Here is a 72,089-nt window from a genome sequence, read left to right on the forward strand (position 1 = left end):
TTCTCAGAAACTTCTTTGTGTTGAGTGCATTCAACTCACAGACTTGAACTTACCTATAGAAAGAGCAGTTTTGAAACACTCTTTTGGTAAAATCTGCAAGTGGTTATTTGGAGCACTTCGAGGCCTGTGCTGGGTTTTGGAATATCTTCACCTAAAAACTACAGAGAAGCATTCTCAGAAAGTTCTTCATCATGCATTCATTCAACTCACAGAGTTGAACCTTCCTTTTGATAGAACAGTTTTGAAACACTCTTTTTGTAGAATCTGCAAGAGGATATTTGGAGCGTTTGGAGGCCTATGCTGGAAAAGGAAACATCTTCACATAAAAACTAGACAGAAGCATTCTCAGAAACTTCTGTGTGATGAGTGCATTCAACTCACAGATTTGAACGTTCCTCTTGAAAGAGCAGTTTCGAAACACTCCTTTTGTAGAATCTGCAAGTGTTTATTTGGAGCGCTTTGAGGCCTATGTTGGAAAAGGAAATATCTTCACATAAAAACTAGACAGAAGCATTCTCAGAAACTTCTTTGTGATGAGTGCATTCTACTCACAGTGTTGAAGCTTGCTTTTGATAGAGCAGTTTTGAAACACTCTTTTTGTAGAATCTGCAAGTGGATATTTGGAGTGCTTTGAGGCCTCTGCTGGAAAAGGAAATGTCTTCACATAAAAACTAGACACAAGCATTCCAGGAAACTTCGGTATGATAAGTGCATTCAACTCACAGACTTGAACGTTCCTTTTGATAGAACTCTTTTGAAACACTCCTTTTGTAGAATTTGCAAGTGTTTATTTGGAGCGCTTTGAGGCCTAAGCTGGAAAAATAAATATCTTCACGTAAGAACTAGACAGAAGCATTCTCAGAAACTTCTTTCGGATGAGTGCATTCAACACACAGACTTGAACTTTGCTTTTGAAAGAGCAGCTTTGAAACACTCTTTTCGTAGATTCTGCAAGTGGATATTTGGAGCGCTTTGAGGCCTATGCTGGGAAATGAAATCTCTTCACCTAAAAACTAGACAGAAGCATTCTGAGAAACATCTGTGTGATGAGTACATTCAACTCACAGACTTGAACGTTCCCTTTGATAGAACAGTTTTGAAACATTAAGTTTGTAGAATCTGCAAGTGTTTATTCGGAGCGCTTTGAGGCCTACGCTGGAAAAGGAAATATCTTCACATAAAAACTAGAGAGAAGGATTCTCAGAAACTTCTTTGTGATGACTTCATTCAACTCACAGAGTTGAACCTACCAATTGATAGAGAAGTTTGGAAACACTCTTTTTGTAGAATCTGCAAGTGGATATTTGGAGCCGTTTGAGGCCTATGCTGGAAAAGGAAATATCTTCACATAAAAACTGAACAGAAGCATTCTCAGAAACTTCTTTGTGTTGAGTGCATTCAACTCACAGACTTGAACTTCCCTATAGAAAGAGCAGTTTTGAAACACTCTTTTGGTAAAATCTGCAAGTGGTTATTTGGAGCACTTCGAGGCCTGTGCTGGGTTTTGGAATATCTTCACCTAAAAACTACAGAGAAGCATTCTCAGAAAGTTCTTCATGATGCATTCATTCAACTCACAGAGTTGAACCTTCCTTTTGATAGAACAGTTTTGAAACACTCTTTTTGTAGAATCTGCAAGAGGATATTTGGAGCGTTTGGAGGCCTATGCTGGAAAAGGAAACATCTTCACATAAAAACTAGACAGAAGCATTCTCAGAAACTTCTGTGTGATGAGTGCATTCAACTCACAGACTTGAACGTTCCTCTTGAAAGAGCAGTTTCGAAACACTCCTTTTGTAGAATCTGCAAGTGTTTATTTGGAGCGCTTTGAGGCCTATGTTGGAAAAGGAAATATCTTCACATAAAAACTAGACAGAAGCATTCTCAGAAACTTCTTTGTGATGAGTGCATTCTACTCACAGTGTTGAAGCTTGCTTTTGATAGAGCAGTTTTGAAACACTCTTTTTGTAGAATCTGCAAGTGGATATTTGGAGTGCTTTGAGGCCTCTGCTGGAAAAGGAAATGTCTTCACATAAAAACTAGACACAAGCATTCCAGGAAACTTCGGTATGATAAGTGCATTCAACTCACAGACTTGAACGTTCCTTTTGATAGAACTCTTTTGAAACACTCCTTTTGTAGAATTTGCAAGTGTTTATTTGGAGCGCTTTGAGGCCTAAGCTGGAAAAATAAATATCTTCACGTAAGAACTAGACAGAAGCATTCTCAGAAACTTCTTTCGGATGAGTGCATTCAACACACAGACTTGAACTTTGCTTTTGAAAGAGCAGCTTTGAAACACTCTTTTCGTAGATTCTGCAAGTGGATATTTGGAGCGCTTTGAGGCCTATGCTGGGAAATGAAATCTCTTCACCTAAAAACTAGACAGAAGCATTCTGAGAAACATCTGTGTGATGAGTACATTCAACTCACAGACTTGAACGTTCCCTTTGATAGAACAGTTTTGAAACATTAAGTTTGTAGAATCTGCAAGTGTTTATTCGGAGCGCTTTGAGGCCTACGCTGGAAAAGGAAATATCTTCACATAAAAACTAGAGAGAAGGATTCTCAGAAACTTCTTTGTGATGACTTCATTCAACCCACAGAGTTGAACCTACCAATTGATAGAGAAGTTTGGAAACACTCTTTTTGTAGAATCTGCAAGTGGATATTTGGAGCCGTTTGAGGCCTATGCTGGAAAAGGAAATATCTTCACATAAAAACTGAACAGAAGCATTCTCAGAAACTTCTTTGTGTTGAGTGCATTCAACTCACAGACTTGAACTTCCCTATAGAAAGAGCAGTTTTGAAACACTCTTTTGGTAAAATCTGCAAGTGGTTATTTGGAGCACTTCGAGGCCTGTGCTGGGTTTTGGAATATCTTCACCTAAAAACTACAGAGAAGCATTCTCAGAAAGTTCTTCATGATGCATTCATTCAACTCACAGAGTTGAACCTTCCTTTTGATAGAACAGTTTTGAAACACTCTTTTTGTAGAATCTGCAAGAGGATATTTGGAGCGTTTGGAGGCCTATGCTGGAAAAGGAAACATCTTCACATAAAAACTAGACAGAAGCATTCTCAGAAACTTCTGTGTGATGAGTGCATTCAACTCACAGACTTGAACGTTCCTCTTGAAAGAGCAGTTTCGAAACACTCCTTTTGTAGAATCTGCAAGTGTTTATTTGGAGCACTTTGGGGCCTATGTTGGAAAAGGAAATATCTTCATATAGAAACTAGACGGAAGCATTCTCAGAAACTTCTTTGTGATGAGTGCATTCAACTCACAGACTTGAAGCTTCCTTTTGAAAGAGCCGTTTGGAAACTCTCTTCTTATAGAATCTGCAAGTGGATATTTGGAGTGCTTTGAGGCCTATGCTGGAAATGAAATCTCTTCACCTGAAAACTAGACAGAAGCATTCTGAGAAACATCTGTGTGATGAGTACATTCAACTCACAGACTTGAACGTTCCCTTTGATAGAACTGTTTTGAAACACTCCTTTTGTAGAATCTGCATGTGTTTATTTGGAGCGCTTTGAGGCCTACGCTGGAAAAGGAAATATCTTCACGTAAAAACTAGAGAGAAGGATTCTCAGAAACTTCTTTGTGAAGACTTCATTCAACTCACAGAGTTGAACCTACCAATTGATAGAGAAGTTTGGAAACACTCTTTTTGTAGAATCTGCAAGTGGATATTTGGAGCCGTTTGAGGCCTATGCTGGAAAAGGAAATATCTTCACATAAAAACTGAACAGAAGCATTCTCAGAAACTTCTTTGTGTTGAGTGCATTCAACTCACAGACTTGAACTTACCTATAGAAAGAGCAGTTTTGAAACACTCCTTTTGTAGAATCTGCAAGGGTTTATTTGGAGCACTTTGGGGCCTATGTTGGAAAAGGAAATATCTTCATATAGAAACTAGACGGAAGCATTCTCAGAAACTTCTTTGTGATGAGTGCATTCAACTCACAGACTTGAAGCTTCCTTTTGAAAGAGCAGTTTGGAAACACTCTTCTTGTAGAATCTGCAAGTGGATATTTGGAGCGCTTTGAGGCCTGTGCTGGGAAATGAAATCTCTTCACCTAAAAACTAGACGGAAGCATTCTGAGAAACTTCTTTGTGATGAGTGCATTCAACTCACAGACTTCAACGTTCCTTTTGATAGAACAGTTTTGAAACATTAAGTTTGTAGAATCTGCAAGTGTTTATTCGGAGCACCTTGAGGCCTATGTTGGAAAAGGAAATATCTTCACATAAAAACTAGAGAGAAGGATTCTCAGAAACTTCTTTGTGATGACTTCATTCAACTCACAGAGTTGAACCTACCAATTGATAGAGAAGTTTGGAAACACTCTTTTTGTAGAATCTGCAAGTGGATATTTGGAGCCGTTTGAGGCCTATGCTGGAAAAGGAAATATCTTCACATAAAAACTGAACAGAAGCATTCTCAGAAACTTCTTTGTGTTGAGTGCATTCAACTCACAGACTTGAACTTACCTATAGAAAGAGCAGTTTTGAAACACTCTTTTGGTAAAATCTGCAAGTGGATATTTGGAGCACTTCGAGGCCTGTGCTGGGTTTTGGAATATCTTCACCTAAAAACTACAGAGAAGCATTCTCAGAAAGTTCTTCATGATGCATTCATTCAACTCACAGAGTTGAACCTTCCTTTTGATAGAACAGTTTTGAAACACTCTTTTTGTAGAATCTGCAAGAGGATATTTGGAGCGTTTTGAGGCCTATTCTGGAAAAGGAAACATCTTCACATAAAAAGTAGACAGAAGCATTCTCAGAAACTTCTGTGTGATGAGTGCATTCAACTCACAGACTTGAACGTTCCTCGTGAAAGAGCAGTTTCGAATCACTCCTTTTGTAGAATCTGCAAGTGTTTATTTGGAGCGCTTTGAGGCCTATGTTGGAAAAGGAAATATCTTCACATAAAAACTAGACAGAAGCATTCTCAGAAACTTCTTTGTGATGAGTGCATTCTACTCACAGTGTTGAAGCTTGCTTTTGATAGAGCAGTTTTGAAACACTCTTTTTGTAGAATCTGCAAGTGGATATTTGGAGTGTTTTGAGGCCTCTGCTGGAAAAGGAAATGTCTTCACATAAAAACTAGACACAAGCATTCCAGGAAACTTCGGTATGATAAGTGCATTCAACTCACAGACTTGAACGTGCCTTTTGATAGAACTCTTTTGAAACACTCCTTTTGTAGAATTTGCAAGTGTTTATTTGGAGCGCTTTGAGGCCTAAGCTGGAAAAGGAAATATCTTCACGTAAGAACTAGACAGAAGCATTCTCAGAAACTTCTTTCGGATGAGTGCATTCAACACAGAGACTTGAACCTTGCTTTTGAAAGAGCAGCTTTGAAACACTCTTTTCGTAGATTCTGCAAGTGGATATTTGGAGCGCTTTGAGGCCTATGCTGGGAAATGAAATCTCTTCACCTAAAAGCTAGACAGAAGCATTCTGAGAAACATCTCTGTGATGAGTACATTCAACTCACAGACTTGAACGTTCCCTTTGATAGAACAGTTTTGAAACACTCCTTTTGTAGAATCTGCATGTGTTTATTTGGAGCGCTTTGAGGCCTACGTTGGAAAAGGAAATATCTTCACATAAAAACTAGAGAGAAGGATTCTCAGAAACTTCTTTGTGATGAGTTCATTCAACTCACAGAGTTGAACCTACCAATTGATAGAGAAGTTTGGAAACACTCTTTTTGTAGAATCTGCAAGTGGATATTTGGAGCCGTTTGAGGCCTATGCTGGAAAAGGAAATATCTTCACATAAAAACTGAACAGAAGCATTCTCAGAAACTTCTTTGTGTTGAGTGCATTCAACTCACAGACTTGAACTTACCTATAGAAAGAGCAGTTTTGAAACACTCCTTTTGTAGAATCTGCAAGGGTTTATTTGGAGCACTTTGGGGCCTATGTTGGAAAAGGAAATATCTTCACATAGAAACTAGACGGAAGCATTCTCAGAAACTTCTTTGTGATGAGTGCATTCAACTCACAGTCTTGAAGCTTCCTTTTGAAAGAGCAGTTTGGAAACTCTCTTCTTATAGAATCTGCAAGTGGATATTTGGAGCGCTTTGAGGCCTATGCTGGGAAATGAAATCTCTTCACCTAAAAACTAGACAGAAGCATTCTGAGAAACATCTGTGTGATGAGTACATTCAACTCACAGACTTGAACGTTCCCTTTGATAGAACAGTTTTGAAACATTAAGTTTGTAGAATCTGCAAGTGTTTATTCGGAGCGCTTTGAGGCCTACGCTGGAAAAGGAAATATCTTCACATAAAAACTAGAGAGAAGGATTCTCAGAAACTTCTTTGTGATGACTTCATTCAACTCACAGAGTTGAACCTACCAATTGATAGAGAAGTTTGGAAACACTCTTTTTGTAGAATCTGCAAGTGGATATTTGGAGCCGTTTGAGGCCTATGCTGGAAAAGGAAATATCTTCACATAAAGACTGAACAGAAGCATTCTCAGAAACTTCTTTGTGTTGAGTGCATTCAACTCACAGACTTGAACTTCCCTATAGAAAGAGCAGTTTTGAAACACTCTTTTGGTAAAATCTGCAAGTGGTTATTTGGAGCACTTAGAGGCCTGTGCTGGGTTTTGGAATATCTTCACCTAAAAACTACAGAGAAGCATTCTCAGAAAGTTCTTCATGATGCATTCATTCAACTCACAGAGTTGAACCTTCCTTTTGATAGAACAGTTTTGAAACACTCTTTTTGTAGAATCTGCAAGAGGATATTTGGAGCGTTTGGAGGCCTATGCTGGAAAAGGAAACATCTTCACATAAAAACTAGACAGAAGCATTCTCAGAAACTTCTTTGTGATGAGTGCATTCTACTCACAGTGTTGAAGCTTGCTTTTGATAGAGCAGTTTTGAAACACTCTTTTTGTAGAATCTGCAAGTGGATATTTGGAGTGCTTTGAGGCCTCTGCTGGAAAAGGAAATGTCTTCACATAAAAACTAGACACAAGCATTCCAGGAAACTTCGGTATGATAAGTGCATTCAACTCACAGACTTGAACGTTCCTTTTGATAGAACTCTTTTGAAACACTCCTTTTGTAGAATTTGCAAGTGTTTATTTGGAGCGCTTTGAGGCCTAAGCTGGAAAAATAAATATCTTCACGTAAGAACTAGACAGAAGCATTCTCAGAAACTTCTTTCGGATGAGTGCATTCAACTCACAGACTTGAAGCTTCCTTTTGAAAGAGCAGTTTGGAAACTCTCTTCTTATAGAATCTGCAAGTGGATATTTGGAGTGCTTTGAGGCCTATGCTGGGAAATGAAATCTCTTCACCTAAAAACTAGACAGAAGCATTCTGAGAAACATCTGTGTGATGAGTACATTCAACTCACAGACTTGAACGTTCCCTTTGATAGAACTGTTTTGAAACACTCCTTTTGTAGAATCTGCATGTGTTTATTTGGAGCGCTTTGAGGCCTACGCTGGAAAAGGAAATATCTTCACGTAAAAACTAGAGAGAAGGATTCTCAGAAACTTCTTTGTGATGAGTTCATTCAACTCACAGAGTTGAACCTACCAATTGATAGAGAAGTTTGGAAACACTCTTTTTGTAGAATCTGCAAGTGGATATTTGGAGCCGTTTGAGGCCTATGCTGGAAAAGGAAATATCTTCACATAAAAACTGAACAGAAGCATTCTCAGAAACTTCTTTGTGTTGAGTGCATTCAACTCACAGACTTGAACTTACCTATAGAAAGAGCAGTTTTGAAACACTCCTTTTGTAGAATCTGCAAGGGTTTATTTGGAGCACTTTGGGGCCTATGTTGGAAAAGGAAATATCTTCACATAGAAACTAGACGGAAGCATTCTCAGAAACTTCTTTGTGATGAGTGCATTCAACTCACAGACTTGAAGCTTCCTTTTGAAAGAGCAGTTTGGAAACTCTCTTCTTATAGAATCTGCAAGTGGATATTTGGAGTGCTTTGAGGCCTATGCTGGGAAATGAAATTTCTTCACCTAAAAACTAGACAGAAGCATTCTGAGAAACATCTGTGTGATGAGTACATTCAACTCACAGACTTGAACGTTCCCTTTGATAGAACTGTTTTGAAACACTCCTTTTGTAGAATCTGCATGTGTTTATTTGGAGCGCTTTGAGGCCTACGCTGGAAAAGGAAATATCTTCACGTAAAAACTAGAGAGAAGGATTCTCAGAAACTTCTTTGTGATGACTTCATTCAACTCACAGAGTTGAACCTACCAATTGATAGAGAAGTTTGGAAACACTCTTTTTGTAGAATCTGCAAGTGGATATTTGGAGCCGTTTGAGGCCTATGCTGGAAAAGGAAATATCTTCACATAAAAACTGAACAGAAGCATTCTCAGAAACTTCTTTGTGTTGAGTGCATTCAACTCACAGACTTGAACTTACCTATAGAAAGAGCAGTTTTGAAACACTCCTTTTGTAGAATCTGCAAGGGTTTATTTGGAGCACTTTGGGGCCTATGTTGGAAAAGGAAATATCTTCATATAGAAACTAGACGGAAGCATTCTCAGAAACTTCTTTGTGATGAGTGCATTCAACTCACAGACTTGAAGCTTCCTTTTGAAAGAGCAGTTTGGAAACACTCTTCTTGTAGAATCTGCAAGTGGATATTTGGAGCGCTTTGAGGCCTGTGCTGGGAAATGAAATCTCTTCACCTAAAAACTAGACGGAAGCATTCTGAGAAACTTCTTTGTGATGAGTGCATTCAACTCACAGACTTCAACGTTCCTTTTGATAGAACAGTTTTGAAACATTAATTTTGTAGAATCTGCAAGTGTTTATTCGGAGCACCTTGAGGCCTATGTTGGAAAAGGAAGTATCTTCACATAAAAACTAGAGAGAAGGATTCTCAGAAACTTCTTTGTGATGACTTCATTCAACTCACAGAGTTGAACCTACCAATTGATAGAGAAGTTTGGAAACACTCTTTTTGTAGAATCTGCAAGTGGATATTTGGAGCCGTTTGAGGCCTATGCTGGAAAAGGAAATATCTTCACATAAAAACTGAACAGAAGCATTCTCAGAAACTTCTTTGTGTTGAGTGCATTCAACTCACAGACTTGAACTTACCTATAGAAAGAGCAGTTTTGAAACACTCTTTTGGTAAAATCTGCAAGTGGTTATTTGGAGCACTTCGAGGCCTGTGCTGGGTTTTGGAATATCTTCACCTAAAAACTACAGAGAAGCATTCTCAGAAAGTTCTTCATGATGCATTCATTCAACTCACAGAGTTGAACCTTCCTTTTGATAGAACAGTTTTGAAACACTCTTTTTGTAGAATCTGCAAGAGGATATTTGGAGCGTTTTGAGGCCTATTCTGGAAAAGGAAACATCTTCACATAAAAAATAGACAGAAGCATTCTCAGAAACTTCTGTGTGATGAGTGCATTCAACTCACAGACTTGAACGTTCCTCTTGAAAGAGCAGTTTCGAAACACTCCTTTTGTAGAATCTGCAAGTGTTTATTTGGAGCGCTTTGAGGCCTATGTTGGAAAAGGAAATATCTTCACATAAAAACTAGACAGAAGCATTCTCAGAAACTTCTTTGTGATGAGTGCATTCTACTCACAGTGTTGAAGCTTGCTTTTGATAGAGCAGTTTTGAAACACTCTTTTTGTAGAATCTGCAAGTGGATATTTGGAGTGTTTTGAGGCCTCTGCTGGAAAAGGAAATGTCTTCACATAAAAACTAGACACAAGCATTCCAGGAAACTTCGGTATGATAAGTGCATTCAACTCACAGACTTGAACGTGCCTTTTGATAGAACTCTTTTGAAACACTCCTTTTGTAGAATTTGCAAGTGTTTATTTGGAGCGCTTTGAGGCCTAAGCTGGAAAAGGAAATATCTTCACGTAAGAACTAGACAGAAGCATTCTCAGAAACTTCTTTCGGATGAGTGCATTCAACACACAGACTTGAACCTTGCTTTTGAAAGAGCAGCTTTGAAACACTCTTTTCGTAGATTCTGCAAGTGGATATTTGGAGCGCTTTGAGGCCTATGCTGGGAAATGAAATCTCTTCACCTAAAAACTAGACAGAAGCATTCTGAGAAACATCTGTGTGATGAGTACATTCAACTCACAGACCTCAACATTCCCTTTGATAGAACAGTTTTGAAACATTAAGTTTGTAGAATCTGCAAGTGTTTATTCGGAGCGCTTTGAGGCCTACGCTGGAAAAGGAAATATCTTCACATAAAAACTAGAGAGAAGGATTCTCAGAAACTTCTTTGTGATGAGTTCATTCAACTCACAGAGTTGAACCTACCAATTGATAGAGAAGTTTGGAAACACTCTTTTTGTAGAATCTGCAAGTGGATATTTGGAGCCGTTTGAGGCCTATGCTGGAAAAGGAAATATCTTCACATAAAAACTGAACAGAAGCATTCTCAGAAACTTCTTTGTGTTGAGTGCATTCAACTCACAGACTTGAACTTCCCTATAGAAAGAGCAGTTTTGAAACACTCTTTTGGTAAAATCTGCAAGTGGTTATTTGGAGCACTTCGAGGCCTGTGCTGGGTTTTGGAATATCTTCACCTAAAAACTACAGAGAAGCATTCTCAGAAAGTTCTTCATGATGCATTCATTCAACTCACAGAGTTGAACCTTCCTTTTGATAGAACAGTTTTGAAACACTCTTTTTGTAGAATCTGCAAGAGGATATTTGGAGCGTTTGGAGGCCTATGCTGGAAAAGGAAACATCTTCACATAAAAACTAGACAGAAGCATTCTCAGAAACTTCTGTGTGATGAGTGCATTCAACTCACAGACTTGAACGTTCCTCTTGAAAGAGCAGTTTCGAAACACTCCTTTTGTAGAATCTGCAAGTGTTTATTTGGAGCGCTTTGAGGCCTATGTTGGAAAAGGAAATATCTTCACATAAAAACTAGACAGAAGCATTCTCAGAAACTTCTTTGTGATGAGTGCATTCTACTCACAGTGTTGAAGCTTGCTTTTGATAGAGCAGTTTTGAAACACTCTTTTTGTAGAATCTGCAAGTGGATATTTGGAGTGCTTTGAGGCCTCTGCTGGAAAAGGAAATGTCTTCACATAAAAACTAGACACAAGCATTCCAGGAAACTTCGGTATGATAAGTGCATTCAACTCACAGACTTGAACGTTCCTTTTGATAGAACTCTTTTGAAACACTCCTTTTGTAGAATTTGCAAGTGTTTATTTGGAGCGCTTTGAGGCCTAAGCTGGAAAAATAAATATCTTCACGTAAGAACTAGACAGAAGCATTCTCAGAAACTTCTTTCGGATGAGTGCATTCAACTCACAGACTTGAACTTTGCTTTTGAAAGAGCAGCTTTGAAACACTCTTTTCGTAGATTCTGCAAGTGGATATTTGGAGCGCTTTGAGGCCTATGCTGGGAAATGAAATCTCTTCACCTAAAAACTAGACAGAAGCATTCTGAGAAACATCTGTGTGATGAGTACATTCAACTCACAGACTTGAACGTTCCCTTTGATAGAACAGTTTTGAAACATTAAGTTTGTAGAATCTGCAAGTGTTTATTCGGAGCGCTTTGAGGCCTACGCTGGAAAAGGAAATATCTTCACATAAAAACTAGAGAGAAGGATTCTCAGAAACTTCTTTGTGATGACTTCATTCAACTCACAGAGTTGAACCTACCAATTGATAGAGAAGTTTGGAAACACTCTTTTTGTAGAATCTGCAAGTGGATATTTGGAGCCGTTTGAGGCCTATGCTGGAAAAGGAAATATCTTCACATAAAAACTGAACAGAAGCATTCTCAGAAACTTCTTTGTGTTGAGTGCATTCAACTCACAGACTTGAACTTCCCTATAGAAAGAGCAGTTTTGAAACACTCTTTTGGTAAAATCTGCAAGTGGTTATTTGGAGCACTTCGAGGCCTGTGCTGGGTTTTGGAATATCTTCACCTAAAAACTACAGAGAAGCATTCTCAGAAAGTTCTTCATGATGCATTCATTCAACTCACAGAGTTGAACCTTCCTTTTGATAGAACAGTTTTGAAACACTCTTTTTGTAGAATCTGCAAGAGGATATTTGGAGCGTTTGGAGGCCTATGCTGGAAAAGGAAACATCTTCACATAAAAACTAGACAGAAGCATTCTCAGAAACTTCTGTGTGATGAGTGCATTCAACTCACAGACTTGAACGTTCCTCTTGAAAGAGCAGTTTCGAAACACTCCTTTTGTAGAATCTGCAAGTGTTTATTTGGAGCGCTTTGAGGCCTATGTTGGAAAAGGAAATATCTTCACATAAAAACTAGACAGAAGCATTCTCAGAAACTTCTTTGTGATGAGTGCATTCTACTCACAGTGTTGAAGCTTGCTTTTGATAGAGCAGTTTTGAAACACTCTTTTTGTAGAATCTGCAAGTGGATATTTGGAGTGTTTTGAGGCCTCTGCTGGAAAAGGAAATGTCTTCACATAAAAACTAGACACAAGCATTCCAGGAAACTTCGGTATGATAAGTGCATTCAACTCACAGACTTGAACGTGCCTTTTGATAGAACTCTTTTGAAACACTCCTTTTGTAGAATTTGCAAGTGTTTATTTGGAGCGCTTTGAGGCCTAAGCTGGAAAAGGAAATATCTTCACGTAAGAACTAGACAGAAGCATTCTCAGAAACTTCTTTCGGATGAGTGCATTCAACACACAGACTTGAACCTTGCTTTTGAAAGAGCAGCTTTGAAACACTCTTTTCGTAGATTCTGCAAGTGGATATTTGGAGCGCTTTGAGGCCTATGCTGGGAAATGAAATCTCTTCACCTAAAAACTAGACAGAAGCATTCTGAGAAACATCTGTGTGATGAGTACATTCAACTCACAGACTTGAACGTTCCCTTTGATAGAACAGTTTTGAAACATTAAGTTTGTAGAATCTGCAAGTGTTTATTCGGAGCGCTTTGAGGCCTACGCTGGAAAAGGAAATATCTTCACATAAAAACTAGAGAGAAGGATTCTCAGAAACTTCTTTGTGATGACTTCATTCAACTCACAGAGTTGAACCTACCAATTGATAGAGAAGTTTGGAAACACTCTTTTTGTAGAATCTGCAAGTGGATATTTGGAGCCGTTTGAGGCCTATGCTGGAAAAGGAAATATCTTCACATAAAAACTGAACAGAAGCATTCTCAGAAACTTCTTTGTGTTGAGTGCATTCAACTCACAGACTTGAACTTACCTATAGAAAGAGCAGTTTTGAAACACTCTTTTGGTAAAATCTGCAAGTGGTTATTTGGAGGACTTCGAGGCCTGTGCTGGGTTTTGGAATATCTTCACCTAAAAACTACAGAGAAGCATTCTCAGAAAGTTCTTCATGATGCATTCATTCAACTCACAGAGTTGAACCTTCCTTTTGATAGAACAGTTTTGAAACACTCTTTTTGTAGAATCTGCAAGAGGATATTTGGAGCGTTTGGAGGCCTATGCTGGAAAAGGAAACATCTTCACATAAAAACTAGACAGAAGCATTCTCAGAAACTTCTGTGTGATGAGTGCATTCAACTCACAGACTTGAACGTTCCTCTTGAAAGAGCAGTTTCGAAACACTCCTTTTGTAGAATCTGCAAGTGTTTATTTGGAGCGCTTTGAGGCCTATGTTGGAAAAGGAAATATCTTCACATAAAAACTAGACAGAAGCATTCTCAGAAACTTCTTTGTGATGAGTGCATTCTACTCACAGTGTTGAAGCTTGCTTTTGATAGAGCAGTTTTGAAACACTCTTTTTGTAGAATCTGCAAGTGGATATTTGGAGTGCTTTGAGGCCTCTGCTGGAAAAGGAAATGTCTTCACATAAAAACTAGACACAAGCATTCCAGGAAACTTCGGTATGATAAGTGCATTCAACTCACAGACTTGAACGTTCCTTTTGATAGAACTCTTTTGAAACACTCCTTTTGTAGAATTTGCAAGTGTTTATTTGGAGCGCTTTGAGGCCTAAGCTGGAAAAATAAATATCTTCACGTAAGAACTAGACAGAAGCATTCTCAGAAACTTCTTTCGGATGAGTGCATTCAACACACAGACTTGAACTTTGCTTTTGAAAGAGCAGCTTTGAAACACTCTTTTCGTAGATTCTGCAAGTGGATATTTGGAGCGCTTTGAGGCCTATGCTGGGAAATGAAATCTCTTCACCTAAAAACTAGACAGAAGCATTCTGAGAAACATCTGTGTGATGAGTACATTCAACTCACAGACTTGAACGTTCCCTTTGATAGAACAGTTTTGAAACATTAAGTTTGTAGAATCTGCAAGTGTTTATTCGGAGCGCTTTGAGGCCTACGCTGGAAAAGGAAATATCTTCACATAAAAACTAGAGAGAAGGATTCTCAGAAACTTCTTTGTGATGACTTCATTCAACTCACAGAGTTGAACCTACCAATTGATAGAGAAGTTTGGAAACACTCTTTTTGTAGAATCTGCAAGTGGATATTTGGAGCCGTTTGAGGCCTATGCTGGAAAAGGAAATATCTTCACATAAAAACTGAACAGAAGCATTCTCAGAAACTTCTTTGTGTTGAGTGCATTCAACTCACAGACTTGAACTTCCCTATAGAAAGAGCAGTTTTGAAACACTCTTTTGGTAAAATCTGCAAGTGGTTATTTGGAGCACTTCGAGGCCTGTGCTGGGTTTTGGAATATCTTCACCTAAAAACTACAGAGAAGCATTCTCAGAAAGTTCTTCATGATGCATTCATTCAACTCACAGAGTTGAACCTTCCTTTTGATAGAACAGTTTTGAAACACTCTTTTTGTAGAATCTGCAAGAGGATATTTGGAGCGTTTGGAGGCCTATGCTGGAAAAGGAAACATCTTCACATAAAAACTAGACAGAAGCATTCTCAGAAACTTCTGTGTGATGAGTGCATTCAACTCACAGACTTGAACGTTCCTCTTGAAAGAGCAGTTTCGAAACACTCCTTTTGTAGAATCTGCAAGTGTTTATTTGGAGCGCTTTGAGGCCTATGTTGGAAAAGGAAATATCTTCACATAAAAACTAGACAGAAGCATTCTCAGAAACTTCTTTGTGATGAGTGCATTCTACTCACAGTGTTGAAGCTTGCTTTTGATAGAGCAGTTTTGAAACACTCTTTTTGTAGAATCTGCAAGTGGATATTTGGAGTGTTTTGAGGCCTCTGCTGGAAAAGGAAATGTCTTCACATAAAAACTAGACACAAGCATTCCAGGAAACTTCGGTATGATAAGTGCATTCAACTCACAGACTTGAACGTGCCTTTTGATAGAACTCTTTTGAAACACTCCTTTTGTAGAATTTGCAAGTGTTTATTTGGAGCGCTTTGAGGCCTAAGCTGGAAAAGGAAATATCTTCACGTAAGAACTAGACAGAAGCATTCTCAGAAACTTCTTTCGTATGAGTGCATTCAACACACAGACTTGAACCTTGCTTTTGAAAGAGCAGCTTTGAAACACTCTTTTCGTAGATTCTGCAAGTGGATATTTGGAGCGCTTTGAGGCCTATGCTGGGAAATGAAATCTCTTCACCTAAAAACTAGACAGAAGCATTCTGAGAAACATCTGTGTGATGAGTACATTCAACTCACAGACCTCAACATTCCTTTTGATAGAACAGTTTTGAAACATTAAGTTTGTAGAATCTGCAAGTGTTTATTCGGAGCACCTTGAGGCCTATGTTGGAAAAGGAAATATCTTCACATAAAAACTAGAGAGAAGGATTCTCAGAAACTTCTTTGTGATGACTTCATTCAACTCACAGAGTTGAACCAACCAATTGATAGAGAAGTTTGGAAACACTCTTTTTGTAGAATCTGCAAGTGGATATTTGGAGCCGTTTGAGGCCTATGCTGGAAAAGGAAATATCTTCACATAAAAACTGAACAGAAGCATTCTCAGAAACTTCTTTGTGTTGAGTGCATTCAACTCACAGACTTGAACTTACCTATAGAAAGAGCAGTTTTGAAACACTCTTTTGGTAAAATCTGCAAGTGGTTATTTGGAGCACTTCGAGGCCTGTGCTGGGTTTTGGAATATCTTCACCTAAAAACTACAGAGAAGCATTCTCAGAAAGTTCTTCATCATGCATTCATTCAACTCACAGAGTTGAACCTTCCTTTTGATAGAACAGTTTTGAAACACTCTTTTTGTAGAATCTGCAAGAGGATATTTGGAGCGTTTGGAGGCCTATGCTGGAAAAGGAAACATCTTCACATAAAAACTAGACAGAAGCATTCTCAGAAACTTCTGTGTGATGAGTGCATTCAACTCACAGATTTGAACGTTCCTCTTGAAAGAGCAGTTTCGAAACACTCCTTTTGTAGAATCTGCAAGTGTTTATTTGGAGCGCTTTGAGGCCTATGTTGGAAAAGGAAATATCTTCACATAAAAACTAGACAGAAGCATTCTCAGAAACTTCTTTGTGATGAGTGCATTCTACTCACAGTGTTGAAGCTTGCTTTTGATAGAGCAGTTTTGAAACACTCTTTTTGTAGAATCTGCAAGTGGATATTTGGAGTGCTTTGAGGCCTCTGCTGGAAAAGGAAATGTCTTCACATAAAAACTAGACACAAGCATTCCAGGAAACTTCGGTATGATAAGTGCATTCAACTCACAGACTTGAACGTTCCTTTTGATAGAACTCTTTTGAAACACTCCTTTTGTAGAATTTGCAAGTGTTTATTTGGAGCGCTTTGAGGCCTAAGCTGGAAAAATAAATATCTTCACGTAAGAACTAGACAGAAGCATTCTCAGAAACTTCTTTCGGATGAGTGCATTCAACACACAGACTTGAACTTTGCTTTTGAAAGAGCAGCTTTGAAACACTCTTTTCGTAGATTCTGCAAGTGGATATTTGGAGCGCTTTGAGGCCTATGCTGGGAAATGAAATCTCTTCACCTAAAAACTAGACAGAAGCATTCTGAGAAACATCTGTGTGATGAGTACATTCAACTCACAGACTTGAACGTTCCCTTTGATAGAACAGTTTTGAAACATTAAGTTTGTAGAATCTGCAAGTGTTTATTCGGAGCGCTTTGAGGCCTACGCTGGAAAAGGAAATATCTTCACATAAAAACTAGAGAGAAGGATTCTCAGAAACTTCTTTGTGATGACTTCATTCAACTCACAGAGTTGAACCTACCAATTGATAGAGAAGTTTGGAAACACTCTTTTTGTAGAATCTGCAAGTGGATATTTGGAGCCGTTTGAGGCCTATGCTGGAAAAGGAAATATCTTCACATAAAAACTGAACAGAAGCATTCTCAGAAACTTCTTTGTGTTGAGTGCATTCAACTCACAGACTTGAACTTCCCTATAGAAAGAGCAGTTTTGAAACACTCTTTTGGTAAAATCTGCAAGTGGTTATTTGGAGCACTTCGAGGCCTGTGCTGGGTTTTGGAATATCTTCACCTAAAAACTACAGAGAAGCATTCTCAGAAAGTTCTTCATGATGCATTCATTCAACTCACAGAGTTGAACCTTCCTTTTGATAGAACAGTTTTGAAACACTCTTTTTGTAGAATCTGCAAGAGGATATTTGGAGCGTTTGGAGGCCTATGCTGGAAAAGGAAACATCTTCACATAAAAACTAGACAGAAGCATTCTCAGAAACTTCTGTGTGATGAGTGCATTCAACTCACAGACTTGAACGTTCCTCTTGAAAGAGCAGTTTCGAAACACTCCTTTTGTAGAATCTGCAAGTGTTTATTTGGAGCGCTTTGAGGCCTATGTTGGAAAAGGAAATATCTTCACATAAAAACTAGACAGAAGCATTCTCAGAAACTTCTTTGTGATGAGTGCATTCTACTCACAGTGTTGAAGCTTGCTTTTGATAGAGCAGTTTTGAAACACTCTTTTTGTAGAATCTGCAAGTGGATATTTGGAGTGCTTTGAGGCCTCTGCTGGAAAAGGAAATGTCTTCACATAAAAACTAGACACAAGCATTCCAGGAAACTTCGGTATGATAAGTGCATTCAACTCACAGACTTGAACGTTCCTTTTGATAGAACTCTTTTGAAACACTCCTTTTGTAGAATTTGCAAGTGTTTATTTGGAGCGCTTTGAGGCCTAAGCTGGAAAAATAAATATCTTCACGTAAGAACTAGACAGAAGCATTCTCAGAAACTTCTTTCGGATGAGTGCATTCAACACACAGACTTGAACTTTGCTTTTGAAAGAGCAGCTTTGAAACACTCTTTTCGTAGATTCTGCAAGTGGATATTTGGAGCGCTTTGAGGCCTATGCTGGGAAATGAAATCTCTTCACCTAAAAACTAGACAGAAGCATTCTGAGAAACATCTGTGTGATGAGTACATTCAACTCACAGACTTGAACGTTCCCTTTGATAGAACAGTTTTGAAACATTAAGTTTGTAGAATCTGCAAGTGTTTATTCGGAGCGCTTTGAGGCCTACGCTGGAAAAGGAAATATCTTCACATAAAAACTAGAGAGAAGGATTCTCAGAAACTTCTTTGTGATGACTTCATTCAACCCACAGAGTTGAACCTACCAATTGATAGAGAAGTTTGGAAACACTCTTTTTGTAGAATCTGCAAGTGGATATTTGGAGCCGTTTGAGGCCTATGCTGGAAAAGGAAATATCTTCACATAAAAACTGAACAGAAGCATTCTCAGAAACTTCTTTGTGTTGAGTGCATTCAACTCACAGACTTGAACTTCCCTATAGAAAGAGCAGTTTTGAAACACTCTTTTGGTAAAATCTGCAAGTGGTTATTTGGAGCACTTCGAGGCCTGTGCTGGGTTTTGGAATATCTTCACCTAAAAACTACAGAGAAGCATTCTCAGAAAGTTCTTCATGATGCATTCATTCAACTCACAGAGTTGAACCTTCCTTTTGATAGAACAGTTTTGAAACACTCTTTTTGTAGAATCTGCAAGAGGATATTTGGAGCGTTTGGAGGCCTATGCTGGAAAAGGAAACATCTTCACATAAAAACTAGACAGAAGCATTCTCAGAAACTTCTGTGTGATGAGTGCATTCAACTCACAGACTTGAACGTTCCTCTTGAAAGAGCAGTTTCGAAACACTCCTTTTGTAGAATCTGCAAGTGTTTATTTGGAGCACTTTGGGGCCTATGTTGGAAAAGGAAATATCTTCATATAGAAACTAGACGGAAGCATTCTCAGAAACTTCTTTGTGATGAGTGCATTCAACTCACAGACTTGAAGCTTCCTTTTGAAAGAGCCGTTTGGAAACTCTCTTCTTATAGAATCTGCAAGTGGATATTTGGAGTGCTTTGAGGCCTATGCTGGAAATGAAATCTCTTCACCTGAAAACTAGACAGAAGCATTCTGAGAAACATCTGTGTGATGAGTACATTCAACTCACAGACTTGAACGTTCCCTTTGATAGAACTGTTTTGAAACACTCCTTTTGTAGAATCTGCATGTGTTTATTTGGAGCGCTTTGAGGCCTACGCTGGAAAAGGAAATATCTTCACGTAAAAACTAGAGAGAAGGATTCTCAGAAACTTCTTTGTGAAGACTTCATTCAACTCACAGAGTTGAACCTACCAATTGATAGAGAAGTTTGGAAACACTCTTTTTGTAGAATCTGCAAGTGGATATTTGGAGCCGTTTGAGGCCTATGCTGGAAAAGGAAATATCTTCACATAAAAACTGAACAGAAGCATTCTCAGAAACTTCTTTGTGTTGAGTGCATTCAACTCACAGACTTGAACTTACCTATAGAAAGAGCAGTTTTGAAACACTCCTTTTGTAGAATCTGCAAGGGTTTATTTGGAGCACTTTGGGGCCTATGTTGGAAAAGGAAATATCTTCATATAGAAACTAGACGGAAGCATTCTCAGAAACTTCTTTGTGATGAGTGCATTCAACTCACAGACTTGAAGCTTCCTTTTGAAAGAGCAGTTTGGAAACACTCTTCTTGTAGAATCTGCAAGTGGATATTTGGAGCGCTTTGAGGCCTGTGCTGGGAAATGAAATCTCTTCACCTAAAAACTAGACGGAAGCATTCTGAGAAACTTCTTTGTGATGAGTGCATTCAACTCACAGACTTCAACGTTCCTTTTGATAGAACAGTTTTGAAACATTAAGTTTGTAGAATCTGCAAGTGTTTATTCGGAGCACCTTGAGGCCTATGTTGGAAAAGGAAATATCTTCACATAAAAACTAGAGAGAAGGATTCTCAGAAACTTCTTTGTGATGACTTCATTCAACTCACAGAGTTGAACCTACCAATTGATAGAGAAGTTTGGAAACACTCTTTTTGTAGAATCTGCAAGTGGATATTTGGAGCCGTTTGAGGCCTATGCTGGAAAAGGAAATATCTTCACATAAAAACTGAACAGAAGCATTCTCAGAAACTTCTTTGTGTTGAGTGCATTCAACTCACAGACTTGAACTTACCTATAGAAAGAGCAGTTTTGAAACACTCTTTTGGTAAAATCTGCAAGTGGATATTTGGAGCACTTCGAGGCCTGTGCTGGGTTTTGGAATATCTTCACCTAAAAACTACAGAGAAGCATTCTCAGAAAGTTCTTCATGATGCATTCATTCAACTCACAGAGTTGAACCTTCCTTTTGATAGAACAGTTTTGAAACACTCTTTTTGTAGAATCTGCAAGAGGATATTTGGAGCGTTTTGAGGCCTATTCTGGAAAAGGAAACATCTTCACATAAAAAGTAGACAGAAGCATTCTCAGAAACTTCTGTGTGATGAGTGCATTCAACTCACAGACTTGAACGTTCCTCGTGAAAGAGCAGTTTCGAATCACTCCTTTTGTAGAATCTGCAAGTGTTTATTTGGAGCGCTTTGAGGCCTATGTTGGAAAAGGAAATATCTTCACATAAAAACTAGACAGAAGCATTCTCAGAAACTTCTTTGTGATGAGTGCATTCTACTCACAGTGTTGAAGCTTGCTTTTGATAGAGCAGTTTTGAAACACTCTTTTTGTAGAATCTGCAAGTGGATATTTGGAGTGTTTTGAGGCCTCTGCTGGAAAAGGAAATGTCTTCACATAAAAACTAGACACAAGCATTCCAGGAAACTTCGGTATGATAAGTGCATTCAACTCACAGACTTGAACGTGCCTTTTGATAGAACTCTTTTGAAACACTCCTTTTGTAGAATTTGCAAGTGTTTATTTGGAGCGCTTTGAGGCCTAAGCTGGAAAAGGAAATATCTTCACGTAAGAACTAGACAGAAGCATTCTCAGAAACTTCTTTCGGATGAGTGCATTCAACACAGAGACTTGAACCTTGCTTTTGAAAGAGCAGCTTTGAAACACTCTTTTCGTAGATTCTGCAAGTGGATATTTGGAGCGCTTTGAGGCCTATGCTGGGAAATGAAATCTCTTCACCTAAAAGCTAGACAGAAGCATTCTGAGAAACATCTCTGTGATGAGTACATTCAACTCACAGACTTGAACGTTCCCTTTGATAGAACAGTTTTGAAACACTCCTTTTGTAGAATCTGCATGTGTTTATTTGGAGCGCTTTGAGGCCTACGTTGGAAAAGGAAATATCTTCACATAAAAACTAGAGAGAAGGATTCTCAGAAACTTCTTTGTGATGAGTTCATTCAACTCACAGAGTTGAACCTACCAATTGATAGAGAAGTTTGGAAACACTCTTTTTGTAGAATCTGCAAGTGGATATTTGGAGCCGTTTGAGGCCTATGCTGGAAAAGGAAATATCTTCACATAAAAACTGAACAGAAGCATTCTCAGAAACTTCTTTGTGTTGAGTGCATTCAACTCACAGACTTGAACTTACCTATAGAAAGAGCAGTTTTGAAACACTCCTTTTGTAGAATCTGCAAGGGTTTATTTGGAGCACTTTGGGGCCTATGTTGGAAAAGGAAATATCTTCACATAGAAACTAGACGGAAGCATTCTCAGAAACTTCTTTGTGATGAGTGCATTCAACTCACAGTCTTGAAGCTTCCTTTTGAAAGAGCAGTTTGGAAACTCTCTTCTTATAGAATCTGCAAGTGGATATTTGGAGCGCTTTGAGGCCTATGCTGGGAAATGAAATCTCTTCACCTAAAAACTAGACAGAAGCATTCTGAGAAACATCTGTGTGATGAGTACATTCAACTCACAGACTTGAACGTTCCCTTTGATAGAACAGTTTTGAAACATTAAGTTTGTAGAATCTGCAAGTGTTTATTCGGAGCGCTTTGAGGCCTACGCTGGAAAAGGAAATATCTTCACATAAAAACTAGAGAGAAGGATTCTCAGAAACTTCTTTGTGATGACTTCATTCAACTCACAGAGTTGAACCTACCAATTGATAGAGAAGTTTGGAAACACTCTTTTTGTAGAATCTGCAAGTGGATATTTGGAGCCGTTTGAGGCCTATGCTGGAAAAGGAAATATCTTCACATAAAGACTGAACAGAAGCATTCTCAGAAACTTCTTTGTGTTGAGTGCATTCAACTCACAGACTTGAACTTCCCTATAGAAAGAGCAGTTTTGAAACACTCTTTTGGTAAAATCTGCAAGTGGTTATTTGGAGCACTTAGAGGCCTGTGCTGGGTTTTGGAATATCTTCACCTAAAAACTACAGAGAAGCATTCTCAGAAAGTTCTTCATGATGCATTCATTCAACTCACAGAGTTGAACCTTCCTTTTATAGAACAGTTTTGAAACACTCTTTTTGTAGAATCTGCAAGAGGATATTTGGAGCGTTTGGAGGCCTATGCTGGAAAAGGAAACATCTTCACATAAAAACTAGACAGAAGCATTCTCAGAAACTTCTTTGTGATGAGTGCATTCTACTCACAGTGTTGAAGCTTGCTTTTGATAGAGCAGTTTTGAAACACTCTTTTTGTAGAATCTGCAAGTGGATATTTGGAGTGCTTTGAGGCCTCTGCTGGAAAAGGAAATGTCTTCACATAAAAACTAGACACAAGCATTCCAGGAAACTTCGGTATGATAAGTGCATTGAACTCACAGACTTGAACGTTCCTTTTGATAGAACTCTTTTGAAACACTCCTTTTGTAGAATTTGCAAGTGTTTATTTGGAGCGCTTTGAGGCCTAAGCTGGAAAAATAAATATCTTCACGTAAGAACTAGACAGAAGCATTCTCAGAAACTTCTTTCGGATGAGTGCATTCAACTCACAGACTTGAAGCTTCCTTTTGAAAGAGCAGTTTGGAAACTCTCTTCTTATAGAATCTGCAAGTGGATATTTGGAGTGCTTTGAGGCCTATGCTGGGAAATGAAATCTCTTCACCTAAAAACTAGACAGAAGCATTCTGAGAAACATCTGTGTGATGAGTACATTCAACTCACAGACTTGAACGTTCCCTTTGATAGAACTGTTTTGAAACACTCCTTTTGTAGAATCTGCATGTGTTTATTTGGAGCGCTTTGAGGCCTACGCTGGAAAAGGAAATATCTTCACGTAAAAACTAGAGAGAAGGATTCTCAGAAACTTCTTTGTGATGAGTTCATTCAACTCACAGAGTTGAACCTACCAATTGATAGAGAAGTTTGGAAACACTCTTTTTGTAGAATCTGCAAGTGGATATTTGGAGCCGTTTGAGGCCTATGCTGGAAAAGGAAATATCTTCACATAAAAACTGAACAGAAGCATTCTCAGAAACTTCTTTGTGTTGAGTGCATTCAACTCACAGACTTGAACTTACCTATAGAAAGAGCAGTTTTGAAACACTCCTTTTGTAGAATCTGCAAGGGTTTATTTGGAGCACTTTGGGGCCTATGTTGGAAAAGGAAATATCTTCACATAGAAACTAGACGGAAGCATTCTCAGAAACTTCTTTGTGATGAGTGCATTCAACTCACAGACTTGAAGCTTCCTTTTGAAAGAGCAGTTTGGAAACTCTCTTCTTATAGAATCTGCAAGTGGATATTTGGAGTGCTTTGAGGCCTATGCTGGGAAATGAAATTTCTTCACCTAAAAACTAGACAGAAGCATTCTGAGAAACATCTGTGTGATGAGTACATTCAACTCACAGACTTGAACGTTCCCTTTGATAGAACTGTTTTGAAACACTCCTTTTGTAGAATCTGCATGTGTTTATTTGGAGCGCTTTGAGGCCTACGCTGGAAAAGGAAATATCTTCACGTAAAAACTAGAGAGAAGGATTCTCAGAAACTTCTTTGTGATGACTTCATTCAACTCACAGAGTTGAACCTACCAATTGATAGAGAAGTTTGGAAACACTCTTTTTGTAGAATCTGCAAGTGGATATTTGGAGCCGTTTGAGGCCTATGCTGGAAAAGGAAATATCTTCACATAAAAACTGAACAGAAGCATTCTCAGAAACTTCTTTGTGTTGAGTGCATTCAACTCACAGACTTGAACTTACCTATAGAAAGAGCAGTTTTGAAACACTCCTTTTGTAGAATCTGCAAGGGTTTATTTGGAGCACTTTGGGGCCTATGTTGGAAAAGGAAATATCTTCATATAGAAACTAGACGGAAGCATTCTCAGAAACTTCTTTGTGATGAGTGCATTCAACTCACAGACTTGAAGCTTCCTTTTGAAAGAGCAGTTTGGAAACACTCTTCTTGTAGAATCTGCAAGTGGATATTTGGAGCGCTTTGAGGCCTGTGCTGGGAAATGAAATCTCTTCACCTAAAAACTAGACGGAAGCATTCTGAGAAACTTCTTTGTGATGAGTGCATTCAACTCACAGACTTCAACGTTCCTTTTGATAGAACAGTTTTGAAACATTAATTTTGTAGAATCTGCAAGTGTTTATTCGGAGCACCTTGAGGCCTATGTTGGAAAAGGAAGTATCTTCACATAAAAACTAGAGAGAAGGATTCTCAGAAACTTCTTTGTGATGACTTCATTCAACTCACAGAGTTGAACCTACCAATTGATAGAGAAGTTTGGAAACACTCTTTTTGTAGAATCTGCAAGTGGATATTTGGAGCCGTTTGAGGCCTATGCTGGAAAAGGAAATATCTTCACATAAAAACTGAACAGAAGCATTCTCAGAAACTTCTTTGTGTTGAGTGCATTCAACTCACAGACTTGAACTTACCTATAGAAAGAGCAGTTTTGAAACACTCTTTTGGTAAAATCTGCAAGTGGTTATTTGGAGCACTTCGAGGCCTGTGCTGGGTTTTGGAATATCTTCACCTAAAAACTACAGAGAAGCATTCTCAGAAAGTTCTTCATGATGCATTCATTCAACTCACAGAGTTGAACCTTCCTTTTGATAGAACAGTTTTGAAACACTCTTTTTGTAGAATCTGCAAGAGGATATTTGGAGCGTTTTGAGGCCTATTCTGGAAAAGGAAACATCTTCACATAAAAAATAGACAGAAGCATTCTCAGAAACTTCTGTGTGATGAGTGCATTCAACTCACAGACTTGAACGTTCCTCTTGAAAGAGCAGTTTCGAAACACTCCTTTTGTAGAATCTGCAAGTGTTTATTTGGAGCGCTTTGAGGCCTATGTTGGAAAAGGAAATATCTTCACATAAAAACTAGACAGAAGCATTCTCAGAAACTTCTTTGTGATGAGTGCATTCTACTCACAGTGTTGAAGCTTGCTTTTGATAGAGCAGTTTTGAAACACTCTTTTTGTAGAATCTGCAAGTGGATATTTGGAGTGTTTTGAGGCCTCTGCTGGAAAAGGAAATGTCTTCACATAAAAACTAGACACAAGCATTCCAGGAAACTTCGGTATGATAAGTGCATTCAACTCACAGACTTGAACGTGCCTTTTGATAGAACTCTTTTGAAACACTCCTTTTGTAGAATTTGCAAGTGTTTATTTGGAGCGCTTTGAGGCCTAAGCTGGAAAAGGAAATATCTTCACGTAAGAACTAGACAGAAGCATTCTCAGAAACTTCTTTCGGATGAGTGCATTCAACACACAGACTTGAACCTTGCTTTTGAAAGAGCAGCTTTGAAACACTCTTTTCGTAGATTCTGCAAGTGGATATTTGGAGCGCTTTGAGGCCTATGCTGGGAAATGAAATCTCTTCACCTAAAAACTAGACAGAAGCATTCTGAGAAACATCTGTGTGATGAGTACATTCAACTCACAGACCTCAACATTCCCTTTGATAGAACAGTTTTGAAACATTAAGTTTGTAGAATCTGCAAGTGTTTATTCGGAGCGCTTTGAGGCCTACGCTGGAAAAGGAAATATCTTCACATAAAAACTAGAGAGAAGGATTCTCAGAAACTTCTTTGTGATGAGTTCATTCAACTCACAGAGTTGAACCTACCAATTGATAGAGAAGTTTGGAAACACTCTTTTTGTAGAATCTGCAAGTGGATATTTGGAGCCGTTTGAGGCCTATGCTGGAAAAGGAAATATCTTCACATAAAAACTGAACAGAAGCATTCTCAGAAACTTCTTTGTGTTGAGTGCATTCAACTCACAGACTTGAACTTCCCTATAGAAAGAGCAGTTTTGAAACACTCTTTTGGTAAAATCTGCAAGTGGTTATTTGGAGCACTTCGAGGCCTGTGCTGGGTTTTGGAATATCTTCACCTAAAAACTACAGAGAAGCATTCTCAGAAAGTTCTTCATGATGCATTCATTCAACTCACAGAGTTGAACCTTCCTTTTGATAGAACAGTTTTGAAACACTCTTTTTGTAGAATCTGCAAGAGGATATTTGGAGCGTTTGGAGGCCTATGCTGGAAAAGGAAACATCTTCACATAAAAACTAGACAGAAGCATTCTCAGAAACTTCTGTGTGATGAGTGCATTCAACTCACAGACTTGAACGTTCCTCTTGAAAGAGCAGTTTCGAAACACTCCTTTTGTAGAATCTGCAAGTGTTTATTTGGAGCGCTTTGAGGCCTATGTTGGAAAAGGAAATATCTTCACATAAAAACTAGACAGAAGCATTCTCAGAAACTTCTTTGTGATGAGTGCATTCTACTCACAGTGTTGAAGCTTGCTTTTGATAGAGCAGTTTTGAAACACTCTTTTTGTAGAATCTGCAAGTGGATATTTGGAGTGCTTTGAGGCCTCTGCTGGAAAAGGAAATGTCTTCACATAAAAACTAGACACAAGCATTCCAGGAAACTTCGGTATGATAAGTGCATTCAACTCACAGACTTGAACGTTCCTTTTGATAGAACTCTTTTGAAACACTCCTTTTGTAGAATTTGCAAGTGTTTATTTGGAGCGCTTTGAGGCCTAAGCTGGAAAAATAAATATCTTCACGTAAGAACTAGACAGAAGCATTCTCAGAAACTTCTTTCGGATGAGTGCATTCAACTCACAGACTTGAACTTTGCTTTTGAAAGAGCAGCTTTGAAACACTCTTTTCGTAGATTCTGCAAGTGGATATTTGGAGCGCTTTGAGGCCTATGCTGGGAAATGAAATCTCTTCACCTAAAAACTAGACAGAAGCATTCTGAGAAACATCTGTGTGATGAGTACATTCAACTCACAGACTTGAACGTTCCCTTTGATAGAACAGTTTTGAAACATTAAGTTTGTAGAATCTGCAAGTGTTTATTCGGAGCGCTTTGAGGCCTACGCTGGAAAAGGAAATATCTTCACATAAAAACTAGAGAGAAGGATTCTCAGAAACTTCTTTGTGATGACTTCATTCAACTCACAGAGTTGAACCTACCAATTGATAGAGAAGTTTGGAAACACTCTTTTTGTAGAATCTGCAAGTGGATATTTGGAGCCGTTTGAGGCCTATGCTGGAAAAGGAAATATCTTCACATAAAAACTGAACAGAAGCATTCTCAGAAACTTCTTTGTGTTGAGTGCATTCAACTCACAGACTTGAACTTCCCTATAGAAAGAGCAGTTTTGAAACACTCTTTTGGTAAAATCTGCAAGTGGTTATTTGGAGCACTTCGAGGCCTGTGCTGGGTTTTGGAATATCTTCACCTAAAAACTACAGAGAAGCATTCTCAGAAAGTTCTTCATGATGCATTCATTCAACTCACAGAGTTGAACCTTCCTTTTGATAGAACAGTTTTGAAACACTCTTTTTGTAGAATCTGCAAGAGGATATTTGGAGCGTTTGGAGGCCTATGCTGGAAAAGGAAACATCTTCACATAAAAACTAGACAGAAGCATTCTCAGAAACTTCTGTGTGATGAGTGCATTCAACTCACAGACTTGAACGTTCCTCTTGAAAGAGCAGTTTCGAAACACTCCTTTTGTAGAATCTGCAAGTGTTTATTTGGAGCGCTTTGAGGCCTATGTTGGAAAAGGAAATATCTTCACATAAAAACTAGACAGAAGCATTCTCAGAAACTTCTTTGTGATGAGTGCATTCTACTCACAGTGTTGAAGCTTGCTTTTGATAGAGCAGTTTTGAAACACTCTTTTTGTAGAATCTGCAAGTGGATATTTGGAGTGCTTTGAGGCCTCTGCTGGAAAAGGAAATGTCTTCACATAAAAACTAGACACAAGCATTCCAGGAAACTTCGGTATGATAAGTGCATTCAACTCACAGACTTGAACGTTCCTTTTGATAGAACTCTTTTGAAACACTCCTTTTGTAGAATTTGCAAGTGTTTATTTGGAGCGCTTTGAGGCCTAAGCTGGAAAAATAAATATCTTCACGTAAGAACTAGACAGAAGCATTCTCAGAAACTTCTTTCGGATGAGTGCATTCAACACACAGACTTGAACTTTGCTTTTGAAAGAGCAGCTTTGAAACACTCTTTTCGTAGATTCTGCAAGTGGATATTTGGAGCGCTTTGAGGCCTATGCTGGGAAATGAAATCTCTTCACCTAAAAACTAGACAGAAGCATTCTGAGAAACATCTGTGTGATGAGTACATTCAACTCACAGACTTGAACGTTCCCTTTGATAGAACAGTTTTGAAACATTAAGTTTGTAGAATCTGCAAGTGTTTATTCGGAGCGCTTTGAGGCCTACGCTGGAAAAGGAAATATCTTCACATAAAAACTAGAGAGAAGGATTCTCAGAAACTTCTTTGTGATGACTTCATTCAACTCACAGAGTTGAACCTACCAATTGATAGAGAAGTTTGGAAACACTCTTTTTGTAGAATCTGCAAGTGGATATTTGGAGCCGTTTGAGGCCTATGCTGGAAAAGGAAATATCTTCACATAAAAACTGAACAGAAGCATTCTCAGAAACTTCTTTGTGTTGAGTGCATTCAACTCACAGACTTGAACTTCCCTATAGAAAGAGCAGTTTTGAAACACTCTTTTGGTAAAATCTGCAAGTGGTTATTTGGAGCACTTCGAGGCCTGTGCTGGGTTTTGGAATATCTTCACCTAAAAACTACAGAGAAGCATTCTCAGAAAGTTCTTCATGATGCATTCATTCAACTCACAGAGTTGAACCTTCCTTTTGATAGAACAGTTTTGAAACACTCTTTTTGTAGAATCTGCAAGAGGATATTTGGAGCGTTTGGAGGCCTATGCTGGAAAAGGAAACATCTTCACATAAAAACTAGACAGAAGCATTCTCAGAAACTTCTGTGTGATGAGTGCATTCAACTCACAGACTTGAACGTTCCTCTTGAAAGAGCAGTTTCGAAACACTCCTTTTGTAGAATCTGCAAGTGTTTATTTGGAGCACTTTGGGGCCTATGTTGGAAAAGGAAATATCTTCATATAGAAACTAGACGGAAGCATTCTCAGAAACTTCTTTGTGATGAGTGCATTCAACTCACAGACTTGAAGCTTCCTTTTGAAAGAGCAGTTTGGAAACTCTCTTCTTATAGAATCTGCAAGTGGATATTTGGAGTGCTTTGAGGCCTATGCTGGAAATGAAATCTCTTCACCTGAAAACTAGACAGAAGCATTCTGAGAAACATCTGTGTGATGAGTACATTCAACTCACAGACTTGAACGTTCCCTTTGATAGAACTGTTTTGAAACACTCCTTTTGTAGAATCTGCATGTGTTTATTTGGAGCGCTTTGAGGCCTACGCTGGAAAAGGAAATATCTTCACGTAAAAACTAGAGAGAAGGATTCTCAGAAACTTCTTTGTGATGACTTCATTCAACTCACAGAGTTGAACCTACCAATTGATAGAGAAGTTTGGAAACACTCTTTTTGTAGAATCTGCAAGTGGATATTTGGAGCCGTTTGAGGCCTATGCTGGAAAAGGAAATATCTTCACATAAAAACTGAACAGAAGCATTCTCAGAAACTTCTTTGTGTTGAGTGCATTCAACTCACAGACTTGAACTTACCTATAGAAAGAGCAGTTTTGAAACACTCCTTTTGTAGAATCTGCAAGGGTTTATTTGGAGCACTTTGGGGCCTATGTTGGAAAAGGAAATATCTTCATATAGAAACTAGACGGAAGCATTCTCAGAAACTTCTTTGTGATGAGTGCATTCAACTCACAGACTTGAAGCTTCCTTTTGAAAGAGCAGTTTGGAAACACTCTTCTTGTAGAATCTGCAAGTGGATATTTGGAGCGCTTTGAGGCCTGTGCTGGGAAATGAAATCTCTTCACCTAAAAACTAGACGGAAGCATTCTGAGAAACTTCTTTGTGATGAGTGCATTCAACTCACAGACTTCAACGTTCCTTTTGATAGAACAGTTTTGAAACATTAAGTTTGTAGAATCTGCAAGTGTTTATTCGGAGCACCTTGAGGCCTATGTTGGAAAAGGAAATATCTTCACATAAAAACTAGAGAGAAGGATTCTCAGAAACTTCTTTGTGATGACTTCATTCAACTCACAGAGTTGAACCTACCAATTGATAGAGAAGTTTGGAAACACTCTTTTTGTAGAATCTGCAAGTGGATATTTGGAGCCGTTTGAGGCCTATGCTGGAAAAGGAAATATCTTCACATAAAAACTGAACAGAAGCATTCTCAGAAACTTCTTTGTGTTGAGTGCATTCAACTCACAGACTTGAACTTACCTATAGAAAGAGCAGTTTTGAAACACTCTTTTGGTAAAATCTGCAAGTGGATATTTGGAGCACTTCGAGGCCTGTGCTGGGTTTTGGAATATCTTCACCTAAAAACTACAGAGAAGCATTCTCAGAAAGTTCTTCATGATGCATTCATTCAACTCACAGAGTTGAACCTTCCTTTTGATAGAACAGTTTTGAAACACTCTTTTTGTAGAATCTGCAAGAGGATATTTGGAGCGTTTTGAGGCCTATTCTGGAAAAGGAAACATCTTCACATAAAAAGTAGACAGAAGCATTCTCAGAAACTTCTGTGTGATGAGTGCATTCAACTCACAGACTTGAACGTTCCTCTTGAAAGAGCAGTTTCGAATCACTCCTTTTGTAGAATCTGCAAGTGTTTATTTGGAGCGCTTTGAGGCCTATGTTGGAAAAGGAAATATCTTCACATAAAAACTAGACAGAAGCATTCTCAGAAACTTCTTTGTGATGAGTGCATTCTACTCACAGTGTTGAAGCTTGCTTTTGATAGAGCAGTTTTGAAACACTCTTTTTGTAGGATCTGCAAGTGGATATTTGGAGTGTTTTGAGGCCTCTGCTGGAAAAGGAAATGTCTTCACATAAAAACTAGACACAAGCATTCCAGGAAACTTCGGTATGATAAGTGCATTCAACTCACAGACTTGAACGTGCCTTTTGATAGAACTCTTTTGAAACACTCCTTTTGTAGAATTTGCAAGTGTTTATTTGGAGCGCTTTGAGGCCTAAGCTGGAAAAGGAAATATCTTCACGTAAGAACTAGACAGAAGCATTCTCAGAAACTTCTTTCGGATGAGTGCATTCAACACAGAGACTTGAACCTTGCTTTTGAAAGAGCAGCTTTGAAACACTCTTTTCGTAGATTCTGCAAGTGGATATTTGGAGCGCTTTGAGGCCTATGCTGGGAAATGAAATCTCTTCACCTAAAAGCTAGACAGAAGCATTCTGAGAAACATCTCTGTGATGAGTACATTCAACTCACAGACTTGAACGTTCCCTTTGATAGAACAGTTTTGAAACACTCCTTTTGTAGAATCTGCATGTGTTTATTTGGAGCGCTTTGAGGCCTACGTTGGAAAAGGAAATATCTTCACATAAAAACTAGAGAGAAGGATTCTCAGAAACTTCTTTGTGATGAGTTCATTCAACTCACAGAGTTGAACCTACCAATTGATAGAGAAGTTTGGAAACACTCTTTTTGTAGAATCTGCAAGTGGATATTTGGAGCCGTTTGAGGCCTATGCTGGAAAAGGAAATATCTTCACATAAAAACTGAACAGAAGCATTCTCAGAAACTTCTTTGTGTTGAGTGCATTCAACTCACAGACTTGAACTTACCTATAGAAAGAGCAGTTTTGAAACACTCCTTTTGTAGAATCTGCAAGGGTTTATTTGGAGCACTTTGGGGCCTATGTTGGAAAAGGAAATATCTTCACATAGAAACTAGACGGAAGCATTCTCAGAAACTTCTTTGTGATGAGTGCATTCAACTCACAGTCTTGAAGCTTCCTTTTGAAAGAGCAGTTTGGAAACTCTCTTCTTATAGAATCTGCAAGTGGATATTTGGAGCGCTTTGAGGCCTATGCTGGGAAATGAAATCTCTTCACCTAAAAACTAGACAGAAGCATTCTGAGAAACATCTGTGTGATGAGTACATTCAACTCACAGACTTGAACGTTCCCTTTGATAGAACAGTTTTGAAACATTAAGTTTGTAGAATCTGCAAGTGTTTATTCGGAGCGCTTTGAGGCCTACGCTGGAAAAGGAAATATCTTCACATAAAAACTAGAGAGAAGGATTCTCAGAAACTTCTTTGTGATGACTTCATTCAACTCACAGAGTTGAACCTACCAATTGATAGAGAAGTTTGGAAACACTCTTTTTGTAGAATCTGCAAGTGGATATTTGGAGCCGTTTGAGGCCTATGCTGGAAAAGGAAATATCTTCACATAAAAACTGAACAGAAGCATTCTCAGAAACTTCTTTGTGTTGAGTGCATTCAACTCACAGACTTGAACTTCCCTATAGAAAGAGCAGTTTTGAAACACTCTTTTGGTAAAATCTGCAAGTGGTTATTTGGAGCACTTCGAGGCCTGTGCTGGGTTTTGGAATATCTTCACCTAAAAACTACAGAGAAGCATTCTCAGAAAGTTCTTCATGATGCATTCATTCAACTCACAGAGTTGAACCTTCCTTTTGATAGAACAGTTTTGAAACACTCTTTTTGTAGAATCTGCAAGAGGATATTTGGAGCGTTTGGAGGCCTATGCTGGAAAAGGAAACATCTTCACATAAAAACTAGACAGAAGCATTCTCAGAAACTTCTTTGTGATGAGTGCATTCTACTCACAGTGTTGAAGCTTGCTTTTGATAGAGCAGTTTTGAAACACTCTTTTTGTAGAATCTGCAAGTGGATATTTGGAGTGCTTTGAGGCCTCTGCTGGAAAAGGAAATGTCTTCACATAAAAACTAGACACAAGCATTCCAGGAAACTTCGGTATGATAAGTGCATTCAACTCACAGACTTGAACGTTCCTTTTGATAGAACTCTTTTGAAACACTCCTTTTGTAGAATTTGCAAGTGTTTATTTGGAGCGCTTTGAGGCCTAAGCTGGAAAAATAAATATCTTCACGTAAGAACTAGACAGAAGCATTCTCAGAAACTTCTTTCGGATGAGTGCATTCAACTCACAGACTTGAAGCTTCCTTTTGAAAGAGCAGTTTGGAAACTCTCTTCTTATAGAATCTGCAAGTGGATATTTGGAGTGCTTTGAGGCCTATGCTGGGAAATGAAATCTCTTCACCTAAAAACTAGACAGAAGCATTCTGAGAAACATCTGTGTGATGAGTACATTCAACTCACAGACTTGAACGTTCCCTTTGATAGAACTGTTTTGAAACACTCCTTTTGTAGAATCTGCATGTGTTTATTTGGAGCGCTTTGAGGCCTACGCTGGAAAAGGAAATATCTTCACGTAAAAACTAGAGAGAAGGATTCTCAGAAACTTCTTTGTGATGAGTTCATTCAACTCACAGAGTTGAACCTACCAATTGATAGAGAAGTTTGGAAACACTCTTTTTGTAGAATCTGCAAGTGGATATTTGGAGCCGTTTGAGGCCTATGCTGGAAAAGGAAATATCTTCACATAAAAACTGAACAGAAGCATTCTCAGAAACTTCTTTGTGTTGAGTGCATTCAACTCACAGACTTGAACTTACCTATAGAAAGAGCAGTTTTGAAACACTCCTTTTGTAGAATCTGCAAGGGTTTATTTGGAGCACTTTGGGGCCTATGTTGGAAAAGGAAATATCTTCACATAGAAACTAGACGGAAGCATTCTCAGAAACTTCTTTGTGATGAGTGCATTCAACTCACAGACTTGAAGCTTCCTTTTGAAAGAGCAGTTTGGAAACTCTCTTCTTATAGAATCTGCAAGTGGATATTTGGAGTGCTTTGAGGCCTATGCTGGGAAATGAAATTTCTTCACCTAAAAACTAGACAGAAGCATTCTGAGAAACATCTGTGTGATGAGTACATTCAACTCACAGACTTGAACGTTCCCTTTGATAGAACTGTTTTGAAACACTCCTTTTGTAGAATCTGCATGTGTTTATTTGGAGCGCTTTGATGCCTACGCTGGAAAAGGAAATATCTTCACGTAAAAACTAGAGAGAAGGATTCTCAGAAACTTCTTTGTGATGACTTCATTCAACTCACAGAGTTGAACCTACCAATTGATAGAGAAGTTTGGAAAGACTCTTTTTGTAGAATCTGCAAGTGGATATTTGGAGCCGTTTGAGGCCTATGCTGGAAAAGGAAATATCTTCACATAAAAACTGAACAGAAGCATTCTCAGAAACTTCTTTGTGTTGAGTGCATTCAACTCACAGACTTGAACTTACCTATAGAAAGAGCAGTTTTGAAACACTCCTTTTGTAGAATCTGCAAGGGTTTATTTGGAGCACTTTGGGGCCTATGTTGGAAAAGGAAATATCTTCATATAGAAACTAGACGGAAGCATTCTCAGAAACTTCTTTGTGATGAGTGCATTCAACTCACAGACTTGAAGCTTCCTTTTGAAAGAGCAGTTTGGAAACACTCTTCTTGTAGAATCTGCAAGTGGATATTTGGAGCGCTTTGAGGCCTGTGCTGGGAAATGAAATCTCTTCACCTAAAAACTAGACGGAAGCATTCTGAGAAACTTCTTTGTGATGAGTGCATTCAACTCACAGACTTCAACGTTCCTTTTGATAGAACAGTTTTGAAACATTAATTTTGTAGAATCTGCAAGTGTTTATTCGGAGCACCTTGAGGCCTATGTTGGAAAAGGAAGTATCTTCACATAAAAACTAGAGAGAAGGATTCTCAGAAACTTCTTTGTGATGACTTCATTCAACTCACAGAGTTGAACCTACCAATTGATAGAGAAGTTTGGAAACACTCTTTTTGTAGAATCTGCAAGTGGATATTTGGAGCCGTTTGAGGCCTATGCTGGAAAAGGAAATATCTTCACATAAAAACTGAACAGAAGCATTCTCAGAAACTTCTTTGTGTTGAGTGCATTCAACTCACAGACTTGAACTTACCTATAGAAAGAGCAGTTTTGAAACACTCTTTTGGTAAAATCTGCAAGTGGTTATTTGGAGCACTTCGAGGCCTGTGCTGGGTTTTGGAATATCTTCACCTAAAAACTACAGAGAAGCATTCTCAGAAAGTTCTTCATGATGCATTCATTCAACTCACAGAGTTGAACCTTCCTTTTGATAGAACAGTTTTGAAACACTCTTTTTGTAGAATCTGCAAGAGGATATTTGGAGCGTTTTGAGGCCTATTCTGGAAAAGGAAACATCTTCACATAAAAAGTAGACAGAAGCATTCTCAGAAACTTCTGTGTGATGAGTGCATTCAACTCACAGACTTGAACGTTCCTCTTGAAAGAGCAGTTTCGAAACACTCCTTTTGTAGAATCTGCAAGTGTTTATTTGGAGCGCTTTGAGGCCTATGTTGGAAAAGGAAATATCTTCACATAAAAACTAGACAGAAGCATTCTCAGAAACTTCTTTGTGATGAGTGCATTCTACTCACAGTGTTGAAGCTTGCTTTTGATAGAGCAGTTTTGAAACACTCTTTTTGTAGAATCTGCAAGTGGATATTTGGAGTGTTTTGAGGCCTCTGCTGGAAAAGGAAATGTCTTCACATAAAAACTAGACACAAGCATTCCAGGAAACTTCGGTATGATAAGTGCATTCAACTCACAGACTTGAACGTGCCTTTTGATAGAACTCTTTTGAAACACTCCTTTTGTAGAATTTGCAAGTGTTTATTTGGAGCGCTTTGAGGCCTAAGCTGGAAAAGGAAATATCTTCACGTAAGAACTAGACAGAAGCATTCTCAGAAACTTCTTTCGGATGAGTGCATTCAACACACAGACTTGAACCTTGCTTTTGAAAGAGCAGCTTTGAAACACTCTTTTCGTAGATTCTGCAAGTGGATATTTGGAGCGCTTTGAGGCCTATGCTGGGAAATGAAATCTCTTCACCTAAAAACTAGACAGAAGCATTCTGAGAAACATCTGTGTGATGAGTACATTCAACTCACAGACCTCAACATTCCCTTTGATAGAACAGTTTTGAAACATTAAGTTTGTAGAATCTGCAAGTGTTTATTCGGAGCGCTTTGAGGCCTACGCTGGAAAAGGAAATATCTTCACATAAAAACTAGAGAGAAGGATTCTCAGAAACTTCTTTGTGATGAGTTCATTCAACTCACAGAGTTGAACCTACCAATTGATAGAGAAGTTTGGAAACACTCTTTTTGTAGAATCTGCAAGTGGATATTTGGAGCCGTTTGAGGCCTATGCTGGAAAAGGAAATATCTTCACATAAAAACTGAACAGAAGCATTCTCAGAAACTTCTTTGTGTTGAGTGCATTCAACTCACAGACTTGAACTTCCCTATAGAAAGAGCAGTTTTGAAACACTCTTTTGGTAAAATCTGCAAGTGGTTATTTGGAGCACTTCGAGGCCTGTGCTGGGTTTTGGAATATCTTCACCTAAAAACTACAGAGAAGCATTCTCAGAAAGTTCTTCATGATGCATTCATTCAACTCACAGAGTTGAACCTTCCTTTTGATAGAACAGTTTTGAAACACTCTTTTTGTAGAATCTGCAAGAGGATATTTGGAGCGTTTGGAGGCCTATGCTGGAAAAGGAAACATCTTCACATAAAAACTAGACAGAAGCATTCTCAGAAACTTCTGTGTGATGAGTGCATTCAACTCACAGACTTGAACGTTCCTCTTGAAAGAGCAGTTTCGAAACACTCCTTTTGTAGAATCTGCAAGTGTTTATTTGGAGCACTTTGGGGCCTATGTTGGAAAAGGAAATATCTTCATATAGAAACTAGACGGAAGCATTCTCAGAAACTTCTTTGTGATGAGTGCATTCAACTCACAGACTTGAAGCTTCCTTTTGAAAGAGCAGTTTGGAAACTCTCTTCTTATAGAATCTGCAAGTGGATATTTGGAGTGCTTTGAGGCCTATGCTGGAAATGAAATCTCTTCACCTGAAAACTAGACAGAAGCATTCTGAGAAACATCTGTGTGATGAGTACATTCAACTCACAGACTTGAACGTTCCCTTTGATAGAACTGTTTTGAAACACTCCTTTTGTAGAATCTGCATGTGTTTATTTGGAGCGCTTTGAGGCCTACGCTGGAAAAGGAAATATCTTCACGTAAAAACTAGAGAGAAGGATTCTCAGAAACTTCTTTGTGATGACTTCATTCAACTCACAGAGTTGAACCTACCAATTAATAGAGAAGTTTGGAAACACTCTTTTTGTAGAATCTGCAAGTGGATATTTGGAGCCGTTTGAGGCCTATGCTGGAAAAGGAAATATCTTCACATAAAAACTGAACAGAAGCATTCTCAGAAACTTCTTTGTGTTGAGTGCATTCAACTCACAGACTTGAACTTACCTATAGAAAGAGCAGTTTTGAAACACTCCTTTTGTAGAATCTGCAAGGGTTTATTTGGAGCACTTTGGGGCCTATGTTGGAAAAGGAAATATCTTCATATAGAAACTAGACGGAAGCATTCTCAGAAACTTCTTTGTGATGAGTGCATTCAACTCACAGACTTGAAGCTTCCTTTTGAAAGAGCAGTTTGGAAACACTCTTCTTGTAGAATCTGCAAGTGGATATTTGGAGCGCTTTGAGGCCTGTGCTGGGAAATGAAATCTCTTCACCTAAAAACTAGACGGAAGCATTCTGAGAAACTTCTTTGTGATGAGTGCATTCAACTCACAGACTTCAACGTTCCTTTTGATAGAACAGTTTTGAAACATTAAGTTTGTAGAATCTGCAAGTGTTTATTCGGAGCACCTTGAGGCCTATGTTGGAAAAGGAAATATCTTCACATAAAAACTAGAGAGAAGGATTCTCAGAAACTTCTTTGTGATGACTTCATTCAACTCACAGAGTTGAACCTACCAATTGATAGAGAAGTTTGGAAACACTCTTTTTGTAGAATCTGCAAGTGGATATTTGGAGCCGTTTGAGGCCTATGCTGGAAAAGGAAATATCTTCACATAAAAACTGAACAGAAGCATTCTCAGAAACTTCTTTGTGTTGAGTGCATTCAACTCACAGACTTGAACTTACCTATAGAAAGAGCAGTTTTGAAACACTCTTTTGGTAAAATCTGCAAGTGGATATTTGGAGCACTTCGAGGCCTGTGCTGGGTTTTGGAATATCTTCACCTAAAAACTACAGAGAAGCATTCTCAGAAAGTTCTTCATGATGCATTCATTCAACTCACAGAGTTGAACCTTCCTTTTGATAGAACAGTTTTGAAACACTCTTTTTGTAGAATCTGCAAGAGGATATTTGGAGCGTTTTGAGGCCTATTCTGGAAAAGGAAACATCTTCACATAAAAAGTAGACAGAAGCATTCTCAGAAACTTCTGTGTGATGAGTGCATTCAACTCACAGACTTGAACGTTCCTCTTGAAAGAGCAGTTTCGAATCACTCCTTTTGTAGAATCTGCAAGTGTTTATTTGGAGCGCTTTGAGGCCTATGTTGGAAAAGGAAATATCTTCACATAAAAACTAGACAGAAGCATTCTCAGAAACTTCTTTGTGATGAGTGCATTCTACTCACAGTGTTGAAGCTTGCTTTTGATAGAGCAGTTTTGAAACACTCTTTTTGTAGAATCTGCAAGTGGATATTTGGAGTGTTTTGAGGCCTCTGCTGGAAAAGGAAATGTCTTCACATAAAAACTAGACACAAGCATTCCAGGAAACTTCGGTATGATAAGTGCATTCAACTCACAGACTTGAACGTGCCTTTTGATAGAACTCTTTTGAAACACTCCTTTTGTAGAATTTGCAAGTGTTTATTTGGAGCGCTTTGAGGCCTAAGCTGGAAAAGGAAATATCTTCACGTAAGAACTAGACAGAAGCATTCTCAGAAACTTCTTTCGGATGAGTGCATTCAACACAGAGACTTGAACCTTGCTTTTGAAAGAGCAGCTTTGAAACACTCTTTTCGTAGATTCTGCAAGTGGATATTTGGAGCGCTTTGAGGCCTATGCTGGGAAATGAAATCTCTTCACCTAAAAGCTAGACAGAAGCATTCTGAGAAACATCTCTGTGATGAGTACATTCAACTCACAGACTTGAACGTTCCCTTTGATAGAACAGTTTTGAAACACTCCTTTTGTAGAATCTGCATGTGTTTATTTGGAGCGCTTTGAGGCCTACGTTGGAAAAGGAAATATCTTCACATAAAAACTAGAGAGAAGGATTCTCAGAAACTTCTTTGTGATGAGTTCATTCAACTCACAGAGTTGAACCTACCAATTGATAGAGAAGTTTGGAAACACTCTTTTTGTAGAATCTGCAAGTGGATATTTGGAGCCGTTTGAGGCCTATGCTGGAAAAGGAAATATCTTCACATAAAAACTGAACAGAAGCATTCTCAGAAACTTCTTTGTGTTGAGTGCATTCAACTCACAGACTTGAACTTACCTATAGAAAGAGCAGTTTTGAAACACTCCTTTTGTAGAATCTGCAAGGGTTTATTTGGAGCACTTTGGGGCCTATGTTGGAAAAGGAAATATCTTCACATAGAAACTAGACGGAAGCATTCTCAGAAACTTCTTTGTGATGAGTGCATTCAACTCACAGTCTTGAAGCTTCCTTTTGAAAGAGCAGTTTGGAAACTCTCTTCTTATAGAATCTGCAAGTGGATATTTGGAGCGCTTTGAGGCCTATGCTGGGAAATGAAATCTCTTCACCTAAAAACTAGACAGAAGCATTCTGAGAAACATCTGTGTGATGAGTACATTCAACTCACAGACTTGAACGTTCCCTTTGATAGAACAGTTTTGAAACATTAAGTTTGTAGAATCTGCAAGTGTTTATTCGGAGCGCTTTGAGGCCTACGCTGGAAAAGGAAATATCTTCACATAAAAACTAGAGAGAAGGATTCTCAGAAACTTCTTTGTGATGACTTCATTCAACTCACAGAGTTGAACCTACCAATTGATAGAGAAGTTTGGAAACACTCTTTTTGTAGAATCTGCAAGTGGATATTTGGAGCCGTTTGAGGCCTATGCTGGAAAAGGAAATATCTTCACATAAAAACTGAACAGAAGCATTCTCAGAAACTTCTTTGTGTTGAGTGCATTCAACTCACAGACTTGAACTTCCCTATAGAAAGAGCAGTTTTGAAACACTCTTTTGGTAAAATCTGCAAGTGGTTATTTGGAGCACTTCGAGGCCTGTGCTGGGTTTTGGAATATCTTCACCTAAAAACTACAGAGAAGCATTCTCAGAAAGTTCTTCATGATGCATTCATTCAACTCACAGAGTTGAACCTTCCTTTTGATAGAACAGTTTTGAAACACTCTTTTTGTAGAATCTGCAAGAGGATATTTGGAGCGTTTGGAGGCCTATGCTGGAAAAGGAAACATCTTCACATAAAAACTAGACAGAAGCATTCTCAGAAACTTCTTTGTGATGAGTGCATTCTACTCACAGTGTTGAAGCTTGCTTTTGATAGAGCAGTTTTGAAACACTCTTTTTGTAGAATCTGCAAGTGGATATTTGGAGTGCTTTGAGGCCTCTGCTGGAAAAGGAAATGTCTTCACATAAAAACTAGACACAAGCATTCCAGGAAACTTCGGTATGATAAGTGCATTCAACTCACAGACTTGAACGTTCCTTTTGATAGAACTCTTTTGAAACACTCCTTTTGTAGAATTTGCAAGTGTTTATTTGGAGCGCTTTGAGGCCTAAGCTGGAAAAATAAATATCTTCACGTAAGAACTAGACAGAAGCATTCTCAGAAACTTCTTTCGGATGAGTGCATTCAACTCACAGACTTGAAGCTTCCTTTTGAAAGAGCAGTTTGGAAACTCTCTTCTTATAGAATCTGCAAGTGGATATTTGGAGTGCTTTGAGGCCTATGCTGGGAAATGAAATCTCTTCACCTAAAAACTAGACAGAAGCATTCTGAGAAACATCTGTGTGATGAGTACATTCAACTCACAGACTTGAACGTTCCCTTTGATAGAACTGTTTTGAAACACTCCTTTTGTAGAATCTGCATGTGTTTATTTGGAGCGCTTTGAGGCCTACGCTGGAAAAGGAAATATCTTCACGTAAAAACTAGAGAGAAGGATTCTCAGAAACTTCTTTGTGATGAGTTCATTCAACTCACAGAGTTGAACCTACCAATTGATAGAGAAGTTTGGAAACACTCTTTTTGTAGAATCTGCAAGTGGATATTTGGAGCCGTTTGAGGCCTATGCTGGAAAAGGAAATATCTTCACATAAAAACTGAACAGAAGCATTCTCAGAAACTTCTTTGTGTTGAGTGCATTCAACTCACAGACTTGAACTTACCTATAGAAAGAGCAGTTTTGAAACACTCCTTTTGTAGAATCTGCAAGGGTTTATTTGGAGCACTTTGGGGCCTATGTTGGAAAAGGAAATATCTTCACATAGAAACTAGACGGAAGCATTCTCAGAAACTTCTTTGTGATGAGTGCATTCAACTCACAGACTTGAAGCTTCCTTTTGAAAGAGCAGTTTGGAAACTCTCTTCTTATAGAATCTGCAAGTGGATATTTGGAGTGCTTTGAGGCCTATGCTGGGAAATGAAATTTCTTCACCTAAAAACTAGACAGAAGCATTCTGAGAAACATCTGTGTGATGAGTACATTCAACTCACAGACTTGAACGTTCCCTTTGATAGAACTGTTTTGAAACACTCCTTTTGTAGAATCTGCATGTGTTTATTTGGAGCGCTTTGAGGCCTACGCTGGAAAAGGAAATATCTTCACGTAAAAACTAGAGAGAAGGATTCTCAGAAACTTCTTTGTGATGACTTCATTCAACTCACAGAGTTGAACCTACCAATTGATAGAGAAGTTTGGAAACACTCTTTTTGTAGAATCTGCAAGTGGATATTTGGAGCCGTTTGAGGCCTATGCTGGAAAAGGAAATATCTTCACATAAAAACTGAACAGAAGCATTCTCAGAAACTTCTTTGTGTTGAGTGCATTCAACTCACAGACTTGAACTTACCTATAGAAAGAGCAGTTTTGAAACACTCCTTTTGTAGAATCTGCAAGGGTTTATTTGGAGCACTTTGGGGCCTATGTTGGAAAAGGAAATATCTTCCTATAGAAACTAGACGGAAGCATTCTCAGAAACTTCTTTGTGATGAGTGCATTCAACTCACAGACTTGAAGCTTCCTTTTGAAAGAGCAGTTTGGAAACACTCTTCTTGTAGAATCTGCAAGTGGATATTTGGAGCGCTTTGAGGCCTGTGCTGGGAAATGAAATCTCTTCACCTAAAAACTAGACGGAAGCATTCTGAGAAACTTCTTTGTGATGAGTGCATTCAACTCACAGACTTCAACGTTCCTTTTGATAGAACAGTTTTGAAACATTAATTTTGTAGAATCTGCAAGTGTTTATTCGGAGCACCTTGAGGCCTATGTTGGAAAAGGAAGTATCTTCACATAAAAACTAGAGAGAAGGATTCTCAGAAACTTCTTTGTGATGACTTCATTCAACTCACAGAGTTGAACCTACCAATTGATAGAGAAGTTTGGAAACACTCTTTTTGTAGAATCTGCAAGTGGATATTTGGAGCCGTTTGAGGCCTATGCTGGAAAAGGAAATATCTTCACATAAAAACTGAACAGAAGCATTCTCAGAAACTTCTTTGTGTTGAGTGCATTCAACTCACAGACTTGAACTTACCTATAGAAAGAGCAGTTTTGAAACACTCTTTTGGTAAAATCTGCAAGTGGTTATTTGGAGCACTTCGAGGCCTGTGCTGGGTTTTGGAATATCTTCACCTAAAAACTACAGAGAAGCATTCTCAGAAAGTTCTTCATGATGCATTCATTCAACTCACAGAGTTGAACCTTCCTTTTGATAGAACAGTTTTGAAACACTCTTTTTGTAGAATCTGCAAGAGGATATTTGGAGCGTTTTGAGGCCTATTCTGGAAAAGGAAACATCTTCACATAAAAAGTAGACAGAAGCATTCTCAGAAACTTCTGTGTGATGAGTGCATTCAACTCACAGACTTGAACGTTCCTCTTGAAAGAGCAGTTTCGAAACACTCCTTTTGTAGAATCTGCAAGTGTTTATTTGGAGCGCTTTGAGGCCTATGTTGGAAAAGGAAATATCTTCACATAAAAACTAGACAGAAGCATTCTCAGAAACTTCTTTGTGATGAGTGCATTCTACTCACAGTGTTGAAGCTTGCTTTTGATAGAGCAGTTTTGAAACACTCTTTTTGTAGAATCTGCAAGTGGATATTTGGAGTGTTTTGAGGCCTCTGCTGGAAAAGGAAATGTCTTCACATAAAAACTAGACACAAGCATTCCAGGAAACTTCGGTATGATAAGTGCATTCAACTCACAGACTTGAACGTGCCTTTTGATAGAACTCTTTTGAAACACTCCTTTTGTAGAATTTGCAAGTGTTTATTTGGAGCGCTTTGAGGCCTAAGCTGGAAAAGGAAATATCTTCACGTAAGAACTAGACAGAAGCATTCTCAGAAACTTCTTTCGGATGAGTGCATTCAACACACAGACTTGAACCTTGCTTTTGAAAGAGCAGCTTTGAAACACTCTTTTCGTAGATTCTGCAAGTGGATATTTGGAGCGCTTTGAGGCCTATGCTGGGAAATGAAATCTCTTCACCTAAAAACTAGACAGAAGCATTCTGAGAAACATCTGTGTGATGAGTACATTCAACTCACAGACCTCAACATTCCCTTTGATAGAACAGTTTTGAAACATTAAGTTTGTAGAATCTGCAAGTGTTTATTCGGAGCGCTTTGAGGCCTACGCTGGAAAAGGAAATATCTTCACATAAAAACTAGAGAGAAGGATTCTCAGAAACTTCTTTGTGATGAGTTCATTCAACTCACAGAGTTGAACCTACCAATTGATAGAGAAGTTTGGAAACACTCTTTTTGTAGAATCTGCAAGTGGATATTTGGAGCCGTTTGAGGCCTATGCTGGAAAAGGAAATATCTTCACATAAAAACTGAACAGAAGCATTCTCAGAAACTTCTTTGTGTTGAGTGCATTCAACTCACAGACTTGAACTTCCCTATAGAAAGAGCAGTTTTGAAACACTCTTTTGGTAAAATCTGCAAGTGGTTATTTGGAGCACTTCGAGGCCTGTGCTGGGTTTTGGAATATCTTCACCTAAAAACTACAGAGAAGCATTCTCAGAAAGTTCTTCATGATGCATTCATTCAACTCACAGAGTTGAACCTTCCTTTTGATAGAACAGTTTCGAAACACTCTTTTTGTAGAATCTGCAAGAGGATATTTGGAGCGTTTGGAGGCCTATGCTGGAAAAGGAAACATCTTCACATAAAAACTAGACAGAAGCATTCTCAGAAACTTCTGTGTGATGAGTGCATTCAACTCACAGACTTGAACGTTCCTCTTGAAGGAGCAGTTTCGAAACACTCCTTTTGTAGAATCTGCAAGTGTTTATTTGGAGCGCTTTGAGGCCTATGTTGGAAAAGGAAATATCTTCACATAAAAACTAGACAGAAGCATTCTCAGAAACTTCTTTGTGATGAGTGCATTCTACTCACAGTGTTGAAGCTTGCTTTTGATAGAGCAGTTTTGAAACACTCTTTTTGTAGAATCTGCAAGTGGATATTTGGAGTGCTTTGAGGCCTCTGCTGGAAAAGGAAATGTCTTCACATAAAAACTAGACACAAGCATTCCAGGAAACTTCGGTATGATAAGTGCATTCAACTCACAGACTTGAACGTTCCTTTTGATAGAACTCTTTTGAAACACTCCTTTTGTAGAATTTGCAAGTGTTTATTTGGAGCGCTTTGAGGCCTAAGCTGGAAAAATAAATATCTTCACGTAAGAACTAGACAGAAGCATTCTCAGAAACTTCTTTCGGATGAGTGCATTCAACACACAGACTTGAACTTTGCTTTTGAAAGAGCAGCTTTGAAACACTCTTTTCGTAGATTCTGCAAGTGGATATTTGGAGCGCTTTGAGGCCTATGCTGGGAAATGAAATCTCTTCACCTAAAAACTAGACAGAAGCATTCTGAGAAACATCTGTGTGATGAGTACATTCAACTCACAGACTTGAACGTTCCCTTTGATAGAACAGTTTTGAAACATTAAGTTTGTAGAATCTGCAAGTGTTTATTCGGAGCGCTTTGAGGCCTACGCTGGAAAAGGAAATATCTTCACATAAAAACTAGAGAGAAGGATTCTCAGAAACTTCTTTGTGATGAGTTCATTCAACTCACAGAGTTGAACCTACCAATTGATAGAGAAGTTTGGAAACACTCTTTTTGTAGAATCTGCAAGTGGATATTTGGAGCCGTTTGAGGCCTATGCTGGAAAAGGAAATATCTTCACATAAAAACTGAACAGAAGCATTCTCAGAAACTTCTTTGTGTTGAGTGCATTCAACTCACAGACTTGAACTTCCCTATAGAAAGAGCAGTTTTGAAACACTCTTTTGGTAAAATCTGCAAGTGGTTATTTGGAGCACTTCGAGGCCTGTGCTGGGTTTTGGAATATCTTCACCTAAAAACTACAGAGAAGCATTCTCAGAAAGTTCTTCATGATGCATTCATTCAACTCACAGAGTTGAACCTTCCTTTTGATAGAACAGTTTTGAAACACTCTTTTTGTAGAATCTGCAAGAGGATATTTGGAGCGTTTGGAGGCCTATGCTGGAAAAGGAAACATCTTCACATAAAAACTAGACAGAAGCATTCTCAGAAACTTCTGTGTGATGAGTGCATTCAACTCACAGACTTGAACGTTCCTCTTGAAAGAGCAGTTTCGAAACACTCCTTTTGTAGAATCTGCAAGTGTTTATTTGGAGCACTTTGGGGCCTATGTTGGAAAAGGAAATATCTTCACATAAAAACTAGACAGAAGCATTCTCAGAAACTTCTTTGTGATGAGTGCATTCAACTCACAGTGTTGAAGCTTGCTTTTGAAAGAGCAGTTTGGAAACTCTCTTCTTATAGAATCTGCAAGTGGATATTTGGAGCGCTTTGAGGCCTATGCTGGGAAATGAAATCTCTTCACCTAAAAACTAGACAGAAGCATTCTGAGAAACATCTGTGTGATGAGTACATTCAACTCACAGACTTGAACGTTCCCTTTGATAGAACTGTTTTGAAACACTCCTTTTGTAGAATCTGCATGTGTTTATTTGGAGCGCTTTGAGGCCTACGCTGGAAAAGGAAATATCTTCACGTAAAAACTAGAGAGAAGGATTCTCAGAAACTTCTTTGTGATGACTTCATTCAACTCACAGAGTTGAACCTACCAATTGATAGAGAAGTTTGGAAACACTCTTTTTGTAGAATCTGCAAGTGGATATTTGGAGCCGTTTGAGGCCTATGCTGGAAACGGAAATATCTTCACATAAAAACTGAACAGAAGCATTCTCAGAAACTTCTTTGTGTTGAGTGCATTCAACTCACAGACTTGAACTTACCTATAGAAAGAGCAGTTTTGAAACACTCCTTTTGTAGAATCTGCAAGGGTTTATTTGGAGCACTTTGGGGCCTATGTTGGAAAAGGAAATATCTTCATATAGAAACTAGACGGAAGCATTCTCAGAAACTTCTTTGTGATGAGTGCATTCAACTCACAGACTTGAAGCTTCCTTTTGAAAGAGCAGTTTGGAAACACTCTTCTTGTAGAATCTGCAAGTGGATATTTGGAGCGCTTTGAGGCCTATGCTGGGAAATGAAATCTCTTCACCTAAAAACTAGACGGAAGCATTCTGAGAAACTTCTTTGTCATGAGTGCATTCAACTCACAGACTTGAACGTTCCTCTTGAAAGAGCAGTTTCGAAACACTCCTTTTGTAGAATCTGCAAGTGTTTATTTGGAGCGCTTTGAGGCCTATGTTGGAAAAGGAAATATCTTCACATAAAAACTAGACAGAAGCATTCTCAGAAACTTCTTTGTGATGAGTGCATTCTACTCACAGTGTTGAAGCTTGCTTTTGATAGAGCAGTTTTGAAACACTCTTTTTGTAGAATCTGCAAGTGGATATTTGGAGTGCTTTGAGGCCTCTGCTGGAAAAGGAAATGTCTTCACATAAAAACTAGACACAAGCATTCCAGGAAACTTCGGTATGATAAGTGCATTCAACTCACAGACTTGAACGTTCCTTTTGATAGAACTCTTTTGAAACACTCCTTTTGTAGAATTTGCAAGTGTTTATTTGGAGCGCTTTGAGGCCTAAGCTGGAAAAATAAATATCTTCACGTAAGAACTAGACAGAAGCATTCTCAGAAACTTCTTTCGGATGAGTGCATTCAACACACAGACTTGAACTTTGCTTTTGAAAGAGCAGCTTTGAAACACTCTTTTCGTAGATTCTGCAAGTGGATATTTGGAGCGCTTTGAGGCCTATGCTGGGAAATGAAATCTCTTCACCTAAAAACTAGACAGAAGCATTCTGAGAAACATCTGTGTGATGAGTACATTCAACTCACAGACTTGAACGTTCCCTTTGATAGAACAGTTTTGAAACATTAAGTTTGTAGAATCTGCAAGTGTTTATTCGGAGCGCTTTGAGGCCTACGCTGGAAAAGGAAATATCTTCACATAAAAACTAGAGAGAAGGATTCTCAGAAACTTCTTTGTGATGACTTCATTCAACTCACAGAGTTGAACCTACCAATTGATAGAGAAGTTTGGAAACACTCTTTTTGTAGAATCTGCAAGTGGATATTTGGAGCCGTTTGAGGCCTATGCTGGAAAAGGAAATATCTTCACATAAAAACTGAACAGAAGCATTCTCAGAAACTTCTTTGTGTTGAGTGCATTCAACTCACAGACTTGAACTTCCCTATAGAAAGAGCAGTTTTGAAACACTCTTTTGGTAAAATCTGCAAGTGGTTATTTGGAGCACTTCGAGGCCTGTGCTGGGTTTTGGAATATCTTCACCTAAAAACTACAGAGAAGCATTCTCAGAAAGTTCTTCATGATGCATTCATTCAACTCACAGAGTTGAACCTTCCTTTTGATAGAACAGTTTTGAAACACTCTTTTTGTAGAATCTGCAAGAGGATATTTGGAGCGTTTGGAGGCCTATGCTGGAAAAGGAAACATCTTCACATAAAAACTAGACAGAAGCATTCTCAGAAACTTCTGTGTGATGAGTGCATTCAACTCACAGACTTGAACGTTCCTCTTGAAAGAGCAGTTTCGAAACACTCCTTTTGTAGAATCTGCAAGTGTTTATTTGGAGCGCTTTGAGGCCTATGTTGGAAAAGGAAATATCTTCACATAAAAACTAGACAGAAGCATTCTCAGAAACTTCTTTGTGATGAGTGCATTCTACTCACAGTGTTGAAGCTTGCTTTTGATAGAGCAGTTTTGAAACACTCTTTTTGTAGAATCTGCAAGTGGATATTTGGAGTGCTTTGAGGCCTCTGCTGGAAAAGGAAATGTCTTCACATAAAAACTAGACACAAGCATTCCAGGAAACTTCGGTATGATAAGTGCATTCAACTCACAGACTTGAACGTTCCTTTTGATAGAACTCTTTTGAAACACTCCTTTTGTAGAATTTGCAAGTGTTTATTTGGAGCGCTTTGAGGCCTAAGCTGGAAAAATAAATATCTTCACGTAAGAACTAGACAGAAGCATTCTCAGAAACTTCTTTCGGATGAGTGCATTCAACACACAGACTTGAACTTTGCTTTTGAAAGAGCAGCTTTGAAACACTCTTTTCGTAGATTCTGCAAGTGGATATTTGGAGCGCTTTGAGGCCTATGCTGGGAAATGAAATCTCTTCACCTAAAAACTAGACAGAAGCATTCTGAGAAACATCTGTGTGATGAGTACATTCAACTCACAGACTTGAACGTTCCCTTTGATAGAACAGTTTTGAAACATTAAGTTTGTAGAATCTGCAAGTGTTTATTCGGAGCGCTTTGAGGCCTACGCTGGAAAAGGAAATATCTTCACATAAAAACTAGAGAGAAGGATTCTCAGAAACTTCTTTGTGATGACTTCATTCAACTCACAGAGTTGAACCTACCAATTGATAGAGAAGTTTGGAAACACTCTTTTTGTAGAATCTGCAAGTGGATATTTGGAGCCGTTTGAGGCCTATGCTGGAAAAGGAAATATCTTCACATAAAAACTGAACAGAAGCATTCTCAGAAACTTCTTTGTGTTGAGTGCATTCAACTCACAGACTTGAACTTCCCTATAGAAAGAGCAGTTTTGAAACACTCTTTTGGTAAAATCTGCAAGTGGTTATTTGGAGCACTTCGAGGCCTGTGCTGGGTTTTGGAATATCTTCACCTAAAAACTACAGAGAAGCATTCTCAGAAAGTTCTTCATGATGCATTCATTCAACTCACAGAGTTGAACCTTCCTTTTGATAGAACAGTTTTGAAACACTCTTTTTGTAGAATCTGCAAGAGGATATTTGGAGCGTTTGGAGGCCTATGCTGGAAAAGGAAACATCTTCACATAAAAACTAGACAGAAGCATTCTCAGAAACTTCTGTGTGATGAGTGCATTCAACTCACAGACTTGAACGTTCCTCTTGAAAGAGCAGTTTCGAAACACTCCTTTTGTAGAATCTGCAAGTGTTTATTTGGAGCGCTTTGAGGCCTATGTTGGAAAAGGAAATATCTTCACATAAAAACTAGACAGAAGCATTCTCAGAAACTTCTTTGTGATGAGTGCATTCTACTCACAGTGTTGAAGCTTGCTTTTGATAGAGCAGTTTTGAAACACTCTTTTTGTAGAATCTGCAAGTGGATATTTGGAGTGCTTTGAGGCCTCTGCTGGAAAAGGAAATGTCTTCACATAAAAACTAGACACAAGCATTCCAGGAAACTTCGGTATGATAAGTGCATTCAACTCACAGACTTGAACGTTCCTTTTGATAGAACTCTTTTGAAACACTCCTTTTGTAGAATTTGCAAGTGTTTATTTGGAGCGCTTTGAGGCCTAAGCTGGAAAAATAAATATCTTCACGTAAGAACTAGACAGAAGCATTCTCAGAAACTTCTTTCGGATGAGTGCATTCAACACACAGACTTGAACTTTGCTTTTGAAAGAGCAGCTTTGAAACACTCTTTTCGTAGATTCTGCAAGTGGATATTTGGAGCGCTTTGAGGCCTATGCTGGGAAATGAAATCTCTTCACCTAAAAACTAGACAGAAGCATTCTGAGAAACATCTGTGTGATGAGTACATTCAACTCACAGACTTGAACGTTCCCTTTGATAGAACAGTTTTGAAACATTAAGTTTGTAGAATCTGCAAGTGTTTATTCGGAGCGCTTTGAGGCCTACGCTGGAAAAGGAAATATCTTCACATAAAAACTAGAGAGAAGGATTCTCAGAAACTTCTTTGTGATGACTTCATTCAACTCACAGAGTTGAACCTACCAATTGATAGAGAAGTTTGGAAACACTCTTTTTGTAGAATCTGCAAGTGGATATTTGGAGCCGTTTGAGGCCTATGCTGGAAAAGGAAATATCTTCACATAAAAACTGAACAGAAGCATTCTCAGAAACTTCTTTGTGTTGAGTGCATTCAACTCACAGACTTGAACTTCCCTATAGAAAGAGCAGTTTTGAAACACTCTTTTGGTAAAATCTGCAAGTGGTTATTTGGAGCACTTCGAGGCCTGTGCTGGGTTTTGGAATATCTTCACCTAAAAACTACAGAGAAGCATTCTCAGAAAGTTCTTCATGATGCATTCATTCAACTCACAGAGTTGAACCTTCCTTTTGATAGAACAGTTTTGAAACACTCTTTTTGTAGAATCTGCAAGAGCATATTTGGAGCGTTTGGAGGCCTATGCTGGAAAAGGAAACATCTTCACATAAAAACTAGACAGAAGCATTCTCAGAAACTTCTGTGTGATGAGTGCATTCAACTCACAGACTTGAACGTTCCTCTTGAAAGAGCAGTTTCGAAACACTCCTTTTGTAGAATCTGCAAGTGTTTATTTGGAGCGCTTTGAGGCCTATGTTGGAAAAGGAAATATCTTCACATAAAAACTAGACAGAAGCATTCTCAGAAACTTCTTTGTGATGAGTGCATTCTACTCACAGTGTTGAAGCTTGCTTTTGATAGAGCAGTTTTGAAACACTCTTTTTGTAGAATCTGCAAGTGGATATTTGGAGTGCTTTGAGGCCTCTGCTGGAAAAGGAAATGTCTTCACATAAAAACTAGACACAAGCATTCCAGGAAACTTCGGTATGATAAGTGCATTCAACTCACAGACTTGAACGTTCCTTTTGATAGAACTCTTTTGAAACACTCCTTTTGTAGAATTTGCAAGTGTTTATTTGGAGCGCTTTGAGGCCTAAGCTGGAAAAATAAATATCTTCACGTAAGAACTAGACAGAAGCATTCTCAGAAACTTCTTTCGGATGAGTGCATTCAACACACAGACTTGAACTTTGCTTTTGAAAGAGCAGCTTTGAAACACTCTTTTCGTAGATTCTGCAAGTGGATATTTGGAGCGCTTTGAGGCCTATGCTGGGAAATGAAATCTCTTCACCTAAAAACTAGACAGAAGCATTCTGAGAAACATCTGTGTGATGAGTACATTCAACTCACAGACTTGAACGTTCCCTTTGATAGAACAGTTTTGAAATATTAAGTTTGTAGAATCTGCAAGTGTTTATTCGGAGCGCTTTGAGGCCTACGCTGGAAAAGGAAATATCTTCACATAAAAACTAGAGAGAAGGATTCTCAGAAACTTCTTTGTGATGAGTTCATTCAACTCACAGAGTTGAACCTACCAATTGATAGAGAAGTTTGGAAACACTCTTTTTGTAGAATCTGCAAGTGGATATTTGGAGCCGTTTGAGGCCTATGCTGGAAAAGGAAATATCTTCACATAAAAACTGAACAGAAGCATTCTCAGAAACTTCTTTGTGTTGAGTGCATTCAACTCACAGACTTGAACTTCCCTATAGAAAGAGCAGTTTTGAAACACTCTTTTGGTAAAATCTGCAAGTGGTTATTTGGAGCACTTCGAGGCCTGTGCTGGGTTTTGGAATATCTTCACCTAAAAACTACAGAGAAGCATTCTCAGAAAGTTCTTCATGATGCATTCATTCAACTCACAGAGTTGAACCTTCCTTTTGATAGAACAGTATTGAAACACTCTTTTTGTAGAATCTGCAAGAGGATATTTGGAGCGTTTGGAGGCCTATGCTGGAAAAGGAAACATCTTCACATAAAAACTAGACAGAAGCATTCTCAGAAACTTCTGTGTGATGAGTGCATTCAACTCACAGACTTGAACGTTCCTCTTGAAAGAGCAGTTTCGAAACACTCCTTTTGAAGAATCTGCAAGTGTTTATTTGGAGCACTTTGGGGCCTATGTTGGAAAAGGAAATATCTTCACATAAAAACTAGACAGAAGCATTCTCAGAAACTTCTTTGTGATGAGTGCATTCAACTCACAGTGTTGAAGCTTGCTTTTGAAAGAGCAGTTTGGAAACTCTCTTCTTATAGAATCTGCAAGTGGATATTTGGAGCGCTTTGAGGCCTATGCTGGGAAATGAAATCTCTTCACCTAAAAACTAGACAGAAGCATTCTGAGAAACATCTGTGTGATGAGTACATTCAACTCACAGACTTGAACGTTCCCTTTTATAGAACTGTTTTGAAACACTCCTTTTGTAGAATCTGCATGTGTTTATTTGGAGCGCTTTGAGGCCTACGCTGGAAAAGGAAATATCTTCACGTAAAAACTAGAGAGAAGGATTCTCAGAAACTTCTTTGTGATGACTTCATTCAACTCACAGAGTTGAACCTACCAATTGATAGAGAAGTTTGGAAACACTCTTTTTGTAGAATCTGCAAGTGGATATTTGGAGCCGTTTGAGGCCTATGCTGGAAACGGAAATATCTTCACATAAAAACTGAACAGAAGCATTCTCAGAAACTTCTTTGTGTTGAGTGCATTCAACTCACAGACTTGAACTTACCTATAGAAAGAGCAGTTTTGAAACACTCCTTTTGTAGAATCTGCAAGGGTTTATTTGGAGCACTTTGGGGCCTATGTTGGAAAAGGAAATATCTTCATATAGAAACTAGACGGAAGCATTCTCAGAAACTTCTTTGTGATGAGTGCATTCAACTCACAGACTTGAAGCTTCCTTTTGAAAGAGCAGTTTGGAAACACTCTTCTTGTAGAATCTGCAAGTGGATATTTGGAGCGCTTTGAGGCCTGTGCTGGGAAATGAAATCTCTTCACCTAAAAACTAGACGGAAGCATTCTGAGAAACTTCTTTGTCATGAGTGCATTCAACTCACAGACTTCAACGTTCCTTTTGATAGAACAGTTTTGAAACATTAAGTTTGTAGAATCTGCAAGTGTTTATTCGGAGCACCTTGAGGCCTATGTTGGAAAAGGAAATATCTTCACATAAGAACTAGACAGAAGCATTCTCAGAAACTTCTTTGTGATGAGTGCATTCTACTCACAGTGTTGAAGCTTGCTTTTGATAGAGCAGTTTTGAAACACTCTTTTTGTAGAATCTGCAAGTGGATATTTGGAGTGCTTTGAGGCCTCTGCTGGAAAAGGAAATGTCTTCACATAAAAACTAGACACAAGCATTCCAGGAAACTTCGGTATGATAAGTGCATTCAACTCACAGACTTGAACGTTCCTTTTGATAGAACTCTTTTGAAACACTCCTTTTGTAGAATTTGCAAGTGTTTATTTGGAGCGCTTTGAGGCCTAAGCTGGAAAAATAAATATCTTCACGTAAGAACTAGACAGAAGCATTCTCAGAAACTTCTTTCGGATGAGTGCATTCAACACACAGACTTGAACTTTGCTTTTGAAAGAGCAGCTTTGAAACACTCTTTTCGTAGATTCTGCAAGTGGATATTTGGAGCGCTTTGAGGCCTATGCTGGGAAATGAAATCTCTTCACCTAAAAACTAGACAGAAGCATTCTGAGAAACATCTGTGTGATGAGTACATTCAACTCACAGACTTGAACGTTCCCTTTGATAGAACAGTTTTGAAACATTAAGTTTGTAGAATCTGCAAGTGTTTATTCGGAGCGCTTTGAGGCCTACGCTGGAAAAGGAAATATCTTCACATAAAAACTAGAGAGAAGGATTCTCAGAAACTTCTTTGTGATGACTTCATTCAACTCACAGAGTTGAACCTACCAATTGATAGAGAAGTTTGGAAACACTCTTTTTGTAGAATCTGCAAGTGGATATTTGGAGCCGTTTGAGGCCTATGCTGGAAAAGGAAATATCTTCACATAAAAACTGAACAGAAGCATTCTCAGAAACTTCTTTGTGTTGAGTGCATTCAACTCACAGACTTGAACTTCCCTATAGAAAGAGCAGTTTTGAAACACTCTTTTGGTAAAATCTGCAAGTGGTTATTTGGAGCACTTCGAGGCCTGTGCTGGGTTTTGGAATATCTTCACCTAAAAACTACAGAGAAGCATTCTCAGAAAGTTCTTCATGATGCATTCATTCAACTCACAGAGTTGAACCTTCCTTTTGATAGAACAGTTTTGAAACACTCTTTTTGTAGAATCTGCAAGAGGATATTTGGAGCGTTTGGAGGCCTATGCTGGAAAAGGAAACATCTTCACATAAAAACTAGACAGAAGCATTCTCAGAAACTTCTGTGTGATGAGTGCATTCAACTCACAGACTTGAACGTTCCTCTTGAAAGAGCAGTTTCGAAACACTCCTTTTGTAGAATCTGCAAGTGTTTATTTGGAGCGCTTTGAGGCCTATGTTGGAAAAGGAAATATCTTCACATAAAAACTAGACAGAAGCATTCTCAGAAACTTCTTTGTGATGAGTGCATTCTACTCACAGTGTTGAAGCTTGCTTTTGATAGAGCAGTTTTGAAACACTCTTTTTGTAGAATCTGCAAGTGGATATTTGGAGTGCTTTGAGGCCTCTGCTGGAAAAGGAAATGTCTTCACATAAAAACTAGACACAAGCATTCCAGGAAACTTCGGTATGATAAGTGCATTCAACTCACAGACTTGAACGTTCCTTTTGATAGAACTCTTTTGAAACACTCCTTTTGTAGAATTTGCAAGTGTTTATTTGGAGCGCTTTGAGGCCTAAGCTGGAAAAATAAATATCTTCACGTAAGAACTAGACAGAAGCATTCTCAGAAACTTCTTTCGGATGAGTGCATTCAACACACAGACTTGAACTTTGCTTTTGAAAGAGCAGCTTTGAAACACTCTTTTCGTAGATTCTGCAAGTGGATATTTGGAGCGCTTTGAGGCCTATGCTGGGAAATGAAATCTCTTCACCTAAAAACTAGACAGAAGCATTCTGAGAAACATCTGTGTGATGAGTACATTCAACTCACAGACTTGAACGTTCCCTTTGATAGAACAGTTTTGAAACATTAAGTTTGTAGAATCTGCAAGTGTTTATTCGGAGCGCTTTGAGGCCTACGCTGGAAAAGGAAATATCTTCACATAAAAACTAGAGAGAAGGATTCTCAGAAACTTCTTTGTGATGACTTCATTCAACTCACAGAGTTGAACCTACCAATTGATAGAGAAGTTTGGAAACACTCTTTTTGTAGAATCTGCAAGTGGATATTTGGAGCCGTTTGAGGCCTATGCTGGAAAAGGAAATATCTTCACATAAAAACTGAACAGAAGCATTCTCAGAAACTTCTTTGTGTTGAGTGCATTCAACTCACAGACTTGAACTTCCCTATAGAAAGAGCAGTTTTGAAACACTCTTTTGGTAAAATCTGCAAGTGGTTATTTGGAGCACTTCGAGGCCTGTGCTGGGTTTTGGAATATCTTCACCTAAAAACTACAGAGAAGCATTCTCAGAAAGTTCTTCATGATGCATTCATTCAACTCACAGAGTTGAACCTTCCTTTTGATAGAACAGTTTTGAAACACTCTTTTTGTAGAATCTGCAAGAGGATATTTGGAGCGTTTGGAGGCCTATGCTGGAAAAGGAAACATCTTCACATAAAAACTAGACAGAAGCATTCTCAGAAACTTCTGTGTGATGAGTGCATTCAACTCACAGACTTGAACGTTCCTCTTGAAAGAGCAGTTTCGAAACACTCCTTTTGTAGAATCTACAAGTGTTTATTTGGAGCGCTTTGAGGCCTATGTTGGAAAAGGAAATATCTTCACATAAAAACTAGACAGAAGCATTCTCAGAAACTTCTTTGTGATGAGTGCATTCTACTCACAGTGTTGAAGCTTGCTTTTGATAGAGCAGTTTTGAAACACTCTTTTTGTAGAATCTGCAAGTGGATATTTGGAGTGCTTTGAGGCCTCTGCTGGAAAAGGAAATGTCTTCACATAAAAACTAGACACAAGCATTCCAGGAAACTTCGGTATGATAAGTGCATTCAACTCACAGACTTGAACGTTCCTTTTGATAGAACTCTTTTGAAACACTCCTTTTGTAGAATTTGCAAGTGTTTATTTGGAGCGCTTTGAGGCCTAAGCTGGAAAAATAAATATCTTCACGTAAGAACTAGACAGAAGCATTCTCAGAAACTTCTTTCGGATGAGTGCATTCAACACACAGACTTGAACTTTGCTTTTGAAAGAGCAGCTTTGAAACACTCTTTTCGTAGATTCTGCAAGTGGATATTTGGAGCGCTTTGAGGCCTATGCTGGGAAATGAAATCTCTTCACCTAAAAACTAGACAGAAGCATTCTGAGAAACATCTGTGTGATGAGTACATTCAACTCACAGACTTGAACGTTCCCTTTGATAGAACAGTTTTGAAACATTAAGTTTGTAGAATCTGCAAGTGTTTATTCGGAGCGCTTTGAGGCCTACGCTGGAAAAGGAAATATCTTCACATAAAAACTAGAGAGAAGGATTCTCAGAAACTTCTTTGTGATGACTTCATTCAACTCACAGAGTTGAACCTACCAATTGATAGAGAAGTTTGGAAACACTCTTTTTGTAGAATCTGCAAGTGGATATTTGGAGCCGTTTGAGGCCTATGCTGGAAAAGGAAATATCTTCACATAAAAACTGAACAGAAGCATTCTCAGAAACTTCTTTGTGTTGAGTGCATTCAACTCACAGACTTGAACTTCCCTATAGAAAGAGCAGTTTTGAAACACTCTTTTGGTAAAATCTGCAAGTGGTTATTTGGAGCACTTCGAGGCCTGTGCTGGGTTTTGGAATATCTTCACCTAAAAACTACAGAGAAGCATTCTCAGAAAGTTCTTCATGATGCATTCATTCAACTCACAGAGTTGAACCTTCCTTTTGATAGAACAGTTTTGAAACACTCTTTTTGTAGAATCTGCAAGAGGATATTTGGAGCGTTTGGAGGCCTATGCTGGAAAAGGAAACATCTTCACATAAAAACTAGACAGAAGCATTCTCAGAAACTTCTGTGTGATGAGTGCATTCAACTCACAGACTTGAACGTTCCTCTTGAAAGAGCAGTTTCGAAACACTCCTTTTGTAGAATCTGCAAGTGATTATTTGGAGCGCTTTGAGGCCTATGTTGGAAAAGGAAATATCTTCACATAAAAACTAGACAGAAGCATTCTCAGAAACTTCTTTGTGATGAGTGCATTCTACTCACAGTGTTGAAGCTTGCTTTTGATAGAGCAGTTTTGAAACACTCTTTTTGTAGAATCTGCAAGTGGATATTTGGAGTGCTTTGAGGCCTCTGCTGGAAAAGGAAATGTCTTCACATAAAAACTAGACACAAGCATTCCAGGAAACTTCGGTATGATAAGTGCATTCAACTCACAGACTTGAACGTTCCTTTTGATAGAACTCTTTTGAAACACTCCTTTTGTAGAATTTGCAAGTGTTTATTTGGAGCGCTTTGAGGCCTAAGCTGGAAAAATAAATATCTTCACGTAAGAACTAGACAGAAGCATTCTCAGAAACTTCTTTCGGATGAGTGCATTCAACACACAGACTTGAACTTTGCTTTTGAAAGAGCAGCTTTGAAACACTCTTTTCGTAGATTCTGCAAGTGGATATTTGGAGCGCTTTGAGGCCTATGCTGGGAAATGAAATCTCTTCACCTAAAAACTAGACAGAAGCATTCTGAGAAACATCTGTGTGATGAGTACATTCAACTCACAGACTTGAACGTTCCCTTTGATAGAACAGTTTTGAAACATTAAGTTTGTAGAATCTGCAAGTGTTTATTCGGAGCGCTTTGAGGCCTACGCTGGAAAAGGAAATATCTTCACATAAAAACTAGAGAGAAGGATTCTCAGAAACTTCTTTGTGATGACTTCATTCAACTCACAGAGTTGAACCTACCAATTGATAGAGAAGTTTGGAAACACTCTTTTTGTAGAATCTGCAAGTGGATATTTGGAGCCGTTTGAGGCCTATGCTGGAAAAGGAAATATCTTCACATAAAAACTGAACAGAAGCATTCTCAGAAACTTCTTTGTGTTGAGTGCATTCAACTCACAGACTTGAACTTCCCTATAGAAAGAGCAGTTTTGAAACACTCTTTTGGTAAAATCTGCAAGTGGTTATTTGGAGCACTTCGAGGCCTGTGCTGGGTTTTGGAATATCTTCACCTAAAAACTACAGAGAAGCATTCTCAGAAAGTTCTTCATGATGCATTCATTCAACTCACAGAGTTGAACCTTCCTTTTGATAGAACAGTATTGAAACACTCTTTTTGTAGAATCTGCAAGAGGATATTTGGAGCGTTTGGAGGCCTATGCTGGAAAAGGAAACATCTTCACATAAAAACTAGACAGAAGCATTCTCAGAAACTTCTGTGTGATGAGTGCATTCAACTCACAGACTTGAACGTTCCTCTTGAAAGAGCAGTTTCGAAACACTCCTTTTGTAGAATCTGCAAGTGTTTATTTGGAGCACTTTGGGGCCTATGTTGGAAAAGGAAATATCTTCACATAAAAACTAGACAGAAGCATTCTCAGAAACTTCTTTGTGATGAGTGCATTCAACTCACAGTGTTGAAGCTTGCTTTTGAAAGAGCAGTTTGGAAACTCTCTTCTTATAGAATCTGCAAGTGGATATTTGGAGCGCTTTGAGGCCTATGCTGGGAAATGAAATCTCTTCACCTAAAAACTAGACAGAAGCATTCTGAGAAACATCTGTGTGATGAGTACATTCAACTCACAGACTTGAACGTTCCCTTTGATAGAACTGTTTTGAAACACTCCTTTTGTAGAATCTGCATGTGTTTATTTGGAGCGCTTTGAGGCCTACGCTGGAAAAGGAAATATCTTCACGTAAAAACTAGAGAGAAGGATTCTCAGAAACTTCTTTGTGATGACTTCATTCAACTCACAGAGTTGAACCTACCAATTGATAGAGAAGTTTGGAAACACTCTTTTTGTAGAATCTGCAAGTGGATATTTGGAGCCGTTTGAGGCCTATGCTGGAAACGGAAATATCTTCACATAAAAACTGAACAGAAGCATTCTCAGAAACTTCTTTGTGTTGAGTGCATTCATCTCACAGACTTGAACTTACCTATAGAAAGAGCAGTTTTGAAACACTCCTTTTGTAGAATCTGCAAGGGTTTATTTGGAGCACTTTGGGGCCTATGTTGGAAAAGGAAATATCTTCATATAGAAACTAGACGGAAGCATTCTCAGAAACTTCTTTGTGATGAGTGCATTCAACTCACAGACTTGAAGCTTCCTTTTGAAAGAGCAGTTTGGAAACACTCTTCCTGTAGAATCTGCAAGTGGATATTTGGAGCGCTTTGAGGCCTGTGCTGGGAAATGAAATCTCTTCACCTAAAAACTAGACGGAAGCATTCTGAGAAACTTCTTTGTCATGAGTGCATTCAACTCACAGACTTCAACGTTCCTTTTGATAGAACAGTTTTGAAACATTAAGTTTGTAGAATCTGCAAGTGTTTATTCGGAGCACCTTGAGGCCTATGTTGGAAAAGGAAATATCTTCACATAAAAACTAGACAGAAGCATTCTCAGAAACTTCTTTGTGATGAGTGCATTCTACTCACAGTGTTGAAGCTTGCTTTTGATAGAGCAGTTTTGAAACACTCTTTTTGTAGAATCTGCAAGTGGATATTTGGAGTGCTTTGAGGCCTCTGCTGGAAAAGGAAATGTCTTCACATAAAAACTAGACACAAGCATTCCAGGAAACTTCGGTATGATAAGTGCATTCAACTCACAGACTTGAACGTTCCTTTTGATAGAACTCTTTTGAAACACTCCTTTTGTAGAATTTGCAAGTGTTTATTTGGAGCGCTTTGAGGCCTAAGCTGGAAAAATAAATATCTTCACGTAAGAACTAGACAGAAGCATTCTCAGAAACTTCTTTCGGATGAGTGCATTCAACACACAGACTTGAACTTTGCTTTTGAAAGAGCAGCTTTGAAACACTCTTTTCGTAGATTCTGCAAGTGGATATTTGGAGCGCTTTGAGGCCTATGCTGGGAAATGAAATCTCTTCACCTAAAAACTAGACAGAAGCATTCTGAGAAACATCTGTGTGATGAGTACATTCAACTCACAGACTTGAACGTTCCCTTTGATAGAACAGTTTTGAAACATTAAGTTTGTAGAATCTGCAAGTGTTTATTCGGAGCGCTTTGAGGCCTACGCTGGAAAAGGAAATATCTTCACATAAAAACTAGAGAGAAGGATTCTCAGAAACTTCTTTGTGATGAGTTCATTCAACTCACAGAGTTGAACCTACCAATTGATAGAGAAGTTTGGAAACACTCTTTTTGTAGAATCTGCAAGTGGATATTTGGAGCCGTTTGAGGCCTATGCTGGAAAAGGAAATATCTTCACATAAAAACTGAACAGAAGCATTCTCAGAAACTTCTTTGTGTTGAGTGCATTCAACTCACAGACTTGAACTTCCCTATAGAAAGAGCAGTTTTGAAACACTCTTTTGGTAAAATCTGCAAGTGGTTATTTGGAGCACTTCGAGGCCTGTGCTGGGTTTTGGAATATCTTCACCTAAAAACTACAGAGAAGCATTCTCAGAAAGTTCTTCATGATGCATTCATTCAACTCACAGAGTTGAACCTTCCTTTTGATAGAACAGTTTTGAAACACTCTTTTTGTAGAATCTGCAAGAGGATATTTGGAGCGTTTGGAGGCCTATGCTGGAAAAGGAAACATCTTCACATAAAAACTAGACAGAAGCATTCTCAGAAACTTCTGTGTGATGAGTGCATTCAACTCACAGACTTGAACGTTCCTCTTGAAAGAGCAGTTTCGAAACACTCCTTTTGTAGAATCTGCAAGTGTTTATTTGGAGCACTTTGGGGCCTATGTTGGAAAAGGAAATATCTTCACATAAAAACTAGACAGAAGCATTCTCAGAAACTTCTTTGTGATGAGTGCATTCAACTCACAGTGTTGAAGCTTGCTTTTGAAAGAGCAGTTTGGAAACTCTCTTCTTATAGAATCTGCAAGTGGATATTTGGAGCGCTTTGAGGCCTATGCTGGGAAATGAAATCTCTTCACCTAAAAACTAGACAGAAGCATTCTGAGAAACATCTGTGTGATGAGTACATTCAACTCACAGACTTGAACGTTCCCTTTGATAGAACTGTTTTGAAACACTCCTTTTGTAGAATCTGCATGTGTTTATTTGGAGCGCTTTGAGGCCTACGCTGGAAAAGGAAATATCTTCACGTAAAAACTAGAGAGAAGGATTCTCAGAAACTTCTTTGTGATGACTTCATTCAACTCACAGAGTTGAACCTACCAATTGATAGAGAAGTTTGGAAACACTCTTTTTGTAGAATCTGCAAGTGGATATTTGGAGCCGTTTGAGGCCTATGCTGGAAACGGAAATATCTTCACATAAAAACTGAACAGAAGCATTCTCAGAAACTTCTTTGTGTTGAGTGCATTCAACTCACAGACTTGAACTTACCTATAGAAAGAGCAGTTTTGAAACACTCCTTTTGTAGAATCTGCAAGGGTTTATTTGGAGCACTTTGGGGCCTATGTTGGAAAAGGAAATATCTTCATATAGAAACTAGACGGAAGCATTCTCAGAAACTTCTTTGTGATGAGTGCATTCAACTCACAGACTTGAAGCTTCCTTTTGAAAGAGCAGTTTGGAAACACTCTTCTTGTAGAATCTGCAAGTGGATATTTGGAGCGCTTTGAGGCCTATGCTGGGAAATGAAATCTCTTCACCTAAAAACTAGACGGAAGCATTCTGAGAAACTTCTTTGTCATGAGTGCATTCAACTCACAGACTTCAACGTTCCTTTTGATAGAACAGTTTTGAAACATTAAGTTTGTAGAATCTGCAAGTGTTTATTCGGAGCACCTTGAGGCCTATGTTGGAAAAGGAAATATCTTCACATAAAAACTAGACAGAAGCATTCTCAGAAACTTCTTTGTGATGAGTGCATTCTACTCACAGTGTTGAAGCTTGCTTTTGATAGAGCAGTTTTGAAACACTCTTTTTGTAGAATCTGCAAGTGGATATTTGGAGTGCTTTGAGGCCTCTGCTGGAAAAGGAAATGTCTTCACATAAAAACTAGACACAAGCATTCCAGGAAACTTCGGTATGATAAGTGCATTCAACTCACAGACTTGAACGTTCCTTTTGATAGAACTCTTTTGAAACACTCCTTTTGTAGAATTTGCAAGTGTTTATTTGGAGCGCTTTGAGGCCTAAGCTGGAAAAATAAATATCTTCACGTAAGAACTAGACAGAAGCATTCTCAGAAACTTCTTTCGGATGAGTGCATTCAACACACAGACTTGAACTTTGCTTTTGAAAGAGCAGCTTTGAAACACTCTTTTCGTAGATTCTGCAAGTGGATATTTGGAGCGCTTTGAGGCCTATGCTGGGAAATGAAATCTCTTCACCTAAAAACTAGACAGAAGCATTCTGAGAAACATCTGTGTGATGAGTACATTCAACTCACAGACTTGAACGTTCCCTTTGATAGAACAGTTTTGAAACATTAAGTTTGTAGAATCTGCAAGTGTTTATTCGGAGCGCTTTGAGGCCTACGCTGGAAAAGGAAATATCTTCACATAAAAACTAGAGAGAAGGATTCTCAGAAACTTCTTTGTGATGACTTCATTCAACTCACAGAGTTGAACCTACCAATTGATAGAGAAGTTTGGAAACACTCTTTTTGTAGAATCTGCAAGTGGATATTTGGAGCCGTTTGAGGCCTATGCTGGAAAAGGAAATATCTTCACATAAAAACTGAACAGAAGCATTCTCAGAAACTTCTTTGTGTTGAGTGCATTCAACTCACAGACTTGAACTTCCCTATAGAAAGAGCAGTTTTGAAACACTCTTTTGGTAAAATCTGCAAGTGGTTATTTGGAGCACTTCGAGGCCTGTGCTGGGTTTTGGAATATCTTCACCTAAAAACTACAGAGAAGCATTCTCAGAAAGTTCTTCATGATGCATTCATTCAACTCACAGAGTTGAACCTTCCTTTTGATAGAACAGTTTTGAAACACTCTTTTTGTAGAATCTGCAAGAGGATATTTGGAGCGTTTGGAGGCCTATGCTGGAAAAGGAAACATCTTCACATAAAAACTAGACAGAAGCATTCTCAGAAACTTCTGTGTGATGAGTGCATTCAACTCACAGACTTGAACGTTCCTCTTGAAAGAGCAGTTTCGAAACACTCCTTTTGTAGAATCTGCAAGTGTTTATTTGGAGCGCTTTGAGGCCTATGTTGGAAAAGGAAATATCTTCACATAAAAACTAGACAGAAGCATTCTCAGAAACTTCTTTGTGATGAGTGCATTCTACTCACAGTGTTGAAGCTTGCTTTTGATAGAGCAGTTTTGAAACACTCTTTTTGTAGAATCTGCAAGTGGATATTTGGAGTGCTTTGAGGCCTCTGCTGGAAAAGGAAATGTCTTCACATAAAAACTAGACACAAGCATTCCAGGAAACTTCGGTATGATAAGTGCATTCAACTCACAGACTTGAACGTTCCTTTTGATAGAACTCTTTTGAAACACTCCTTTTGTAGAATTTGCAAGTGTTTATTTGGAGCGCTTTGAGGCCTAAGCTGGAAAAATAAATATCTTCACGTAAGAACTAGACAGAAGCATTCTCAGAAACTTCTTTCGGATGAGTGCATTCAACACACAGACTTGAACTTTGCTTTTGAAAGAGCAGCTTTGAAACACTCTTTTCGTAGATTCTGCAAGTGGATATTTGGAGCGCTTTGAGGCCTATGCTGGGAAATGAAATCTCTTCACCTAAAAACTAGACAGAAGCATTCTGAGAAACATCTGTGTGATGAGTACATTCAACTCACAGACTTGAACGTTCCCTTTGATAGAACAGTTTTGAAACATTAAGTTTGTAGAATCTGCAAGTGTTTATTCGGAGCGCTTTGAGGCCTACGCTGGAAAAGGAAATATCTTCACATAAAAACTAGAGAGAAGGATTCTCAGAAACTTCTTTGTGATGACTTCATTCAACTCACAGAGTTGAACCTACCAATTGATAGAGAAGTTTGGAAACACTCTTTTTGTAGAATCTGCAAGTGGATATTTGGAGCCGTTTGAGGCCTATGCTGGAAAAGGAAATATCTTCACATAAAAACTGAACAGAAGCATTCTCAGAAACTTCTTTGTGTTGAGTGCATTCAACTCACAGACTTGAACTTCCCTATAGAAAGAGCAGTTTTGAAACACTCTTTTGGTAAAATCTGCAAGTGGTTATTTGGAGCACTTCGAGGCCTGTGCTGGGTTTTGGAATATCTTCACCTAAAAACTACAGAGAAGCATTCTCAGAAAGTTCTTCATGATGCATTCATTCAACTCACAGAGTTGAACCTTCCTTTTGATAGAACAGTTTTGAAACACTCTTTTTGTAGAATCTGCAAGAGGATATTTGGAGCGTTTGGAGGCCTATGCTGGAAAAGGAAACATCTTCACATAAAAACTAGACAGAAGCATTCTCAGAAACTTCTGTGTGATGAGTGCATTCAACTCACAGACTTGAACGTTCCTCTTGAAAGAGCAGTTTCGAAACACTCCTTTTGTAGAATCTGCAAGTGTTTATTTGGAGCGCTTTGAGGCCTATGTTGGAAAAGGAAATATCTTCACATAAAAACTAGACAGAAGCATTCTCAGAAACTTCTTTGTGATGAGTGCATTCTACTCACAGTGTTGAAGCTTGCTTTTGATAGAGCAGTTTTGAAACACTCTTTTTGTAGAATCTGCAAGTGGATATTTGGAGTGCTTTGAGGCCTCTGCTGGAAAAGGAAATGTCTTCACATAAAAACTAGACACAAGCATTCCAGGAAACTTCGGTATGATAAGTGCATTCAACTCACAGACTTGAACGTTCCTTTTGATAGAACTCTTTTGAAACACTCCTTTTGTAGAATTTGCAAGTGTTTATTTGGAGCGCTTTGAGGCCTAAGCTGGAAAAATAAATATCTTCACGTAAGAACTAGACAGAAGCATTCTCAGAAACTTCTTTCGGATGAGTGCATTCAACACACAGACTTGAACTTTGCTTTTGAAAGAGCAGCTTTGAAACACTCTTTTCGTAGATTCTGCAAGTGGATATTTGGAGCGCTTTGAGGCCTATGCTGGGAAATGAAATCTCTTCACCTAAAAACTAGACAGAAGCATTCTGAGAAACATCTGTGTGATGAGTACATTCAACTCACAGACTTGAACGTTCCCTTTGATAGAACAGTTTTGAAACATTAAGTTTGTAGAATCTGCAAGTGTTTATTCGGAGCGCTTTGAGGCCTACGCTGGAAAAGGAAATATCTTCACATAAAAACTAGAGAGAAGGATTCTCAGAAACTTCTTTGTGATGACTTCATTCAACTCACAGAGTTGAACCTACCAATTGATAGAGAAGTTTGGAAACACTCTTTTTGTAGAATCTGCAAGTGGATATTTGGAGCCGTTTGAGGCCTATGCTGGAAAAGGAAATATCTTCACATAAAAACTGAACAGAAGCATTCTCAGAAACTTCTTTGTGTTGAGTGCATTCAACTCACAGACTTGAACTTCCCTATAGAAAGAGCAGTTTTGAAACACTCTTTTGGTAAAATCTGCAAGTGGTTATTTGGAGCACTTCGAGGCCTGTGCTGGGTTTTGGAATATCTTCACCTAAAAACTACAGAGAAGCATTCTCAGAAAGTTCTTCATGATGCATTCATTCAACTCACAGAGTTGAACCTTCCTTTTGATAGAACAGTTTTGAAACACTCTTTTTGTAGAATCTGCAAGAGGATATTTGGAGCGTTTGGAGGCCTATGCTGGAAAAGGAAACATCTTCACATAAAAACTAGACAGAAGCATTCTCAGAAACTTCTGTGTGATGAGTGCATTCAACTCACAGACTTGAACGTTCCTCTTGAAAGAGCAGTTTCGAAACACTCCTTTTGTAGAATCTGCAAGTGTTTATTTGGAGCGCTTTGAGGCCTATGTTGGAAAAGGAAATATCTTCACATAAAAACTAGACAGAAGCATTCTCAGAAACTTCTTTGTGATGAGTGCATTCTACTCACAGTGTTGAAGCTTGCTTTTGATAGAGCAGTTTTGAAACACTCTTTTTGTAGAATCTGCAAGTGGATATTTGGAGTGCTTTGAGGCCTCTGCTGGAAAAGGAAATGTCTTCACATAAAAACTAGACACAAGCATTCCAGGAAACTTCGGTATGATAAGTGCATTCAACTCACAGACTTGAACGTTCCTTTTGATAGAACTCTTTTGAAACACTCCTTTTGTAGAATTTGCAAGTGTTTATTTGGAGCGCTTTGAGGCCTAAGCTGGAAAAATAAATATCTTCACGTAAGAACTAGACAGAAGCATTCTCAGAAACTTCTTTCGGATGAGTGCATTCAACACACAGACTTGAACTTTGCTTTTGAAAGAGCAGCTTTGAAACACTCTTTTCGTAGATTCTGCAAGTGGATATTTGGAGCGCTTTGAGGCCTATGCTGGGAAATGAAATCTCTTCACCTAAAAACTAGACAGAAGCATTCTGAGAAACATCTGTGTGATGAGTACATTCAACTCACAGACTTGAACGTTCCCTTTGATAGAACAGTTTTGAAACATTAAGTTTGTAGAATCTGCAAGTGTTTATTCGGAGCGCTTTGAGGCCTACGCTGGAAAAGGAAATATCTTCACATAAAAACTAGAGAGAAGGATTCTCAGAAACTTCTTTGTGATGACTTCATTCAACTCACAGAGTTGAACCTACCAATTGATAGAGAAGTTTGGAAACACTCTTTTTGTAGAATCTGCAAGTGGATATTTGGAGCCGTTTGAGGCCTATGCTGGAAAAGGAAATATCTTCACATAAAAACTGAACAGAAGCATTCTCAGAAACTTCTTTGTGTTGAGTGCATTCAACTAACAGACTTGAACTTCCCTATAGAAAGAGCAGTTTTGAAACACTCTTTTGGTAAAATCTGCAAGTGGTTATTTGGAGCACTTCGAGGCCTGTGCTGGGTTTTGGAATATCTTCACCTAAAAACTACAGAGAAGCATTCTCAGAAAGTTCTTCATGATGCATTCATTCAACTCACAGAGTTGAACCTTCCTTTTGATAGAACAGTTTTGAAACACTCTTTTTGTAGAATCTGCAAGAGGATATTTGGAGCGTTTGGAGGCCTATGCTGGAAAAGGAAACATCTTCACATAAAAACTAGACAGAAGCATTCTCAGAAACTTCTGTGTGATGAGTGCATTCAACTCACAGACTTGAACGTTCCTCTTGAAAGAGCAGTTTCGAAACACTCCTTTTGTAGAATCTGCAAGTGTTTATTTGGAGCGCTTTGAGGCCTATGTTGGAAAAGGAAATATCTTCACATAAAAACTAGACAGAAGCATTCTCAGAAACTTCTTTGTGATGAGTGCATTCTACTCACAGTGTTGAAGCTTGCTTTTGATAGAGCAGTTTTGAAACACTCTTTTTGTAGAATCTGCAAGTGGATATTTGGAGTGTTTTGAGGCCTCTGCTGGAAAAGGAAATGTCTTCACATAAAAATTAGACACAAGCATTCCAGGAAACTTCGGTATGATAAGTGCATTCAACTCACAGACTTGAACGTGCCTTTTGATAGAACTCTTTTGAAACACTCCTTTTGTAGAATTTGCAAGTGTTTATTTGGAGCGCTTTGAGGCCTAAGCTGGAAAAGGAAATATCTTCACGTAAGAACTAGACAGAAGCATTCTCAGAAACTTCTTTCGGATGAGTGCATTCAACACACAGACTTGAACCTTGCTTTTGAAAGAGCAGCTTTGAAACACTCTTTTCGTAGATTCTGCAAGTGGATATTTGGAGCGCTTTGAGGCCTATGCTGGGAAATGAAATCTCTTCAACTAAAAACTAGACAGAAGCATTCTGAGAAACATCTGTGTGATGAGTACATTCAACTCACAGACTTGAACGTTCCCTTTGATAGAACAGTTTTGAAACACTCCTTTTGTAGAATCTGCATGTGTTTATTTGGAGCGCTTTGAGGCCTATGTTGGAAAAGGAAATATCTTCACATAAAAACTAGAGAGAAGGATTCTCAGAAACTTCTTTGTGATGAGTTCATTCAACTCACAGAGTTGAACCTACCAATTGATAGAGAAGTTTGGAAACACTCTTTTTGTAGAATCTGCAAGTGGATATTTGGAGCCGTTTGAGGCCTATGCTGGAAAAGGAAATATCTTCACATAAAAACTGAACAGAAGCATTCTCAGAAACTTCTTTGTGTTGAGTGCATTCATCTCACAGACTTGAACTTACCTATAGAAAGAGCAGTTTTGAAACACTCCTTTTGTAGAATCTGCAAGGGTTTATTTGGAGCACTTTGGGGCCTATGTTGGAAAAGGAAATATCTTCCTATAGAAACTAGACAGAAGCATTCTCAGAAACTTCTTTGTGATGAGTGCATTCAACTCACAGACTTGAAGCTTCCTTTTGAAAGAGCAGTTTGGAAACTCTCTTCTTATAGAATCTGCAAGCGGATATTTGGAGCGCTTTGAGGCCTATGCTGGGAAATGAAATCTCTTCACCTAAAAACTAGACAGAAGCATTCTGAGAAACATCTGTGTGATGAGTACATTCAACTCACAGACTTGAACGTTCCCTTTGATAGAACTGTTTTGAAACACTCCTTTTGTAGAATCTACATGTGTTTATTTGGAGCGCTTTGAGGCCTACGCTGGAAAAGGAAATATCTTCACGTAAAAACTAGAGAGAAGGATTCTCAGAAACTTCTTTGTGATGACTTCATTCAACTCACAGAGTTGAACCTACCAATTGATAGAGAAGTTTGGAAACACTCTTTTTGTAGAATCTGCAAGTGGATATTTGGAGCCGTTTGAGGCCTATGCTGGAAAAGGAAATATCTTCACATAAAAACTGAACAGAAGCATTCTCAGAAACTTCTTTGTGTTGAGTGCATTCAACTCACAGACTTGAACTTACCTATAGAAAGAGCAGTTTTGAAACACTCCTTTTGTAGAATCTGCAAGGGTTTATTTGGAGCACTTTGGGGCCTATGTTGGAAAAGGAAATATCTTCATATAGAAACTAGACGGAAGCATTCTCAGAAACTTCTTTGTGATGAGTGCATTCAACTCACAGACTTGAAGCTTCCTTTTGAAAGAGCAGTTTGGAAACACTCTTCTTGTAGAATCTGCAAGTGGATATTTGGAGCGCTTTGAGGCCTGTGCTGGGAAATGAAATCTCTTCACCTAAAAACTAGACGGAAGCATTCTGAGAAACTTCTTTGTGATGAGTGCATTCAACTCACAGACTTCAACGTTCCTTTTGATAGAACAGTTTTGAAACATTAAGTTTGTAGAATCTGCAAGTGTTTATTCGGAGCACCTTGAGGCCTATGTTGGAAAAGGAAATATCTTCACATAAAAACTAGAGAGAAGGATTCTCAGAAACTTCTTTGTGATGACTTCATTCAACTCACAGAGTTGAACCTACCAATTGATAGAGAAGTTTGGAAACACTCTTTTTGTAGAATCTGCAAGTGGATATTTGGAGCCGTTTGAGGCCTATGCTGGAAAAGGAAATATCTTCACATAAAAACTGAACAGAAGCATTCTCAGAAACTTCTTTGTGTTGAGTGCATTCAACTCACAGACTTGAACTTCCCTATAGAAAGAGCAGTTTTGAAACACTCTTTTGGTAAAATCTGCAAGTGGTTATTTGGAGCACTTCGAGGCCTGTGCTGGGTTTTGGAATATCTTCACCTAAAAACTACAGAGAAGCATTCTCAGAAAGTTCTTCATGATGCATTCATTCAACTCACAGAGTTGAACCTTCCTTTTGATAGAACAGTTTTGAAACACTCTTTTTGTAGAATCTGCAAGAGGATATTTGGAGCGTTTGGAGGCCTATTCTGGAAAAGGAAACATCTTCACATAAAAAGTAGACAGAAGCATTCTCAGAAACTTCTGTGTGATGAGTGCATTCAACTCACAGACTTGAACGTTCCTCTTGAAAGAGCAGTTTCGAAACACTCCTTTTGTAGAATCTGCAAGTGTTTATTTGGAGCGCTTTGAGGCCTATGTTGGAAAAGGAAATATCTTCACATAAAAACTAGACAGAAGCATTCTCAGAAACTTCTTTGTGATGAGTGCATTCTACTCACAGTGTTGAAGCTTGCTTTTGATAGAGCAGTTTTGAAACACTCTTTTTGTAGAATCTGCAAGTGGATATTTGGAGTGTTTTGAGGCCTCTGCTGGAAAAGGAAATGTCTTCACATAAAAACTAGACACAAGCATTCCAGGAAACTTCGGTATGATAAGTGCATTCAACTCACAGACTTGAACGTGCCTTTTGATAGAACTCTTTTGAAACACTCCTTTTGTAGAATTTGCAAGTGTTTATTTGGAGCGCTTTGAGGCCTAAGCTGGAAAAGGAAATATCTTCACGTAAGAACTAGACAGAAGCATTCTCAGAAACTTCTTTCGGATGAGTGCATTCAACACACAGACTTGAACCTTGCTTTTGAAAGAGCAGCTTTGAAACACTCTTTTCGTAGATTCTGCAAGTGGATATTTGGAGCGCTTTGAGGCCTATGCTGGGAAATGAAATCTCTTCACCTAAAAACTAGACAGAAGCATTCTGAGAAACATCTGTGTGATGAGTACATTCAACTCACAGACTTGAACGTTCCCTTTGATAGAACAGTTTTGAAACATTAAGTTTGTAGAATCTGCAAGTGTTTATTCGGAGCGCTTTGAGGCCTACGCTGGAAAAGGAAATATCTTCACATAAAAACTAGAGAGAAGGATTCTCAGAAACTTCTTTGTGATGACTTCATTCAACTCACAGAGTTGAACCTACCAATTGATAGAGAAGTTTGGAAACACTCTTTTTGTAGAATCTGCAAGTGGATATTTGGAGCCGTTTGAGGCCTATGCTGGAAAAGGAAATATCTTCACATAAAAACTGAACAGAAGCATTCTCAGAAACTTCTTTGTGTTGAGTGCATTCAACTCACAGACTTGAACTTACCTATAGAAAGAGCAGTTTTGAAACACTCCTTTTGTAGAATCTGCAAGGGTTTATTTGGAGCACTTTGGGGCCTATGTTGGAAAAGGAAATATCTTCATATAGAAACTAGACGGAAGCATTCTCAGAAACTTCTTTGTGATGAGTGCATTCAACTCACAGGCTTGAAGCTTCCTTTTGAAAGAGCAGTTTGGAAACACTCTTCTTGTAGAATCTGCAAGTGG

The sequence above is a fragment of the Pongo abelii genome, chromosome 12, assembly GCF_028885655.2.
Source record: "Pongo abelii isolate AG06213 chromosome 12, NHGRI_mPonAbe1-v2.0_pri, whole genome shotgun sequence".
Lineage (NCBI taxonomy): Eukaryota > Metazoa > Chordata > Mammalia > Primates > Hominidae > Pongo > Pongo abelii.